This window comes from Convolutriloba macropyga, chromosome 15, assembly GCF_964194025.1.
Source record: "Convolutriloba macropyga chromosome 15, txConMacr16.3, whole genome shotgun sequence".
NCBI classification, from domain to species: Eukaryota; Metazoa; Xenacoelomorpha; order Acoela; family Convolutidae; genus Convolutriloba; species Convolutriloba macropyga.
Window position 1 is genome coordinate 7,773,589 of NC_134482.1, and position 72,089 is coordinate 7,845,677.

At 33.6% G+C, this 72,089-nt stretch overlaps 1 protein-coding gene across 1 annotated transcript; it reads right to left on the reverse strand.

Moving 5' to 3' along the window:
* Positions 1-5,388: 5,388 nt before the first annotated feature.
* Positions 5,389-50,718, reverse strand: LOC142354412 (uncharacterized). Its single transcript, XM_075406695.1, has 6 exons — positions 50,533-50,718; positions 44,758-44,960; positions 44,338-44,397; positions 13,921-14,167; positions 9,828-9,861; positions 5,389-5,727 (listed from the first exon to the last, which is right to left on the reverse strand). The coding sequence occupies exons 1-6, from the start codon at positions 50,692-50,694 to the stop codon at positions 5,693-5,695; spliced, it is 741 nt and encodes a 246-aa protein (XP_075262810.1). The 5' UTR covers positions 50,695-50,718; the 3' UTR covers positions 5,389-5,692.
* Positions 50,719-72,089: the final 21,371 nt, after the last annotated feature.

Below are 72,089 nucleotides of genomic sequence, written 5' to 3' on the forward strand. Positions count from 1 at the left end.
GTTCTATGACTACAACTTTTTCATTAATACGGTATCACTGAAAAATAATAATTTCAAATTTTTCACACACTAAATCTTTGAAACATTTTATTTGCTCTTTCATTCAGTCCTTTGCGTGATTTTTCTTCAAGAAGAAACGTTATAATAAGGCCTCCAGAGACTTCCACTCTGGTGTTTAAAATGGCTTAAAGAACTTTTCTCTATATTGAAATTAGCTGTTTCATTGAATCCAATCACATTGAATTATAAATAGGGCTCCCTTACCTCAAAAATGGCCCTACTGGATTACATATATTACATTAAAGACTCATAAACTGAATGCTTATGTTTTGGATAACAATAAGAAGACGTTTTACTTTACAAAATCTGTACATGGCTCTGATAATTTGTTTAAAAGCAGCTTTTCGAATTATTTTTGTTGAAATGAACCATCCAATCAGACTTTTTCTGAGGATGCGTATTAGTAGAATTGTGCGAAGCAAAACATAGGGCCACTTTTTGACCGTTTAGGTGCGTTAATGCCCTCTTGCAACATCTAGTGCTGGAATAAAAAAATGTGGAAATTGGTTTGAGGTAGGATAGGTAAACAAAATTTCATTGATACAGAACTCATATGTAAATCAATTGAATTCTAAGCACAGATTGTGTTCACAAATTTATATTACATTATCAATAATATCATTCGAGACAATCAGGTTTTGATTATGTCCAAAAATTTTAAACTTTTCAATTCATCTTGAAAACCATAAATGATCTGATTTGTTAGTCTTACAACCCTTTCAAAAAGCGCTGTTTACCAGAACGGCACTCGTATTGAGGCTATGGCACTGTTGAATTCAAAAAATAGGGCACAAAAACTTTTTGTCACAAAACAGTTTTTCTCTCAGGCTTAAATAATAAGTTTATGTGAACGTTTTTGGTGATAACGTAAATAAAACTCCGATTTCCGGAGAATTAATTCAATACAAGTTTTTAAACTTTATCTGGCATACATATCGTCTGGCTAGATCAGTAAGCACCACAAAACGTGATAATAAGGCCTCCAGGGTCTTCAGGGTTGGTGTTTAATATGGTTTATACTATTTTTCCCTTTTGAAATCAGCTGTTTCACTGACTTCAATCATATTGAATAACAAAGAAGGTTTGCATACCAAAACAATTGCCTTTGAATAACAGCTTTTATTCTTTCTAAGAAAGAAAAGACACAGAGACTAAAATCTTACGTTTTGCATAACAATAACATGACTTTTTTTTATTTAACTTGTATATGGCAGTGATAATTTGTTTAGAAGTAGCCATTTCGAATAACTTGTTGTTAAAATGAACCACCTCTTCAGACTTTTTCTGGGAATGCCTATTAGTAGAATTGTGCGAAGCAAAAAATTTGGCAACTTTTCGACCGCTTAGGCGCGTTACTGCCCTCTTGCAACATTTAGTGCAGGAATGAAAAATGTGGGAATTGGTTTGAGTTAAGATAGGTAGAAAAAATTTCGCTCCTACAGAACTCATATATAGATCATTTTTTTCTAAGCACAAATTATGTTCACAAATTTATATTACATTATCAGTAATATCATTCGAGACAATCAGGTTTTGATTATGTTCAAAAATCTTAAAATTTTCAATTCATCTTGAAAACCATAAATGATCTGATTTGTTAGTCTTACAACCCATTCAAAAAGCGCTTTTTAGCAGAAAGGCACTCATACTGAGGCTATGGCACTGTTGAAACCAAAAAAAGGGGCACAAAAACTTTTTGTCACAAAACAGCTTTTCTCTCAGTCTTAAATAATAAGTTTTATGTGAACGTTACTGGTGATGACGTAATTAAAACTCCGATTTCCGGAGAATTAATTCAATACAAGTTCTGAAACTTTATATTGCATACATCACGTCTGGCTAGATCAGTAAGCACCACAAAACGTGATAATAAGGCCTCCAGAGTCTTCCGGGTTGGTGTTTAATATGGTTTATACTATTTTTCCCTTTTGAAATCAGCTGTTTCACTGACTTCAATCATATTGAATAACAAAGAAGGTTCGCATACCAAAACAATCGCCTTTAAATAACAGCTTGCATTCTTTCTAACAAAGAAAAGACACAGAGACTAAAATCTTACGTTTTGCATAACAATAACATGACTTTTTTATTTAACTTTTATATGGCAGTGACAATTTGTTTAAAAGTAGCCCTTTCGAATAACTTGTTGTTAAAATGAACCACCTATTCAGACTTTTTCTGGGAATGCCTATTAGTAGAATTGTGCGAAGCAAAACATATGGCCACTTTTTGACCGTTTAGGCGCGTTACTGCCCTCTTGCAACATTTAGTGCAGGAATAAAAAATGTGCGAATTGGTTTGAGTTAAGATAGGTAGAAAAAATTTCGCTCCTACAGAACTCATATATAGATCATTTTAATTCTAAGCAAAAATTCGGTTCACAAATTTATATTACATTATCAGTAATATCATTCGAGACAATCAGGTTTTGATTATGTTCAAAAATCTTAAACTTTTCAATTCATCTTGAAAACCATAAATGATCTGATTTGTTAGTCTTACAACCCTTTCAAAAAGCGCTGTTTAGCAGAACGGCACTCGTATTGAGGCTATGGCACTGTTGAATTCAAAAAATAGGGCACAAAAACTTTTTGTCACAAAACAGTTTTTCTCTCAGGCTTAAATAATAAGTTTATGTGAACGTTTTTGGTGATAACGTAAATAAAACTCCGATTTCCGGAGAATTAATTCAATACAAGTTTTTAAACTTTATTTTGCATACATATCGTCTGGCTAGATCAGTAAGCACCACAAAACGTGATAATAAGGCCTCCAGGGTCTTCAGGGTTGGTGTTTAATATGGTTTATACTATTTTTCGCTTTTGAAATCAGCTGTTTCACTGACTTCAACCATATTGAATAACAAAGAAGGTTCGCATACCAAAACAATCGCCTTTAAATAACAGCTTGCATTCTTTTTAACAATGAAAAGACACAGAACCTAAATTCTTACGTTTTGCATAACAATAACATGACTTTTTTTTTATTTAACTTGTATATGGCAGTGATAATTTCTTTAAAAGTAGCCATTTCGAATAACTTGTTGTTAAAATGAACTACCTATTCAGACTTTTTCCGGGAATGCCTATTAGTAGAATTGTGTGAAACAAAACATATGGCCACTTTTCGACTGCTTAGGCGCGTTACTGCCCTCTTGCAACATTTAGTGCAGGAATAAAAAATGTGGGAATTGGTTTGAGTTAAGATAGGTAGAAAAAATTTGGCTCCTACAGAACTCATATATAGATCAATTTAATTCTAAGCACAAATTCTGTTCACAAATTTATATTACATTATCAGTGATATCATTCGAGACAATCAGGTTTTGATTATGTTCAAAAATCTTAAACTTTTCAATTCATCTTGAAAACCATAAATGATCTGATTTGTTAGCCTTACCACCCTTTCAAAAAGCGCTGTTTAGCAAAACGGCACTCGTACTGAGGCTATGGCACTGTTGAAACCAAAAAAAGGGTCACAAAAACTTTTTGTCACAAAACAGTTTTTCTCTCAGGCTTAGAAAATAAGTTTTATGTGAACGTTACTGGTGATGACGTAATTAAAACTCCGATTTCCGGAGACTTAATTCAATACAAGTTTTTAAACTTTATATTGCTTACATCACGTCTGGCTAGATCAGTAAGCACCACAAAACGTGATAATAAGGCCTCCAGGGTCTTCAGGTTTGGTGTTTAATATGGTTTATACTATTTTTCGCTTTTGAAATCAGCTGTTTCACTGACTTCAAACATATTGAATAACAAAGAAGGTTCGCATACCAAAACAATCGCCTTTAAAAAACAGCTTGCATTCTTTTTAACAATGAAAAGACACAGAACCTAAATTCTTACGTTTTGCATAACAATAACATGACTTTTTTTATTTAACTTGTATATGGCAGTGATAATTTGTTTAAAAGTAGCCATTTCGAATAACTTGTTGTTAAAATGAACTACCTATTCAGACTTTTTCTGGAAATGCCTATTAGTAGAAATGTGCGAAGCAAAACATATGGCCACTTTTCGACCGCTTAGGCGCGTTACTGCCCTCTTGCAACATTTAGTGCAGGAATAAAAAATATGGGAATTGGTTTGAGTTAAGATAGGTAGAAAAAATTTGGCTCCTACAGAATTCATATATAGATCAGTTTAATTCTAAGCACAAATTCTGTTCACAAATTTATATTACATTATCAGTGATATCATTCGAGACAATCAGGTTTTGATTATGTTCAAAAATCTTAAACTTTTCAATTCATCTTGAAAACAATAAATGATCTGATTTGTTAGTCTTACAACCCTTTCAAAAAGCGCTGTTTAGCAGAACGGCACTCGTACTGAGGCTATGGCACTGTTGAAACCAAAAAAAAGGGTCACAAAAACTTTTTGTCACAAAACAGTTTTTCTCTCAGGCTTAGATAATAAGTTTTATGTGAACGTTACTGGTGATGACGTAATTAAAACTCCGATTTCCGGAGACTTAATTCAATACAAGTTTTTAAACTTTATATTGCTAACATCACGTCTGGCTAGATCAGTAAGCACCACAAAACGTGATAATAAGGCCTCCAGGGTCTTCAGGGTTGGTGTTTAATATGGTTTATACTATTTTTCCTTTTTGAAATCAGCTGTTTCACTGACTCCAATCACAGTGATTTATAAATAGGTTTCACATACCTCAAAAGCTAGCTGAAAATGGTCGATAGGCATCAAAAAACGTCATCAAGTTATGCATTACATTAAAATCGGCAGTTAATAAGCACTCTAATTTTTTTTTGCTTTATGAAGTTTTATGACTACGACTTTTACATAAAATAATGCAAAACTTTGTGATCTGAGGCTCTAATTTTAGCTGAGTGTAGAATAGGCAATTGCCAAAAGATCAAACACTTGCGAAGTCTAAATTTTAGGTTTGCAAAAAAATTTTTTTTTGTATGAAGTTTTATGACTACAACTTTTTCATAAATACGTTATCACTGAAAAATAATAGTTTCCGATTTTTTGCTCACTAATTTTTTGAAACAGTTTAGTTGCTCTTTGTTTTAGCCCATTTCCTGGTTTGTCTAAAAATTTAATAAATTACAACTTTCATTTTATGAAAGTCTTAGGATTACAACTTTTCATAGACGACATAATAGGAAGTTGTAATTTTACAACTTTTTCAATTATGAGGTCAACCCGGGTAACCTTTAAATTCTGTAAGCAACGAATTAGCACAATCTACTTGAAACAAAGAGTTTCAAAACGACTGCGGTTTAATTTTTTCCTATTTTTGGCAACAACTTTCAATGATCAAAATATAAAGTGCGGGAATATTAGAAGAATTACTTCAATATAGATTGGTCATACCAAAAAGTGACGTTGATTGGGGAATAAAACAAGGATGAGTTCAGGTGGAGTTTTCCTGGGAGCAAAAAGAATGAAAGTTATAATTTGGACAATAATTTTCTTTCTTTCTACTCAAACTATATTTCACCGACTCTTCTTGCAGGTGAGAATATTCCGAATCTTAGCCATGAGCTGGGAGATTGGCTCTCTGAAAGGTTTGATGAGAATTATGAGAATCAAAGAATTGACGAATGGGAATGACTGTCGGATCACGAGAAGCGGAGTTGCTATTCTCAAGTTTGCCTTCAGAGCTTCTTCACGAGGGTCAGAAGAAAATCCACTGTAGTCGACAGAAGTATTCACAATTTAATTCACTTTAATTAACCTTTATAGATAAAATAAATCTATTACATTCATATTTCAGCATAGCGGACTCCCCTCCAGTGCTCTGGGAGGGATTTCTGGATAAATTAACAGCTTAAATATAATATGATTTTTTTCTTCCATTTCCTGAAAATTTTTATACAAGAATGTAAGTATTTATCTCTTTCCATGTGTTTGTCGTTTTTTTTTAAATATTATTCGTTGAAACATTCCTGCCTTACCCAGGCTAAGGTCCCAGACCCAAAGTGGATATGTCCAGACAGGTCCAGACTCAAAGTTCCTATGTCCAGACCGTCACAGACGGAAAGTGGATATGTCCAGACTATGCGTTCTTCGTGCGTTCGAAGACAAATATGTCCAGACCATCCCAGACCGAAACAGTATATGTCCAGACTTTCGTGCGTTCTTGTCCAGACCATCGTGTGCTCCAACTCAATTTCGTGCGTTCAACGCCAAATTTTTAGTGCGTCCATGTCCAGACCATCGTGCGTTCATGTCCAGACCATCGTGCGTTCATGTCCAGACCATCGTGCGTTCATGTCCAGACCATCGTGGGTTCATGTCCAGACTTTCGAGCGTTCACCAGACGGAAAAAATTACCCGCTGGGGTGCAGTTCAGATCCTTGAAGGTGAAGACTGAGAGGGTTCCAAAGTTCCACAAATCCAGATGTTTAAGGTTTATCAAAAAATTTTGGGTTTTCATACGGAAATTTGCTATTATTTCAAATAAATGATTTTAAAAATAGGTTTTTTTGATTAGGTCTTTGAGTTGACCAAAGGGAACCAAAATTGGTTTTGGGTATCCCCAGTGTATATAGAGTCTACAACAAAAAGAATTTTTCGTATATATTTCCTAGGAAAAAAGTTGGGTTTTCATACGGAAATTTCTATTATTTCCGAATAATTTTGAAAAAGTAATTTTAAAAATAGGTCTTTTTGATTAGGTCATAGAGTTGCCCAAAGTGAACCAAATTTGGTGTGGATTGTTCCCAGTGTGCCTAGAGTTTAAGGCAAAAGAATATTTGATGTAGCTGGTGTTGGTGCAGAAGTTTTGTGTTTTAAGTGTTGCTTGGTTTTTTTTAAAAAAATTGAAAATATAGAGTTAAAAATGGGTGGGACGCCTTTCGGGCGTCAAGATTTTTCGGTGCTCTCCCTTCCCCCTCCCCTCGTTCTCTCGCCCGTGTTTTCGTCTCTCGTTCGTCTCTCGCTCGTGTCTCGCGTTCTCTCGCTCGTCTCTCGCTCGTCTCGCGTTCTCTCGCTCATTCTTCGCTCGTCTCTCGCGGTGTCTCGCTCGTCTCTCGCTTCCGTCTTTTGGTTTGAGTCTTTGATGTGTGTTTATGATGTTTGATATATGTTTATGTTGATTTCAACTTTCTTGAATGAGTGTCAAAAAAAGTCTTATCTTATTAGAGGTTCATTTTATTCTTAATGCTGATGGATAGACACCTTGAATTTTGCTCACCACAGCAAAAAAAGGCACTGTCTCCTATTAGTATAAAGATACTCATGTACCTCACGTAAAAAATGACTTTAAATATCTAGATTTGTGGAGTTTTGGAACCCTCTCTGTCTTTAGCTTCAAGGATCTGCACTGCACCCCAGCAGGTAATTTTTTTCCGTCTGGTGAACGCACGAAAGTCTGGACATGAACGCACGATGGTCTGGACATGAACGCACGATGGTCTGGACATGAACGCACGATGGTCTGGACATGAACGCACGAAAGTCTGGAAATAAACGCACGAAATTTTTTCGTGCGTTCATGTCCAGACTTTCGTGCGTTCATGTCCAGACCATCGTGCGGTCACCAGACCATCGTGCGTTCATGTCCAGACCATCGTGGGTTCATGTCCAGACCATCGTGCGTTCTTCCGTGTTTCCAGACCGTGTAATTTTGAACGCACGACACCCCCTTCGTGGGTTCATTTCGGTCTGGACATATCTGGTTTCGGCCTGGCACCTCAGCCTGGGTAGCCTCACAGGTTGAGGTTCCACGCGGAATCAAGTATCTCCTTGCCAAAGATGAAAGCACGAGGGGGTGTCGTGAATTCAAGGTTACATAGTCTGGAAATATCGAAAAACGCACAAAATCCGAACATGGAAGCATGAAAGTCTGGACAACAACGGACATAAGTTTGGACATAAAAGCCAAAATGAATGAAAAAGGATTCGCTAACTTCGTTATTTCTTTCAAGGCAGCAAGACGAAATTCCCTTCAGTTAAAAATAAAAAGATAAATGTCGAAGGCGAGATGGAATGCACTGTCGTTATAGTTGTTGTGAAATATTTTAGTTCATGAGTCATAGAAAGTAGCTAGCTGAAATTAAAGGAAATCATTTTCATGCCCTACGGGCCAGAGAATATAATAGCCATTATAAAATAAGCTCTGCAACTCTTCCTCTAAGTTTACGAAAAAAAAATAAAAAAAACAAAAACCCTTCCAACCAATCAAAAACTTTGAGGGTGTAAATGAAAAATATATGCTATTTTCAACGTAATAAGTTATGTGTACCTTTTGAAGTTAGTCTGATTTTGGGCGAACCATTGTCTGGACATGAACGTACGAAATTCTGGACATGATCAATCAAAATCTGTTGTAGGTATAAAATTCTGGTGAACGTGCAATATCCGATGAAAGTGCGAAGTAATGAACATGTTTGTAGAAATTACTGAACGCAGGAAAGTCCGTAGCTGAACGCACGCAATCTCTTGAAGGTACAAACTTTTGTTGAACGCATGGAATTCTGAACTTGAAGTTAAAAAAGTATGATGAACGCACGCAATTCTGTTCATGAGATCTTTCCGTCTGGGATGGTCTGGACAAAGACAAGTTCCATCTCAGACAGCCATTACTCACAAGTTTCCTTCACGCACCCCATTCTGGACAGCATTAAGCATTAAATACGTCTGAGATATCGGACTATTTCACTAAAGGAAAACTCAAGTCTTTTAGTTGGCAGTTTAGGTGCAAACGTAAAAAACATTTTTTTTCTGATTCTGTATTTGACTGGTAAGTAGCACAATTGTATGGACGGTGATTTCACTTCAACCCGAGCACGGTTATTATCAGTATTAGTTGTCAATGAGTTGTTGATGAGTTAATGGACTGAAATATGGTAGAAGTTTGTGTGAAGATATGCCGCATCTCATAAGAAAGAGCTAATTCACCTCAGCTTTAGGTGCGCGACAATAGACCGCTCTGAACGGACCGATTCCCAGACTTTGCTCTCTCATCAGACCATCGTGCGACCCAAAGCCCTCTGACCAGACCGTAGTGCGACTCAGGAAACTTTGCAACCATAGTGCGACTCAAAAGACCTCAGATCAGACTATCGTGCGACCAAAATATTTCGTAGCACTCTGGTGCGACCAACGCTCCCTCTGATCAGATCAAACCTGAATAGATGTAATAATCCGTTGTTATTTGTTTAAATTATTCAATTCAAACCTCTATACTTCTCATCACAAAATTGAATAATTTTGTATATCTTGATAAGGCTAGGACAACATCATTTGAAAAATATATAAACAAAAAGTCATTTTGAAGTGCCTGCAACTTTTCTTTTCAGTCATCAAAAACAGTGATCAAAACTGCAGTCAAAAAAATCATTCAGTTAATGCCCTGTGGTCAGATTTTGGGGCAACTTCTGTCCAGACTTTGCCCTCTGATCAGTCCGTAAGGCGACTGTTGCACAGACTTCCGTACGACCTATGATCGGACTGTAGTGCAACTTTGCCCTCTGATCAGACGTTGTGCGACCATTGTCCAGACTTTTGTGCGATCTATGATCAGACTGTAGTTCAACGTTGCCCTCTGATCAGACCGTGGTGCGACCATTGTCCACACCATTTTCCAGACTTTGCCCTCTGATCAGACTGTAGTGCAACCATTGTCCAGACCATCGCGCGACTCAAGCGTTACCCAGACCATGTATTTTGGGTCACACCACGCCACCAGTTTGCAACCCAAATGTTCTGATCAGAGCGGTCCCTGGGACCTAATAAGTTGATGTTGTTAATATATATAAAATTTGAATAAACCTAGGAAGTGAATACTTGAATGGCAGATGTGAGCCGTCGGGATTAATATCTGAAACACATTTTGGATAGTTGAGGAAGGCATCAAATTCCGTCAAGACATCCGTTCCTTTGTCCCAAAAGCGTCCAGTTATCACTTCAGCATTGAAAGTTGTTCCAACAGTTGTTTTGCAGTATGTACTTTATTATAAAACTTTGAACTATATGATTGGTATCATTTGGAAGCTCATCAAGTGTAGAAGAGAAATTGCAAAAAGGTCTTTTTATTTATAAAACCCTGAAAAAAAGAAAAAAAAGTCAAAAGGCAAAGTCAGCAGCGTAAATTAATATGAACAAACACGCTGATAGATTTTTTCTGCTTCCAAACCATGAGACCGTTATCTGACAAAGACCTTTTTTCTTTTTGCGATAAAGCAAACAAATTGTTTTTCTTCCACAAGCAAACCGAATTATTGGGTATTCTATATCTTGACTTCAAACTGGTGAGACCAAACCAACCTAAATTTTAATGTCATTTAGTGTCATTTTCAGGACGAGTCTATTTTTTCTGGTTTATGCACTAATAACTAAAACCAATCACCCTAAAGCATAGATATCAAGATGACAGATACAATTTCGGGTTTATCAAAATGGACAAAAGAGAAACTAATAAGCGGGGTGATGCAACTAAGAAATCAAAGAAGTGAGTCACTTAACTTAGCAAACAAGAATCAAGACAAAATTCTAGAATTGGATAGATTTAAGCTCGAATTGGAGCATCAGAAAGAACGTTATAATCCAGCTCAATCTGAGATTCAATTTTTGAGGAGCCAGAATGATAAATTAACATCACATTTAATTAGCGAAAAAACAGCAGAAAAAGATGTCGTGAAATCTACTGTCAACCGTCAATTTTATCCAAAGACTGTTCCTCGTTTCACAAAACAGTTAATTATTTCTGACAGCTCGTATAAACTGGTTCGCCAAAATGACACCAGTAGATGCTGCCATTCATTCTTACCCATCTTCGACAATAAAAGACCTCAATAATATCATTGACAATTATGCGCCATCAACAAAAATAGAATGTCTGATTATTCATACGGGGCATGACTCCATTGATCAAGGTACGGCAGGAGAAGATGCCGCTAAAGAGTTGGGAGTCGTTTTCTCGAAGTGTGTTAATAAAATAAAGCCCTCAAAGTAATGATTTGTAAATTACCCAAGTTAAAGAACGGCAGTTTTGGACGCGAAACTAACAATAATGAAATAAACAAATTTAACCGGGCTTTAGACGACATAGCAGATGGTCTACGCGGCGAGTTTCAGAATACCGACAAAAAAGTTTTGGATTATAATTTGGAAAATCCAGATATTCCAATGGATGGAATTCATTCTAATCAAAATGGATTCCAGAAACTGGTTTTTAGCTTAAGAAATTACATAATGTCGTCAATAACTGGAACATAAATGGTCATATGGGATATAATGCGTTTCGGTGACATTGAATAATATGTTTTTCTGTTAGAAATTTCTCGTGTTCTGAGCCTGTTTTTTCTAGCAGAAAATCAAAAAATTTAGTTTTCAATCAAATTTCACCCAAACACTTCAATTTAATTGGTTTTTAAAAACAAAACAATGGTTGATAGTGTATGTCTTGGATTTTGGTCTTTAAACCTAATATATCAGTTCCTAACTATAACCTATTTATTTTTACTTTGCGGTGATGTGGAATCTAATCCAGGGCCCAATTTACTTAATTTACAAACATTCGAAGGCTACGATAAACATAAGGCAAATGCAAACTTGCATCCATGTTTTGTATACACAAATATTAGAAGCGTTCACTAAACACAAAGAAATTTCAGATTTTTTGCAGCAGCAGAACAGACAAACAAGTTTTATTGTTACTGAAACATGGATAAACGATAATCAGAAGATACTCTTAATTTTTTTCAGCAACAATCACCACTTTGTTCATCAAAGTAGATCAAAATTAACGCAGTTAATGAGAGTAGTGTAGTAGGAATATGGGTACCCAATACATTCAATATATTAAATATGGAATGATCTCAACTCTATTAACCGACGTTTTTTTGAATCACTATGGCTTGAAATACAAGAACCGTTTAATGAAAAACTTCTAGTAAACTTTTCTTATTGTTCCAACAAAAACTTTAGCGAGTTCTTTCTGTGTGAATCAAAAAAAACTTTAAACCGGAAGATGCTCAAAAAAGTTGACCAGATAGCAATAGGAAAGTTTGCATGTAACGAGATGTTACTTCAAATCAGAATGCAGTTGCAGATCAATAATTTGGATTGAATACTTTGGATTTGAACAGTACCCTGCATAAGGGTAGGCAGTTTTGGTTATAAATTGTAGAAACCTGTTACACAATATATATCGGAAATCGACAAAAATTTCCACGGAGTCCAAGGATAGAATGCGTGGAGAATGGTCTCTGAAAATATCTTTTTTCAGTGAATTTCTAAGTTATTTTTTGTCTTAATGTCCAAACACGCTTTTCCCTTTGTTATCAAAATTGGAATCCGCAAACACAAAATCCATATCAAGTGACAAAATCTATCAAATATTCTTGAGAAAAACTATAAGTTTAACATCGTAAAAGCTGCTCCTTTAATACTAACCATAAAAAGTGTAATAGAAGATTGCCGATTTGTAGAGAGCTAAATGTGAAAAACAGAGGGTTGAAAATTGGACAGCAGTGTCTTGGGTTGAAAATTCGACAAGACGCGCACACACACGGGAAGGTTTTTTTATGTCGTGGACGGGTTGTTACCAACTAACTTTTTTCACCTTTTCCGTTCTGAATTGATTCTTTAACCATTCTTTCAAGGTATCTTCAACCTTGCTCACGTTACGGTCTCAATTTAACGTTACGTTAATTTTGTTAATTATGGGAAAGACCAAATTAATGGAAAACGTTTTAGCAGGTTTTTGTCTGACAAACGGGGACTTATTCAAATTTTCCAACCAACAATCTCATTCAATGCCTCAAAAAATCTTAAATGGAAATTTTCAACCCGTTATTGTATTCTATTAATTCGAACGTGCACGTAAAGCACGCTTTCTCCGATTCGAAGAAGTCAACATAAATCACATGAGGGCTGACGAGAACAATCCACGCCAGGCAGATTAGAAGAAAGGCAGTAGTCATGATATTATTACGTTGAGCTCTGCGCTTATCAGTTAGTTTCAGAGTCAAATAGCTTTTGTAGTAGAAACAGCAAGATAGAACTATTGCCGGTATATAGAACACGCCAATACGAAGAAATTTGTGCACTGTTTTGTATTTTTGGATAACACAATTGTGACAGTGAAAATTTTCGAGCTGAAATAAAATCAGAGAAGGGGTTGATTTCTGGGCCGAGATGCCAGCGCCGTTTCGGTGCATTTTTTGTAGGAAATGCGCTGAATGGGTTGAAATGCGCCAAAATCTCTAGTAGTCTCTGAGTCTTTAAAATTTAAGAGCCTCTTCTGCGCATTTCTGACATAATTCAGCACTTTTTTCAGAGCATATTTTTTCAATCCCATGTATTTATTTCAATCTTTTTTTCAATTTAATCTACGACTATGAAGGCTTCGACTCTACTAAAAGAGAACCAAAGAATTATCCAAAAAAGTACCTGAAAAAGGCGAAATAGGTTTCACCGAGAAATGGTTAAACGCATATCTGAATACACCCAATGAGTGCTGAAATTCATTGCCTCCGTACCATATCTACAGAGATGATCAGCCCTAACCAATACTTGAACTCTCTTTTGCCAGACTTGACCTCTGGAAATTCTTTGAATCAGAACCGATGGCCACCGTGACCCAGTTGAGACGTCGACTTATGAAAAGACCGTGGTCAACCGATATCGGAGGAGGAGGTCGACCGTGTATTTAAGGTAGGGAAATACACCCCCCCCCCAGGTCGAATTTATAAGTCTTATCATAAAGTCGACCTCTCAACTAGGGCGGGTTCAGTTCGTGTATCGTAAGATCAACAATAGCGACGTTGCATTTAGTGGAATTTTGTTTGGAATTTTTTTCAGAGATATCTCCGCTTACCGCGCATACTTTTTCAACCCCGGATAAGGGTTCAGGGAAGGAGCAAGGTTTACTTACGGAGTCGACATGTTTAACGAAATCCAACGTGTATAACGAAGGTATCCCAAATGACAACAAAATTGTTATCGAGAAGAGCACGTATCGATTGAATTCCTTCAAGTATTCGTCGGCTTTAACTCCATGGCAGATAAAAATGTAGCGTTCCAGGGCAATAGCAACTGCTATGAAGATTTGAGCCCAGTATGGATAATTCTCAAGAATTGTTTGAAGTAAACCCGACACTTTGTTCAAATGTGCGTCAGAGCTAGATAAAAAACAGAAATAAGACATAGGTAGTATCGGATGAAACAGGGGTTCCAGCCTACAGCCCAATTTGTCTCATCCCCCTCAAGCTAGCCGCATTGTACTGGTAACTGGAACCCCTGTTTTATGCACTACTATATACACTATCGTAAATAAAATCAAAATTAAATTTTAAACTCGCTTACCCGCACACCCACAGTTATGCTAGTATTTATCTAAAATCAACTCCACTTTTGCTTGGAGCCTAATTTAAATCTAAACAAGGAGAACCGGCCACAGTAATCCGTGAACGGACCCCATCCGTCGCACGCCAAACGGATTCATCGTTACTATTTTTATAAAAATGCTCTCTGAACTGATTTCTAGTATGGGTGAATCTAAATCTATTAAGATAGATGCACAATCTGCATCTTCCATTTCTAAACCTAAAGAAAGAAATATGCTTAGAAACTTCACACATATTACACTCTAGATATTGATTTGGATTAACATAATGTTCTCCTAAATGTTTAATATAATCTTGTACTTTATCTATATCCTTGCATACATAACAACAAAAATCTATTTCTTTACAACCGTAACAACATTCTTTCCAAGGCTTTTTTACACTTATCACACTTCATTTTTTCCTTTTTTGGAAAAATTAAAATTTTTCCCTAATAAAATACACCATGTCTCACACAACTAACAGCAATGTGAACTTCTGCGACGTCTGTAATTTATCCTTTGAAACAAAGAATGGTTTATGCAGGCATCAATCATACGATTCTAAACATGAAAAATTGTTAGAGAAAATGTTTGGTCTTGTTGATGATGGGGCTATAACTTAACCCCCAGCTAAAACTATGGAGATGATGTATGATTCAGATGAAGACTTTATCTATCCCAAAAATTCTACTAAAACTAAAACTGGAACTAAAACCAAAGATAACACTAAAGATATTATAAAAACTAAACCCAGTAAACCTAAAACTGAAACCGAAGATAGTATATACACCAGAATTAAGTATGAATATAAAGAATGTCATGGAGAACTTAGAAATAAAAAACTCTAACTCTTCACTCATATAATCATAATCGTAAGTATCTAGAAAACACAATACTTTGATATGAACTCTAGCCAGAACAAGAAAGATTTTTATATTACTGATAAAACTTGAAATTACAATGAAGATATAAATGAAGCTATTGATAACTCTTTACGAAGAACTTAAAAACTGTTATCAGTTTAGAAAAGTTAAGATTTTTAGATATAGGATCACAACTGATTGTGAGTACAAGAAGAGAACCAAAGAAGAAGGTTAACTACTAAAATTTTATTCAACACTGACTATATTATTAAAAAGGGATTTTATGAATATGGCGACTTCAAACAATGGTTAGATTTTGAAAAGGAAATCTATAAGTTTATGGCTATGTCTATGAGTGTCTTGGAATAGGAAGTATTCAGGTACATATTGAATGGACCAAAGCATCTATTGGTTGTTATATAGATTTACCTCCCGATCTCAAAATCTCTAAATCAACGTTATATATACGCAATTCCAAATACAGCTGCATACAACTACCACTTACTGCTTGGCTACAGCCCACTATGGGCCATGCAACACGCGAGAGTCAATATGTAAATAATATAAACGAACCAAGGCGAAAACAAGAAGATGATTTTGCTGATATAATAAGTCGGAAATTGTACAAAATTAATATTGGGGTATACGCACCTCATGGTGAGCGCAAAGTAGAAGTGTTTGAAACAGTGGCAGATATCGATAAAGACAGAAAAGATGTCAGAATATTAATTTGGGAAAATGCTAGAGTAGAACATTGGGCTCTAAATAAAAACATAGAAACCTTGATAGATCGACCAAATAAAATGAATCATAAATTCTAATACTGCGATCGATGCATATATTCATTTAACTCTCAAATCAAAAACGACAAACACAAATGTAGCCACTCCTTCGAACCAGAGACTGTTTGACCTATAAAGAAGAGAAATAATTTTATAAATGAAATAAAACGTCAGAATATAAAAAATATTTTAACCGCTGAAATAAAATGTTGTGTTGTCGATGTCACAACTAACAGCAATGGCGAAGCCTGGTCGGAGACCCATAAATGTGTAATAGCTGAACTTATACCAATAAGTGTGGGTTAAATCTGGCAAATTAATTTCAAATACTATTTCGGTCTGGACTTTATCAAAAGATTTGCTAGAGATCTATAAGAAAAAGAAACGGAGAATAGTTTCAAGCGTAATGAAAAGAAAGTATTTTCAAAAGAAGATAAACTTTATCATGAAACCAATAACACTTGTCAAATATGTTGTAAAACATATATTATTAAAGTAAGAGATTACTCTCATAAAACTGGTAAATGTAGAGGACCAGCATGTAAAATTTGCAATCTAAGATACAAACAATAAAACTTCATTCCTGTATTATTCCACAATGGCTCTAGTTATGATTTCAGTCTACTATATAGTGAACTCTTTAAACAGAATTAAAATAAAAAGAAAAGTAGATAACATACCACTAGCTGCTGGTAAGTCTAAGATGGTTAGTATTGGTTGTGTTAAATTCTTAGATAGTTATAACTTATTAGCTATGCCTCTAGATCAAATTTCAAAGATATATCATTGTAAAACTAAAACATTAGATCCATTTGAACATTTTGGCTTAGACTCATACAAAGAAGTCATAGGTAATCTAAATATAGAAGACTTCAAACCCCTATAGAAGACTTCAATAAAATGCCGAGACAAGAAGAAGTCGATAATTTTCATTAAGACAACAGTCATAAAACTGGTAAAGATCTAACTATAGAGTATTTACAGAATGATGTGGAAATATTAGACTACTGAACGAAAGAATATGTTAAATTAAGTATGAAAGAATTTGGTCTCAACTCTCTACACTATGTAAGTCTCCCTGATTATAGTTTTGATTTTTGGTTAATGTCAAGTGGTGTTACATTAGATACATTACAATATAAACAAATGCTGGATGATTTTGTTGAAGCAAAGAGAGGTGGTATATGGGGTATAGTGGTTGATAGTTTGGTTAACAATCGGCGAAGCCGCTTGGGGAACCAAGGGCAGAGCCCCTCCTCAGTTAGTGGAATTAACAATACTTTATGGTATGTAGATGCAAACAACCTATACGGCTGTGCAATGTGCATTACAAAGTTACTTGTAAGGACTTTGAGTATACTACTACCAGATCTCTAGATATTATTTTAAATACTCCAGATGATAGTGATCATGGTTACTATATAGTTTTTGATATTAATTATTCTAATAGTTGTAAGGATAGAACAGAGCAACTAGCATTAATGCCCAATAAAAGAAAAATACATGATAATGATTTAGGCTATAGATAAAGAGAGACAGGTAGAGGGAGAAAAGGGAAAAAAATCTTAGGTCAAAACAACAAAACAGAATGTATGTTTCATTATAGGATGTTAAAGTTCTATGTTAGGATGGGTGTTAAGTAACTAAAATTCATAGAGTAATTATTTTTAAGCAAGATTACATATGTAGAGACTATATTCAAAACAATACTAATATAAGAGCAACAGCCAAAACAGAAGCGGAAAAGGATGTAAGGAATTAATGAACAACGCACTATATGAAAGAATGTGCATGAATCCTCTACACTTCCTTCAAAGGAAGTTCTTACACGATGAAAAAAAGATAATGAAGAGTATGAGTAAACCAAAAATTAAGAATATAATAATATATAAGATTTATAGCCAAATTGAATATATAAAGAAAAATCGATTTTGATTCTCCAGTATATGTAGGTGTTACTATATAAAAATTAAGTGAATTACACATGTATGATTTATTCTACAATATTCTGCAACCATCTCTCAAAGAATTACAACTCCATTATATGGATACTGATAGATTGGAATTAATCTTTAACGAGGGTAATGTTGACAAAGAACAAATGGACCTAAATATTTTAGATCCACCCATCAAAACTAATAATAAAGTTCCAGGTAAAATCAAACATGAATCGGGGAGTAGAATGATAGAATAGTTTATAGCCCTGTCACTAAACACATATAGATTTAAAGATTACCCAAACAAAACTAAAGAGAATGAAATGAAGAATTTTAACAATGCTAAACATGAAAAGTATTATAGTGCATTATTGTATGACACACAGGGAGCTACAGCAACTGTTTGTGGTTGATTATCAAAAACAGTTCATACTAAAATAAGAATTATAATTATAAGTTTTTCACAAATGTTTAAGTAAACAGTTTATTGACAAGTTTAATAAACTATATGCTAAATCAATGAATGATAATAAAACACAAAACGATGAATGCAACGTTTTAGTTAAGATGTATGAAGAATATAAGAAGAATAAGAGAAACAAGCTGAGTATTTTTTTAAACTAAATTTATTAGTGTTAAGTTTTAATAATATATTTAGTAATAATAATTTTGGTACAAATATCTACCATTAGAGGTAGATCTATATCTAGTATTAGAGGTAAATGATAAAAAGTATATGATAAAAAGTTAATTGAAGCTGCTAATAAACTATATAGTGATCTGTGAACGAGCTCCGCTCGTGGATTACCAAGCAGTTTCTGATTTAACCTAATTTTTATCTTAACAAATAAAAAATGGCCAAGCTAAATAAACTTATGGAACTAAACAGTCTAGAAAAACAAAACAGAAGAAATAGATTAGAAGATAAATTAGGCCAACAAGAATACTCAGGTGACATAGAAGAGTTATTTCACCTTTTAGCTAAAACTTTAAATACTAATAGCGAAGCATGGCTGGCTCATAATGAAACAATACAAGCGCTTCAGGACAAAACACTGGAAGCACTAACTCCTAATAATGAACAACAAAAAAGTTTTCCTGAATTGCAAGCTAATCTCGCAACATTAAAAAATGATAGGGGTAAAACATTTGCTGTAGACAATGATTTGATTGTTTTTTTGTTACTAATGGATAAACAAACAAATAAACAATTCGAATTAAAATCATTTGATCCAAATTCAAACCAATTTAAAATGAATGATGTTGATGTATCTCTAGTACGTGATGGTATAAAGAAGAAAGGAAGTTTCTATGGTTTTGCTAAGGGCTTCCTCATGTTTATTACTAATAAAGATGTAACTGAAAGAGATATAAAAGGTGATAAAAACAAAATAAAACAATTTCTAAAGGATATTGGTTATAAACAAAGAGGAGATGCTGAAAGTAATAGATCAAAACTTATAAGAAAAATGTTAGCAAGTATCGGTGAACCCATTTCCCAGGTTATATCAATACCAAACGCCAGTGAAGATGAGAAAAATCATCGTGATACTAATGATTATGAACAAGGGGCTGTAGGAGAAGAAGAAGAAGAAGAAGCAGAGGAAGAAAGTGATCACGAGACTGATAAACTATTATAAGCTAGTGGTCATAGCAAGGTCCTCCGGCCTTGGTACCACGAAGTGAACCCAAATAACTTAATAGGAAGATTAGAAATACTTATACTAGAAACAAAAGCTGGGCATGATGAATTATATGACGAAATGCTAGATATAACTAAACAACTATTGTCAATGAATATTATTAATCAAGAACAACTTGAAAATTTTGTTTTGAATTATGGTAAATGAGCAATGCTACAACTACGTTCATAATGGAACAGCAAGGTACAATTAAAACTCAACAAGAACTCCCAGCTAAAGAAGTATTCAGTTCCAAATAACGAAGTTTAGAAGAGAAAGACTAATACCATTATATATAGATGAAACATGGTCAGCTGATTTTAATTGATAAGTCATCTCTAAGTAAATATAAAATAAATTATATGTTTATTTTATATGTTATAGATATATTCACAAAGTATGCATGGGCTATTCCATTGAAATATAGATCTGGTTTGTCTATAACTAATGGTTTTAAAACCATCTTATCAGAAGGACGAAAAGCAGAAAAGTTATGGGTAGATAGAGGTAGTGAGTTTTACAAAAAAACATTTAAATCTTTACCTAATTAATATGAAACAGTACTATTTTCTACAAACAGTGATCTTGAAGCTGTGTTTATAGAGAGATTTAATCGACCTTTATTACTTATAATTAATAAACCGATCTTCATTAATGGTGATGGTAATTTGGTAGACATTTTAAATGAAGCAGTAAAAACCTATAACAATTAATATGACGCCCATTGATGCTTCTAATAATCCTGATAATGCTAGATACTCATTCAATTTTAAAAATCTTAAACCAAAACTAATGTCGGTGATTATGCCAGGAATGCTGACAAACGTAACATTTTCTCTAAAGGATACACTTCTAATTGGATCAGAGAATTATTTAAAGTTATTGAAATTTTAAAAACACAACTACCACCATATAAGATAGAAGATATGAATGATGAGATAATAGAAGGTAAATACTATGAAGAGGAATTACTAAAATCCGTGTTTGATTTTGAAACTGATAATAAAGTTTTAGAATCATTAAATATCAGAGGACCTGCTTCGCAGATAGACCTAAGTTCCTAAGCCAGCAAGTTGGATTCAAATCGTTCTGTAAATAAATACAAAGATGAGAACAAATAGACATAACCAACCGAAAAGTCAAGGGTCCTTATCAAACAACTTAACACTAAGTAAAGCTCGTGGGTTTTTCCTAGAAGATAATGATAACATTGACATGAAACATACTTATAAAATTACACCTGTACATCGCGCCATAGATGAAAAAGATGTTGTTAATAAAGAGCATTGTGACAAAAACTTACTGTCTTCTTCTAATAAAAGTGATATTTCAAGTAAAAATTTAACTGAACTAAGAAAAGGTCAGCTTGACAAAGTTAAAACTAAGACCCTACAACTGAACAAAATGGTATTTAAAGAAGAACTAATGAAAAAGTTCATTAAATCAGCAAATGGAGTTACAAATATCGTTAACTTTTGTAATAAAGTTGCTTGCGATACCATCTCTATGTATAATCAATTAAAACAAGAATTTAATAATATTAAATTTAATCAGATTATGACTAACATTCACCTAGATGATATCTTCAACCTGATCTGGGGAAATTAGAAGAACATAAAAAAAGACTAATTCTGCTGTTGACGAGGCCCCTATAAAAATAAAAGGAGAATAGTGCAATATATAATAGCTATTTTGCTAGAAAGTGAGCTAGTAGACAGCAAAGAACAAATAAGACTTGAGACGCATTATGATTTTAATCAAGAAGATATAATGAAAGAGATTGAGAGTTATTTTACTATACAGTTATGATAATGAATATGACAATGACTATGGCTATGTCAATGACATTGACAATGACTAAAGAAAAATATTTTAGTTAATTAAAATCGAAGAAACTAAATCCAGTGCTCCCTTACTTTACCCCAATATCACCCCCTTCTCATAACAATACATCAATGACAAAATCTTAGCTAATAAAAAAATTAATATTAAAATTATGAAAGATATTAGAAAATATTATGAAAGTGAAACTAATAGCTATAATAAGAAGTTAAGTAGATATAAAAATTATATTAACATAGCTGAGATAACATAAATACCATTATCATCAATAGCAACAACTGCAACGTCAACACCAGGTATAGGATTACTTTATTGTATGCCAACAGAGTTTGCTGCAGCAACTGTTTGTGGTTCATTATCAAAAACAGTTCATACTAAAATAAGAATTATAATTATAAGTTTTTCACAAATGTTTAAGTAAACAGTTTATTGACAAGTTTAATAAACTATATGCTAAATCAATGAATGATAATAAAACACAAAACGATGAATGCAACGTTTTAGTTAAGATGTATGAAGAATATAAGAAGAATAAGAGAAACAAGCTGAGTATTTTTTTAAACTAAATTTATTAGTGTTAAGTTTTAATAATATATTTAGTAATAATAATTTTGGTACAAATATCTACCATTAGAGGTAGATCTATATCTAGTATTAGAGGTAAATGATAAAAAGTATATGATAAAAAGTTAATTGAAGCTGCTAATAAACTATATAGTGATCTGTGAACGAGCTCCGCTCGTGGATTACCAAGCAGTTTCTGATTTAACTTAATTTTTATCTTAACAAATAAAAAATGGCCAAGCTAAATAAACTTATGGAACTAAACAGTCTAGAAAAACAAAACAGAAGAAATAGATTAGAAGATAAATTAGGCCAACAAGAATACTCAGGTGACATAGAAGTGTTATTTCATCTTTTAGCTAAAACTTTAAATACTAATAGCGAAGCATGGCTGGCTCATAATGAAACAATACAAGCGCTTCAGGACAAAACACTGGAAGCACTAACTCCTAATAATGAACAAGAAAAAAGTTTTCCTGAATTGCAAGCTAATCTCTCAACATTAAAAAATGATAGGGGTAAAACATTTGCTGTAGACAATGATTTGATTGTTTTTTTGTTACTAATGGATAAACAAACAAATAAACAATTCGAATTAAAATCATTTGATCCAAATTCAAACCAATTTAAAATGAATGATGTTGATGTATCTCTAGTACGTGATGGTATAAAGAAGAAAGGAAGTTTCTATGGTTTTGCTAAGGGCTTCCTCATGTTTATTACTAATAAAGATGTAACTGAAAGAGATATAAAAGGTGATAAAAACAAAATAAAACAATTTCTAAAGGATATTGGTTATAAACAAAGAGGAGATGCTGAAAGTAATAGATCAAAACTTATAAGAAAAATGTTAGCAAGTATCGGTGAACCCATTTCCCAGGTTATATCAATACCAAACGCCAGTGAAGATGAGAAAAATCATCGTGATACTAATGATTATGAACAAGGGGCTGTAGGAGAAGAAGAAGAAGAAGAAGAAGCAGAGGAAGAAAGTGATTACGAGACTGATAAACTATTATAAGCTAGTGGTCATAGCAAGGTCCTCCGGCCTTGGTACCACGAAGTGAACCCAAATAACTTAATAGAAAGATTAGAAATACTTATACTAGAAACAAAAGCTGGGCATGATGAATTATATGACGAAATGCTAGATATAACTAAACAACTATTGTCAATGAATATTATTAATCAAGAACAACTTGAAAATTTTGTTTTGAATTATGGTAAATGAGCAATGCTACAACTACGTTCATAATGGAACAGCAAGGTACAATTAAAACTCAACAAGAACTCCCAGCTAAAGAAGTATTCAGTTCCAAATAACGAAGTTTAGAAGAGAAAGACTAATACCATTATATATAGATGAAACATGGTCAGCTGATTTTAATTGATAAGTCATCTCTAAGTAAAAATAAAATAAATTATATGTTTATTTTATATGTTATAGATATATTCACAAAGTATGCATGGGCTATTCCATTGAAATATAGATCTGGTTTGTCTATAACTAATGGTTTTAAAACCATCTTATCAGAAGGACGAAAACCAGAAAAGTTATGGGTAGATAGAGGTAGTGAGTTTTACAAAAAAACATTTAAATCTTTACCTAATTAATATGAAACAGTACTATTTTCTACAAACAGTGATCTTGAAGCTGTGTTTATAGAGAGATTTAATCGACCTTTATTACTTATAATTATTAAACCGATCTTCATTAATGGTGATGGTAATTTGGTAGACATTTAAAATGAAGCAGTAAAAACCTATAACAATTAATATGACGCCCATTGATGCTTCTAATAATCCTGATAATGTTAGATACTCATTCAATTTTAAAAATCTTAAACCAAAACTAATGTCGGTGATTATGCCAGGAATGCTGACAAACGTAACATTTTCTCTAAAGGATACACTTCTAATTGGATCAGAGAATTATTTAAAGTTATTGAAAATTTAAAAACACAACTACCACCATATAAGATAGAAGATATGAATGATGAGATAATAGAAGGTAAATACTATGAAGAGAAATTACTAAAATCCGTGTTTGATTTTGAAACTGATAATAAAGTTTTAGAATCAATAAATATCAGAGGACCTGCTTCGCAGACAGACCTAAGTTCCTAAGCCAGCAAGTTGGATTCAAATCGTTCTGTAAATAAATACAAAGATGAGAACAAATAGACATAACCAACCGAAAAGTCAAGGGTCCTTATCAAACAACTTAACACTAAGTAAAGCTCGTGGATTTTTCCTAGAAGATAATGATAACATTGACATGAAACATACTTATAAAATTACACCTGTACATCGCGCCATAGATGAAAAAGATGTTGTTAATAAAGAGCATTGTGACAAAAAACTTACTGTCTTCTTCTAATAAAAGTGATATTTCAAGTAAAAATTTAACTGAACTAAGAAAAGGTCAGCTTGACAAAGTTAAAACTAAGACCCTACAACTGAAAAAAATGGTATTTAAAGAAGAACTAATGAAAAAGTTCATTAAATCAGCAAATGGAGTTACAAATATCGTTAACTTTTGTAATAAAGTTGCTTGCGATACCATCTCTATGTATAATCAATTAAAACAAGAATTTAATAATATTAAATTTAATCAGATTATGACTAACATTCACCTAGATGATATCTTCAACCTGATCTGGGGAAATTAGAAGAACATAAAAAAAGACTAATTCTGCTGTTGACGAGGCCCCTATAAAAATAAAAGGAGAATAGTGCAATATATAATAGCTATTTTGCTAGAAAGTGAGCTAGTAGACAGCAAAGAACAAATAAGACTTGAGACGCATTATGATTTTAATCAAGAAGATATAATGAAAGAGATTGAGAGTTATTTTACTATACAGTTATGATAATGAATATGACAATGACTATGGCTATGTCAATGACATTGACAATGACTAAAGAAAAATATTTTAGTTAATTAAAATCGAAGAAACTAAATCCAGTGCTCCCTTACTTTACCCCAATATCACCCCCTTCTCATAACAATACATCAATGACAAAATCTTAGCTAATAAAAAAATTAATATTAAAATTATGAAAGATATTAGAAAATATTATGAAAGTGAAACTAATAGCTATAATAAGAAGTTAAGTAGATATAAAAATTATATTAACATAGCTGAGATAACATAAATACCATTATCATCAATAGCAACAACTGCAACGTCAACACCAGGTATAGGATTACTTTATTGTATGCCAACAGAGTTTGCTACAGCAACTGTTTGTGGTTCATTATCAAAAACAGTTCATACTAAAATAAGAATTATAATTATAAGTTTTTCACAAATGTTTAAGTAAACAGTTTATTGACAAGTTTAATAAACTATATGCTAAATCAATGAATGATAATCAAACACAAAATGATGAATGCAACGTTTTAGTTAAGATGTATGAAGAATATAAGAAGAATAAGAGAAACAAGCTGAGTATTTTTTTAAACTAAATTTATTAGTGTTAAGTTTTAATAATATATTTAGTAATAATAATTTTGGTACAAATATCTACCATTAGAGGTAGATCTATATCTAGTATTAGAGGTAAATGATAAAAAGTATATGATAAAAAGTTAATTGAAGCTGCTAATAAACTATATAGTGATCTGTGAACGAGCTCCGCTCGTGGATTACCAAGCAGTTTCTGATTTAACTTAATTTTTTTCTTAACAAATAAAAAATGGCCAAGCTAAATAAACTTATGGAACTAAACAGTCTAGAAAAACAAAACAGAAGAAATAGATTAGAAGATAAATTAGGCCAACAAGAATACTCAGGTGACATAGAAGAGTTATTTCATCTTTTAGCTAAAACTTTAAATACTAATAGCGAAGCATGGCTGGCTCATAATGAAACAATACAAGCGCTTCAGGACAAAACACTGGAAGCACTAACTCCTAATAATGAACAACAAAAAAGTTTTCCTGAATTGCAAGCTAATCTCTCTACATTAAACAATGATAGGGGTAAAACATTTGCTGTAGACAATGATTTGATTGTTTTTTTGTTACTAATGGATAAACAAACAAATAAACAATTCGAATTAAAATCATTTGATCCAAATTCAAACCAATTTAAAATGAATGATGTTGATGTATCTCTAGTACGTGATGGTATAAAGAAGAAAGGAAGTTTCTATGGTTTTGCTAAGGGCTTCCTCATGTTTATTACTAATAAAGATGTAACTGAAAGAGATATAAAAGGTGATAAAAACAAAATAAAACAATTTCTAAAGGATATTGGTTATAAACAAAGAGGAGATGCTGAAAGTAATAGATCAAAACTTATAAGAAAAATGTTAGCAAGTATCGGTGAACCCATTTCCCAGGTTATATCAATACCAAACGCCAGTGAAGATGAGAAAAATCATCGTGATACTAATGATTATGAACAAGGGGCTGTAGGAGAAGAAGAAGAAGAAGAAGCAGAGGAAGAAAGTGATCACGAGACTGATAAACTATTATAAGCTAGTGGTCATAGCAAGGTCCTCCGGCCTTGGTACCACGAAGTGAACCCAAATAACTTAATAGAAAGATTAGAAATACTTATACTAGAAACAAAAGCTGGGCATGATGAATTATATGACGAAATGCTAGATATAACTAAACAACTATTGTCAATGAATATTATTAATCAAGAACAACTTGAAAATTTTGTTTTGAATTATGGTAAATGAGCAATGCTACAACTACGTTCATAATGGAACAGCAAGGTACAATTAAAACTCAACAAGAACTCCCAGCTAAAGAAGTATTCAGTTCCCAAATAACGAAGTTTAGAAGAGAAAGACTAATACCATTATATATAGATGAAACATGGTCAGCTGATTTTAATTGATAAGTCATCTCTAAGTAAATATAAAATAAATTATATGTTTATTTTATATGTTTTAGATATATTCACAAAGTATGCATGGGCTATTCCATTGAAATATAGATCTGGTTTGTCTATAACTAATGGTTTTAAAACCATCTTATCAGAAGGACGAAAACCAGAAAAGTTATGGGTAGATAGAGGTAGTGAGTTTTACAAAAAAACATTTAAATCTTTACCTAATTAATATGAAACAGTACTATTTTCTACAAACAGTGATCTTGAAGCTGTGTTTATAGAGAGATTTAATCGACCTTTATTACTTATAATTAATAAACCGATCTTCATTAATGGTGATGGTAATTTGGTAGACATTTTAAATGAAGCAGTAAAAACCTATAACAATTAATATGACGCCCATTGATGCTTCTAATAATCCTGATAATGTTAGATACTCATTCAATTTTAAAAATCTTAAACCAAAACTAATGTCGGTGATTATGCCAGGAATGCTGACAAACGTAACATTTTCTCTAAAGGATACACTTCTAATTGGAACAGAGAATTATTTAAAGTTATTGAAATTTTAAAAACACAACTACCACCATATAAGATAGAAGATATGAATGATGAGATAATAGAAGGTAAATATTATGAAGAGGAATTACTAAAATCCGTGTTTGATTTTGAAACTGATAATAAAGTTTTAGAATCATTAAATATCAGAGGACCTGCTCCGCAGATAGACCTAAGTTCCTAGGCCAGCAAGTTGGATTCAAATCGTTCTGTAAATAAATACAAAGATGAGAACAAATAGATATAACCAACCGAAAAGTCAAGGGTCCTTATCAAACAACTTAACACTAAGTAAAGCTCGTGGGTTTTTCCTAGAAGCTAATGATAACATTGACATGAAACATACTTATAAAATTACACCTGTACATCGCGCCATAGATGAAAAAGATGTTGTTAATAAAGAGCATTGTGACAAAAAACTTACTGTCTTCTTCTAATAAAAGTGATATTTCAAGTAAAAATTTAACTGAACTAAGAAAAGGTCAGCTTGACAAAGTTAAAACTAAGACCCTACAACTGAACAAAATGGTATTTAAAGAAGAACTAATGAAGAAGTTCATTAAATCAGCAAAAGGAGTTACAAATATCGTTAACTTTTGTAATAAAGTTGCTTGCGATACCATCTCTATGTATAATCAATTAAAACAAGAATTTAATAATATTAAATTTAATCAGATTATGACTAACATTCACCTAGATGATATCTTCAACCTGATCTGGGGAAATTAGAAGAACATAAAAAAAGACTAATTCTGCTGTTGGCGAGGCCCCTATAAAAATAAAAGGAGAATAGTGCAAAATATAATAGCTATTTTGCTAGAAAGTGAGCTAGTAGACAGCAAAGAACAAATAAGACTTGAGACGCATTATGATTTTAATCAAGAAGATATAATGAAAGAGATTGAGAGTTATTTTACTATACAGTTATGATAATGAATATGACAATGACTATGGCTATGTCAATGACATTGACAATGACTAAAGAAAAATATTTTAGTTAATTAAAATCGAAGAAACTAAATCCAGTGCTCCCTTACTTTACCCCAATATCACCCCCTTCTCATAACAATACATCAATGACAAAATCTTAGCTAATAAAAAAATTAATATTAAAATTATGAAAGATATTAGAAAATATTATGAAAGTGAAACTAATAGCTATAATAAGAAGTTAAGTAGATATAAAAATTATATTAACATAGCTGAGATAACATAAATACCATTATCATCAATAGCAACAACTGCAACGTCAACACCAGGTATAGGATTACTTTATTGTATGCCAACAGAGTTTGCTACAGCAACTGTTTGTGGTTCATTATCAAAAACAGTTCATACTAAAATAAGAATTATAATTATAAGTTTTTCACAAATGTTTAAGTAAACAGTTTATTGACAAGTTTAATAAACTATATGCTAAATCAATGAATGATAATAAAACACAAAACGATGAATGCAACGTTTTAGTTAAGATGTATGAAGAATATAAGAAGAATAAGAGAAACAAGCTGAGTATTTTTTTAAACTAAATTTATTAGTGTTAAGTTTTAATAATATATTTAGTAATAATAATTTTGGTACAAATATCTACCATAAGAGGTAGATCTATATTTAGTATTAGAGGTAGATCTATATCTACCATTAGATGTACATCTACATCTATATCTATAATTAATTATCTTTTCTTTGTACCTAAGTATAACCCTCTACCTTTCTGTACTACGCTTATACCTTCATCAGTAGTTGCAAATTTAATTAAATCAAGTGTGGCTGATGAAGCTGCTCTTGCGCTTCTACTTGCAGCCGCACTTCCCATTTTTCTTGCTAGTTCCAATGCTCTTACTGGATTTTTACCAACTTTCTTTCCAAAGTTAACTGTTGCTTTACCAACACTCTTAAAGAAATCTTTCAATCCCTCGGCTTGTATAGTTGCATCACTAACGGCCATTGACTTATTTCTCTTATACTTAACACATTTACTCTTTATCATTTGAGTACCTTTTGAAGTAATAAAACCTCTAATGTTATTAGTAACCGTATAATGTGTACCACCAGCACAATATGAATTAGTTTTAAACTTATTGAAGTTACTCATATTTCTATATAAAAAATTAATGGAAGTTAAAAACTATAATCCCTTTGCTATAAAGCCACCACCTAAAAGTAAAACTAAGCCTAAGCCTACGGGCTCAGTCCGCTGGTGAAGCTCGAAGCTAGAGGCTTGTCTCTAGAGAATAAAAAGAAATTAGATACTATATATGCTAAAGGTTTTTTTAAGACTAGTAGGAAATAGTTTAGAGCTCTGACTAGAGCTAGAACTATAACATTGACAATGACTATAACATTGACTGGAGCTAGAACTATAACATTGACTATCACAATGTCTATGACAATGACAATAACTAAGATATAATATCAACCATCTTATTACCATCACTATTAACATAATAACCTTTCTAGTTAATACTCATGCATGACATTTGACATCTGAAACTGCAGCACTAAGTTTAAATTTAGGTTGTATTTGTTGTGGACCTATATGATCATTTTGATATCTGGTATCAAATTCATTTATTCGATAACTACTCTTGAATGTTCTATGATTTAAATATGGTTTAATATTGTGAGGTAATCCTTTATAATCTTTATTAAAAAAAACAATCTCTTTAATAGTCTCAATATAGGTTTGAATGCCATAATTAATTTTCATTCTATCCTCAGGATAAAACTCACTGCCAATCTTACAATATCATTCAGTAACAATAATTATATCAAATGTACTTGCATCATGACTTTGTTCATTAGGATTATTATTTTCAAAACCAATTATTATGCATTGAGATCTTTCCATACAAAATTCTATACCTAGATCCAACAAGAAGTTAGTAGCATTGGGTACGTTCTTATGAAATGTCTTTCTTTCATAATAACTAAAGTCTACATTATTCTTTTTATTTAAACCCTTTCGCACAATAATTCTATTGTCATTACTAGGACCAAACTGGGCACACACCATGATATATCTCTAATATCTATATTACCATCATTACGAACTGCACCAGGATTAGCATTAACTCTATATAGAGCTCTATCATTATTATTCCTTTTTGATATTAGTTTAAATCCTAAACCATATGTAATCTTTTCTAAACCATTTACGAAACCAAATAGATCACTCATCTTAATCATCATATGCATATGACATCTTTCTGCAGCAATATGGTCACCTTTATGTTGACTATCTCTATTGCCCTGATTTCTAACAAAACCACTCTCATATTCATCAACAGTACTAGTTAACATCTTATACACAATTAGATTAGGATGGCAATAATCTATAATTTCTATAGTCCTACCACCACTAGTTTCAAGCTTCATTGAACTATACAACGCCATCATACCAAAATTAACTAATCTGATAGTAGTATCATTAGCAAACACACCACCAGCATCATCTGATACAACAAACTCTATCTCTAGATATGAAGCATGTATATTTAAATGATTCTCTTCACTATTTAGTATGATACTAATATTAGTTTTAACCGTATTCATAGTTGCTATGTTATTTGGTTTATAATTTACTTTTTTGTATATCATTGTTTTAAGCATAAAATGTATCCAAATTAAAATCTATTTTTATGATTTAAAAAATGATAGATTCATAATTAAAAAAAATCACTAAAATTATCTGCGAAGCAGTTTCACTGATAGCATTCTTTGAATTAAAAAAATATATCTAATACAGGAATTGGTTAGTATGAAAGCTCAATCTCAACTCTTATACTATTATTCATACTTATAAATTTATTTGAATAATAAAAATGACTGAAAATTTAATCTTATATCTTCTACTATATCTTCTACTATAACTATCAGGGAACCTGCTTTGCAGATAAATATAACTATCAGGGAAACTGCTTCGAAGATAATTTTAGCATTATTTGAATAATAAAAATGACAGACAACTTAATCTTATATGAACTACAAAAGATAATTGAAGCTCTAACTAAAACTAAAGAAGAACACACACTTAACGTTAGAATGATAAAGCCAACAGAAAAGTTAAACTTTAGTGAACCTAAACTTAATAACACAAAATTAGAGTTTAATTAGATTATCGGTTTATGAATCGGTGTTTTATTTGAAAAGAAGGAATAATCAGTTTTTATATGCTGGTACGGTTTTAGACGATGATGATGGTGAAAGGCTTTGGTTCCTCAACATGTGCGAACCCACATGCTTTGGCAGAACCTCTTATCTCTAACTCAAACACTGACTCTAGCCCTAACTCAAACATTACATCTGTTCTGAATTTTAATTGTAAAGGAAGCTCTTTGTTATATTCCACTATTACACCAGGTGCATATAAATTAACTGAAATAGCAGAACTAATAAAAGAAGAAACTAATGGTAATGTTATAATAGAACCCGATAAGAATACAATGAAACGTATAATGGAAATCGAACAAGGTGCACTTAGCTTTGATGTAGAAAACTCAATAGCTTCATTACTAGGATTTAGACAAAAATAGTTTATAAACAAGGTAAATAAACATCTCAAAAGATTATTGATTTTATGGGTTTTAGTACCATTAACATCTACTGTAATGTTATATCTAGTTTAAAAGATGATGGTAATAACACAGACATACTATATACTTCTACTCTAACAGAACAACCAGGTTACTTGGTAAATATTATACCAACTAATATCTTATATCAAAATGTAACAAAGAATAGAATAGAATAAATTGAATTTCAAACTAAAGATGAGCATGGAAGACCATTTGAGGCATTGAGTTTTAGTTTGCATTTGATTTAGACCTAGTAATAGACTTAGAGTTAGTCATAGACTTAGTCATAGACACAGACTTACTCATAGTCATAGTCTTAGACTTAGTCATAGACTAAGACTTATTCATAGTCATAGTCTTAGACTTAGTTATAGATTAAGACTTAGTCATAGTCTTAGTCATAGACTTAGACTTAAACACACTTATAGACACAGACTTAGACTTAGTCATAGACTTAATCATAAATGTCGTTAAACCATAAAATTCTCCAATCCCAATTAATTCTTAGTTTACTATTCCTATCTTTTTTTAGATATATCAATTACAATGTAATTATAAGGCTCGTTACATACCTTATTACATATAATAGTAGAACCAGTATAGTTAAGTTCAACATTATTAAAAAAATCTTGATACATAGATGTGAGCAATTTACCCCTTTGTTCAAATAAAATAAATAGATTACAATTCTCTCTAACACTCTGTCTATCTATTGTGAATAGATTTTGATTAAGATATATCATTTTACAATTATTATGTCTACCTCTACAAAATTATTCATTAATAATTTGTTCTTTGGCTCTAACATCATCAATTATCATGAATTTCTTTATATCTTTCGGTAGTTGATCGGGCGGGACTATTTTTTATATCTTTATTAATCTCAAAATTTTCATGCTTCATATCATTATTTTGATCACCAGTGAGACCAATGATATATAATTTGTCAAATTGTATACTAGTCATAACTAGACTCTTTAATAAGAATGTCTTTTCACATTCATTTGGACCAGATATTATATTATATATCAGCGTCATCATCGTTATCACTCTCAATATTATTCTTATTGTCATTATTATTATCATATGCAAAGCACGTTCCCTGATTACCATTAGCGTTAACATTAACATTATGATTGACATTATCATTAATATTAACATTATTATTGACATTAACAGTATCATTGACATTAACATTATCATTGACATTAAAATTGTCATCGGTTTTATCTTTATTATTTGCGAAGCAGGTTCCCTGATCGATACAACCCAAATCTTTACAACCCAAACACAAACACTCAATATACATTCTTGGACATTTAACTTGATTAACTAAAATATTTAAGGCACTCTCTATTCTAAATCCTCTATCAAAAAGATAGATCATGTATGAACATTTTTTAGTCATCATTTTGTTGTATTCTCTCATTAGAGCCTAGGCCAACGTTTTCTTCTAGGAATAACATCAGAACTATCAAAACTATCAAAACTATCGAAGAGTCTCAACACAAAAACTATCAAAGCAAAACACAGGACCAACCCTCTTCTTATAACTAAAACCCACCTTGTGTTATCTGGTTTCTGATCTCTCATTACTCGCTCAGTTGGAGTTATACTTATATCGTTAACTATATCTTCTATTCTGATATTACTCATAGCTTTATTATCAATACCAATTTTATTTTTGAATTCTTTAAAAGTTCGGATAAGATTTTTTATATGATAAAAAACGGAGACCGGTAGTGCAATTTCAATATTTTTTTTCGTAATTATGTTTTGTTAGATAGAATATCATTCAATACCAAGTAAATATACAAAACTAGAGAATGGTTTGGTTGGTTTTTAAATAGAAGTTTAGTGAGATCTGAATATGAAAAGTCACCATTACACACTATTGTTTATGGTGGAACTGGAACAGGAAGGTACTTTAAGTTATACATATATCAAGATCTAGATCAAGATCGGAGGTCCGTAATCATAGTATGTAAAGATGAAAGAGATTGGATCAACCCAAAAACTGGCAAACCATTTACCGAATCTGATTTAAGTGATACAAATATGATCACATCAAAAAATATGCCTAATTTCATTGACAGATAAATGTTCTTGATGATATGGGTAATAAGTTAAATGGGGATATGCTTATTATTTTTTAAAGGAAGATATCATAATATTCAAATGATTGCAATGTGTCATCAACCAGCTCAGATAATTAATACAGCAAGAATTAGTTGTGATACTATTTATTTAACAACTTATAATGAAGCTGATCTAATTAAAAATTTGAATGAAATATATAAATGTGAACAAAAGTTCCTTGAAATAATTAATGACTTAAATGGTAGCTACTATAATTATACAGCTGGAACAGCTAATGAACTTCGTTATGGTATGTTTAAATATAATATGAAAGAGAAATTTTTTTGTTATTGATAGAAACAGAACTATGATATAAGACTCAAGAGTTGGTTTTCTAGACTTGAAAGCTCCCAGTTTAAAAGATAAATAAGAAAGTGATGAGCCAGACAAACTTATAGCTTGAATGAAACCACTAATGATTAATGCTACGAATAGAAATACTATTGATACAGAAAATTATCAGTTCTACTTTAATAAATTTTTTACATCAAAAAGTATTAATTTCAGAATGATGTTTTAACAAAAGAAACAGTTAAAGCTCATGGTATAAAGTCAGTACCGGCCATAAGTGGAATTATAGCTACATGTCTTATGATAAATATTTGTGTGAGTCCCGATTCAACAGTAAAACCTGCCGGTTTTGAAGCAGCGGGTGCAGGTAATATAATAAATAGAACAAATTTATTATTCAGTCTTGTTTATGTTGATGATAATAAGGATAAGGATCAGAGAAGTTGCTTCGCAGATAAGGATAAGTTTAAAGAAGGTCAGGAAGATAAAGAATTCAGGTTCACAATCCAGCTTAATAGAAAAGATAAAACTAATCAAGGGTTGACCCCATTGACAGATGGATATATGATCAAAAAGTCTGGCACTTTGATCAAAAAGGGTTGAGATGATTTAAAAATCTATATAAAAAAATCAAAAATTTAGAGATAGAATTGTAAATTTCGTCGGAGATAAAGCTGGAAAGTTGGATTAAGTAATGAACAGATTATAGATAAATGATACTCTTAATACGTTGGGTAAAGAAAATTTAAATAGGTTTAACTGGTCTAGAGATAACATGAGATTTTTAATTGAAATTTTGGCCAGTTATAAATAATAGTTATAGAATGTTAAGAGTGTAACTATAAATGTGGAACTCCTCTTACTTTAGCTTTTCATTATAAAATAGAACATTAGTATAAAATTAGTGAGGGTGCATGCGGGGATGAGTTATTGAGTGGAATTTGCATCGGCGGAGCTGCTTGGCATGCCAAGGACAGGGTCCGTTCGCAGATTAGTGGAACTACTTCAAACTGTTCTAGTTCTCGCATTAGGTATAGTTCTATTTCCAATTCTAGTTCTATTACAAATTCTAGTTCTAACTCTCTTCCTAGCTCTGGTTCTTATTCTAGTTCTAGCTCTTATTCTAATTCAAATTCAAATTCTAGTTCTAGCCCTAGTTCTAGCTCTAATTCTAATTCTAGGTCTAATTCTATTTTTAGTTCTATTTCTAATTCTAGCTCTAAGCCTGGCCCCACATATAGTTTTACTAATACCAAAATCAACTTTGATACAACAAATAGAAATTGCAAAAACTGTAAGGTTATAAAACAAATAACATGTTTTGATCAAAAAAAAATCAATATGTACAGAACGTAATTGAAGTAAGGTTAAGTGTGAATATTGTTCTTCTGTTATTAGCTTTAGTGGGTTGAAGGGTCGTTTAAAACGATTTCATGAAGATATAGTTTTACCTCGGGGTGTTTATTCTGTTAATGCAAAAAAAAACCTGTTAATGAAGTTATTAAGATTAAATTGTTAGAAGATAAGTTTATTTCCGCTTTACCTTCGATCGATAAGTGTAACTTCTTTGAAGATAACTCGAATTCAACTTTTGAATCCAATCTACGAAGTAGCTTTGCTAATTCTAATTTAGCTTCGCAGAAAACCCCGATGAAACCAAGTACTTTAAATATTATCTTAAAGTTCACAAATTATTTGCCAAAGGTTTAGAAATAGATCAATTATTAGAAGAATAGATTAGCCTGAGCTGTTAGCCAACTCTATTTCTTAGATAATTATTTTAGCAGGGGTATAGATAAAATTTCAACCAGAAGTATAGATATATAAAAATATTTTTAACCAGAAGTATAGATATAGATGAATATTTTGCGAAGATATAGGTATCGATAAATGTTTTAACCAGAAGTATGGATACAAATAAATATTTTAGCCAGATGTATAGATATAAGTAATTTTTTTAAAAAATTAAAAAAATGCACATAACCCGCACAGTGCGCAAAAATTTTAGGTGGGGGTTCATGCGGGAATGTGCGGTCATGCGGGTTTGCGGTTGTGCGGGTGTGTGGGTTATAGGTCTTAATTTTGATTTTTGGAAAGTATCTTTTTTTCTCCCCGAATCTGGCGAAAAATTAATGGGATATCTCCTAGTTTACCATGCTGTCACCAACAGTTGTGACTATTGTACTTAAGTCCTAGAATTTCTATTTGAAGTCTTATGCGGAAAAAAGACGAAACTCATTACTAAATTGCCTCAGATTCTTTTCAATTGGTTGTGATTCGATCTGTTGGTGGCTCCAAACTTTCGACAAAAAAATCTGCGTGGTTTTATTGAGCTGCTCTTACTGGATTTAACAAAACCTATGCCTAAGCCTAATTCGATATTGGAGTTATTGAATCCAATAGAGATAGTTGCTAATGTTAAAGTTAGAAAAAATTTTATTGTTGCTAATAGTTTTTCAATCCTGCAAAACCACCCGTTTAACAACTGCTAACCGTAGCAGATTGAAAGATTACAGCAACATAGCCTTGTTAAAGGGCTACAGTTTGCTGGAATTAGAACTTCCCATTTCGGTTTATAAATTGAGATACTAACAAAATTCGAGCAAAAAATCAGTAGAGGGATATTATTATTAGGGGATATCAATATTAGTTTATCAGTACTAAGCATATCAATATCACAATATATCACAACATATCAAAATATAAATGTATCAGTAGTAAAGATATCAATATTAAAGTAAAAAGTGTTTCCTAATAACAATCTTTCTTTTATCATTTATGAAAACTGTAACTCTGTTATGCTCCTAGTTTGTAGCTGACTATCTTTTTTGAGCTCTGCTTTGAACATTGTTAGAAAGATTCTTGCTAAATGGTAGAGTTCTGCTTTTTTTGTTTGTTTGTTTGTTTGTTTGTTTCGTCAGGTATACATTTGTTCATCAAATGATGATAACTGTTTAAAAAAATTTTGGTTATTTTTGTAGTGAAGTGAAAGTCATGATGAATAGTCAAAAAATGCCATAGAGAATAAAGCACAACTCATGGAGAATTAATCTAGAACATTCTTTATGAAGTAACCTGATACGCGCTTCTATTACAAGGTAATATATATTTTGTTACGAGTTACTGACCTGCAAATCAGAATGAAGATTAGTTACTGAGCGCGAGGAAATCAATGCGTTTTGTTACAAGCTACTGGTTGTTACGCCACCTACCTAGCTTTTAATCCATGCCTTTTTTGTTACGAGCTATTGCATTTTGGAGACCGTATGTGCTTGTTACAAGCTACTGCAATGCAAGCATACTTTACTCAATACTAGTGGATTGCACTGAGTGAGACAGGAAATGGTAGATTTTGAGGGAATATAGAGTAGTGGATAAAACAAGGGTTCCAGTTAGCATTACAATTTGGCTCATTCCCCCGAATGCGGCTAGCATGAGGGGGGGAGACAAATTGGGCTGGTGGCCGGAACCCCTGTTTTATCTACTACTGTAGGTAAAAAGTGCACGATGAAATTTTGATAATCTTTCATTACTCTCAATTAAAAAAGCAGCCTCGAAATAAAAATTCAGTTCAATTGTTGCGGTTTACACCATCGATGAGTTCAAACCGAAGACCACGTTGCTTGTTTTTGATCTTAGCCCAACCTAAGATCGGAAGGCAACAATGATTTTTAATGAAGTACTTTTTAAACCACAGTTATCGGATCTTAAGATCATTCACTACTACAAGTTTGTTTCTGCTAATTTCTGCTCAAATTGATCAATTTTGTTTGCAATATATAATTCACTGCAGAAACTTTCGTGAAAAAGTTTCTGAACTTACTATTATATAATTTACCCTATATTCAGGTACTAAAGTTATTCATAAGTTTTAAAATTTTTAAGGTCAACGTATTATAATTTAGTTGTTAAGAACTAAAAATTATTATGCCCCTTTCTTCACCCGGAACGAGTTTAAGGTCTTGATCATTACTTCTCCACTTAAATACACGCCATTTCAAAATTAGCTAAATTTCATCAATTTTTTAGTAATTCAATAATCTGACCAAACTATTTGACTTGAGTATAAATCAACTTAATTGGTGCCATATAATCTTTCCGAAACTCATAAAAAAAGTTGCCATAACTGGCATATTTAGGCGATATTAAGAAGTTATTCAATCTCTCAAGTGAATTCCGCGGAAGTTTCGGTTTTTTTTTCATTTTGAAGTAATTTGAGGGAATGCCAACGTAAATGGTGCTCAAGACTTCACTAACGAGAAGTATAGATATATAAAAATATTTTAAACCAGAAGTATAGATATAGATGAATATTTTGCGAAGATATAGGTATCGATAAATGTTTTAACCAGAAGTATGGATACAAATAAATATTTTAGCCAGATGTATAGATATAAGTAATTTTTTTAAAAAATTAAAAAAATGCACATAACCCGCACAGTGCGCAAAAATTTTAGGTGGGGGTTCATGCGGGAATTTGCGGTCATGCGGGTTTGCGGTTGTGCGGGTGTGTGGGTTATAGGTCTTAATTTTGATTGTTGAAAAAAAAATTAATTTTTCAAAAAGAAAAAAAATGTAATATCAGCTCTATTTCATATTTTGCAACCACTAATAGTACAAAAAGTCAGACGCTGACTCAAATGTGAATAACAATCACTATCTACGAAGCTGTTTTACGTATCTTCGAAGCAGTTTGCCAATTATGCACAAAGATAACTGAAAGAAATTTGCGTGAAAAACTTTCTTTTAAGTATCTTTTTTTCTCCCCGAATCTGGCGAAAAATTAATGGGATATCTCCTAGTTTACCATGCTATCACCAACAGTTGTGACTATTGTACTTAAGTCCTAGAATTTCTATTTGAAGTCTTATGCGGAAAAAAAACGAAACTCATTACTAAATTGCCTCAGATTCTTTTCAATTGGTTGTGATTCGATCTGTTGGTGGCTCCAAACTTTCGACAAAAAAATCTGTGTGGTTTTATTGAGTTGCTCTTACTGGATTTATCAAAACCTATGCCTAAGCCTAATTCGATATTGGAGTTATTGAATCCAATAGAGATAGTTGCTAATGTTAAAGTTAGAAAAATTTTTATTGTTGCTAATAGTTTTTCAATCTTGCAAAACCACCCTTTTAACAACTGCTAACCGTAGCAGATTGAAAGATTACAGCAACATAGCCTTGTTAAAGGGCTACAGTTTGCTGGAATTAGAACTTCCCATTTCGGTTTATAAATTGAGATACTAACAAAATTCGAGCAAGAAAATCAGTAGAGGGATATTATTATTAGGGGATATCAATATTAGTTTATCAGTACTAAGCATATCAATATCAGAATATATCACAACATATCAAAATATAAATGTATCAGTAGTAAAGATATCAATATTAAAGTAAAAAGTGTTTCCTAATAACAATCTTTCTTTTATCATTTATGAAAACTGTAACTCTGTTATGCTCCTAGTTTGTAGCTGACTATCTTTTTTGAGCTCTGCTTTGAACATTGTTAGAAAGATTCTTGCTAAATGGTAGAGTTCTGCTTTTTTGTTTGTTTGTTTGTTTGTTTGTTTCGTCAGGTATACATTTGTTCATCAAATGATGATAACTGTTTAAAAAAATTTTGGTTATTTTTGTAGTGAAGTGAAAGTCATGATGAATAGTCAAAAAATGCCATAGAGAATAAAGCACAACTCATGGAGAATTAATCTAGAACATTCTTTATGAAGTAACCTGATACGCGCTACTATTACAAGGTAATATATATTTTGTTACGCGTTACTGACCTGCAAATCAGAATGAAGATTAGTTACTGAGCGCGAGGAAATCAATGCGTTTTGTTACAAGCTACTGGTTGTTACGCCACCTACCTAGCTTTTACTCCATGCCTTTTTTGTTACGAGCTATTGCATTTTGGAGACCGTATGTGCTTGTTACAAGCTACTGCAATGCAAGCATACTTTACTCAATACTAGTGGATTGCACTGAGTGAGACAGGAAATTGTAGATTTTGAGGGAATATAGAGTAGTAGATAAAACAAGGGTTCGAGTTAGCATTACAATTTGGCTCATTCCCCCGAACGCGGCTAGCATGAGGGGGGGGGCGAGACAAATTGGGCTGGTGGCCGGAACCCCTGTTTTATCTACTACTGTAGGTAAAAAGTGCACGATGAAATTTTGATAATCTTTCATTACTGTCAATTAAAAAAGCAGCCTTGAAATAAAAATTCAGTTCAATTGTTGCGGTTTACACCATCGATGAGTTCAAACCGAAGACCACGTTGCTTGTTTTTGATCTTAGCCCAACCTAAGATCGGAAGGCAACAATGATTTTTAATGAAGTACTTTTTAAACCACAGTTATCGGATCGTAAGATCATTCACTACTACAAGTTTGTTTCTGCTAATTTCTGCTCAAATTGATCAATTTTGTTTGCAATATATATTTCACTGCAGAAACTTTCGTGAAAAAGTTTCTGAACTTACTATTATATAATTTGCCCTATATTCAGGTACTAAAGTTATTCATAAGTTTTAAAATTTTTAAGGTCAACGTATTATAATTTAGTTCTTAAGAACTAAAAATTATTATGCCCCTTTCTTCACCCGGAACGAGTTTAAGGTCTTGATCAGTACTTCTCCACTTAAATACACGCCATTTCAAAATTAGCTAAATTTCATCAATTTTTTAGTAATTCAATAATCTGAACAAACTATTTGACTTGAGTATAAATCAACTTAATTGGTGCCATATAATCTTTCCGAAACTCATAAAAAAAAGTTGCCATAACTGGCATATTTAGGCGATATTAAGAAGAAGTTATTCAATCTCTCAAGTGAATTCCGCGGAAGTTACGGTTTTTTTTCATTTTGAAGTAATTTGAGGGAATGCCAACGTAAATGGTGCTCAAGACTTCACTAACGACTTGTCAAGTCTGGGCCAGCACTTGACAAAGACAGTTAAAGTGTTGATCAAGACTTGTCATTCCTTATCCATCACTTCCTCCTTGCTCAAGAACTGTCAAGACTTGCTCAAGACTTGTCAAATCTTCGACAAGGCTTGCTCAAGACTTGTGAAGCCTTGATCAAGACTTGACTCAAGAGTCGCCAAGACTGATGAATTGATCCAAGACGTGCCAAGTCTAGAAAGTGACATGGTCAGAGCTCTGATACAGTACTGATCCAAAACTTGCATTTTCGCTGAATCAGTACTCAATAGGACTTGACATTCATTGCTTGCTTCTGGTATAACAAAATCCAACTTTTTTGCATTCTGTGTTTTAATGATCAATTTAATTTTGAAGGCATGAATGTTGTCTATTGATTGTGCTCAAAATATTTGATATCGCTGATATGGTTTGTATGATTGAGAGGGCAAACATTTCAAGATTGTTCTGCCAAACCTAAGATCCAAGTTGTTCTTTTTTCAGAAGTTTATTCCAAAATAAAAATAGTTTTCAGGAAAATTTTTCCGAGAATTATAACGCCCATGAATAGATTTTTTTGGTTTAAAAACATCCAAAAACATCTCTGCACATGCTTTAAAAGCAGATTCTATTAATTGCATCCTCACTTTCTAGCACATAGAAATTGCATTCAATTTTCGAGAGAAATTTATTTAATTTGTATTCTTCAAGATTTGCCCATAATAAGACTCTTATGCTCTCCATCGTCTTTCCAGACCGTGCAAATGTGAACGAACGACACTCCCTTGAGCGTTCATTTTGATCTGAACATGTTGACTTTTGGTTGGAGCCTCAACCTGATTAATACTGATCGGTTTTGTGTGTGTCCTGAAATTCACGGCTCAGTCTTCGAATTCATTATTATTAACCTCAAAAAATCTGTCTAAAATATTTTTGAAAGATTGTTGCGCAGATTTGAAAACGAACTTGTCCATATTTTTGAGTTTTTGAAAACATAGCATACCAACTACATTCTACTTCCAAAAACTAAAAATGGCTGTCAAAATTTGGGTTTCCAGAGTTTTTTATCTTTCACCAAATATAACCCTAAATTCTGATGTAAGTTTGAAATCGTTAGTTGCTGGGACAGGTCAACACGACATAGCTAGAGCTACAAAAATTCTTGTCTGTCAAAACTCAAAAAAAATCTCCACAGCGAACGTTGCTGGCGTTCATTTTAGAAGAAAAAATAGCACAACTTTTTAACTTTTGGATTTGGTTTACGTTTTTGTTATTTGTGTTTTATTTCTTTTCATGGAAGGCACGCTTTCGTACTATTCATTCTGATTTCGATTGTCTTCAGCAATTTTTCCATGACAATATTCTCAGCTGAAAAACTTTATCTAATTGTTTTTCAATATTCAACCACTGTTGGAATCACTAAATCTATTTTTTTTTCATATCAAGAAAGCTTTTAGAAAAAAACTGTTATAGAAATGTTCAAAAAATTTAGCTGTTTCAAACAAATTAATCTGGACCTCAGAGATCTTAAACGATGCCCGCCTTATTTTAGATAAAACGCTAGAATTGCACGGGTAGCGCCAGGAATTCTTCAGTCATTGATCGTTAATCAAGTGAAACGTGAGAAAAATGCTTTGAAGAAGCTCTTTGAGAAACTTTGCAATGTTTTTGCAAGGATATTTGACTGCATTCAAGGCGTTCAGTGAACTATGGGGAATAAAGTTTGCCAGGCCTAGGTAAAGAATTATGAAAAGAAAATGCTCGACCAAAATGAATTATGAAAAGACCATTCTTGACTCATATCAGCTATTTAAAGACGTTAGCTGGGCTTTAAATCGTGCTTGACATTAGCTGGAAACATTTTTCTGTTTAAGACTTTAACTGCACTCCAAACTTCTTCATAAGATTTTAGCTTTTAGCTGGACCAGATAATTTTCAAAAAAAGCTCCACTCAATTTTAGAACTGGACTTTATCTCGACCCAAAATTCGCAAAAAAAAAGACTTTTGGTAGAATCAAGAAAGATTTTTCATGGTACAGCTTAGGTCTTTTCATAACCAATTACAGTCATGCAAGGCCTTTTCATGAGTCCATCATTAGTTTTTTCGTAGTTAATTAAAGTCGAGCAAAGTTGTTTCATGGGTCTATCGTTATACTTTCCATAAGTCTACTTTTTGACTCTAAAGTTTTACTACGTGCAAATCTTTTGTTCGTTTTTGCTTATAGTTTAGTGAGCACATATGCTAATTCAATTTTTACCAAGTTCAAGAACCACAAACCCCTCATTAACCTGCATTGTTTTCGAAAAAGGATAGTTCATAGTTTTGGAAGGGAACACAAATTTAATAAAATCACATATTTGCCACATATTGCTAATGGGAATACGACAGTCACACTAAGGCTACCTGGTTTCATTCATCCAAGTAATGTCAGAATATACCCCAGCTGCCACAATGCTTTATTTTTAGAGTTCACAAAAATCTTAACTCTTTTGTCAGGTTTCAAACTGTTTCTTAAGTTGGACTGCTCGGGTTCAAAGCTGTTAAGTCTTGTTCCGGTGCTGCTTCTGTATTTATGTAGCAAAAAAAAATCCGAATTGGCAAAAAGCAGACCCATAAAAAGACCTTAACTCGACTTTGTTGGTTATGAAAATACTCTATCTGGAACCAAGAAGAGACCTTAGCTGGACTTTTACTAGTTGCTGGACCGTGTAATTATTGTCAATATTGCCCCTCTACTAGATTTTTAAAGTCTTTTCATTAGTCGAGGTCTACACCTGGGTGGGCGGCTCCCTCTTGGGATTCCTTAAATTCTCCGAAAACTAAGCTAAGGGTTAATTTTAGGTCTTATCTTCAGAAAAGTTACTAAAAGCAATACTTCTACATTTACTTCTACTATATTGAACGAAATTGTGGAACAAATTGGCGAAACAACACAATTAGTGATAAAAATGAACCTCGGAAGATTGAGACAAAATCTGTAGTTATCAAATTCGTCTGTTGTCAGCGTCAGTCCCCTGAAACAGTAAGATAAAAAACTAGCACACTTTTTGTAAGGCAGGAAATTATTATCAGTCGTAAAAAATGGAGAAAATAATCGGTTTTCTGTTAACACGAAACGTTACGAGAGTTGCAGTGATGTATAAACTTTCTCTTAAAAATGTCAGCAAAATTTTGCGTGAATGACACTGCAAAATCGCGCAAGGTAAAAACTTTACAAAAGGCCCACGTAAGCCTGGAATTGAACCCAAATTTCCTTTTTCAAAGTTTCTTCTGATTTGAAAGCCGGTCATTTTGAATTCCATATGTAAGCCATCAAGTTGAGAAGAGTTGCAAGGTTAGTAACGGATTTTTTTTTATATAAATTTGTCACTCACCAATGAACATAGCCACAAAATTTGTTGATGGCACTCGCGATTTCCAGAGAGTAATAAACAATGGATATAATACCACTGAACAACAAATCCATAATACTTTGCAGAGCTGCCAGAAAGTAGTTCATGTTCCGGATCTCTGGTGTCTTTGCAATCGTTACGAGACAATAAAAATTGATCAAAATTGTGACCATTGTTATCGGAAGCTAAAAGAAGTAGACAGGTATGATTTTGAAACGTACAATTTCAAATAATGTTAATTAGAGTTTACATTATCAGTAATGGTACAAATTAATGAAACATTTTTAAGATAACAAGGAGGTTCAGTAATGTGCGTTTGCACATAACGTTCTGACCCCGCTCATTTTTTTGACAAATAGTCTACCAAATGCGGGAAATAAACAAAATTTTCAAAATTACACACTCTTCGAAAACAATTTTTTAATGAAAAATTTGTCTTAAGTGCAAACCGAGGAATCAATTAGAAAGTGCCGCATTGGAGGGACAAAGTTAATTTTTATTAATAAAACTACTAGACAGGACAGGCAAAAAAGCAACAAAACATCAATTCCCCTATAAATCAAACACTTTCCTTTAATTAAATCCTTGTATTTCGCCTCAAAGCAGAATTTTCCTTAATAACAGGCTGCAACAAGTAAAGAAAAAAAGCAATCGTTAACGAGAAAATGAATTAAATAACGCTATGTTAGAGAACCAATGATACTTGCCACTATTGAGAATAGGAGACAAGATAAATAACAAATTTAATGATAAAAAATATTATTAAAAATCAATATCTATTTTTTTTTACAAATGCTTAAAAAAGCTATAAAGAGATACAGGTACACATAATACCAGACAACATTCTAAAGAGTATCAATTAAATCTAAAATTACAATATAATTGGCATCAGCAAAAAAAACCTGTATGTCTCTTGAACTTCCTGAGATTGGGTAACAAACTGGAGAGAAAAAAAACGAAGGAGCAAAATTTAAGAAAAACGTTCATATTTTTGAAAGCGATTTCAAAATTTCATATTAACTTTCAACAAAAAAATAATAGATAAGCACTTTTAGGCGTCCGAATAAAAATTAAATAAAAATTAGGATAAAACGGTTTAGCAGTCATTGCAAACAAGTGTTATTCATTAAGGCCATTCTGTTTGATTAATTGCTCGCATCATCAAAGGAAATTAAAACCGTCGTCAATGTTGCAGTCTGACACGAAAACCAAAACAGAACAAGTATTAATGAAAACTCAAATTAACGGAGCCAGATACCATTAATCAGCAGAAACTAGTATTAACCTAAGGTTTTTTCTGCGAAAACAGTATTTAATCCGTAAAACCAAAAAAACACTGTGTGGCAAAATTTCAGAAGGAGATTATGAAAATCCACGAATTTCATATAATAACTTTTTTAAACCAAAATTTCTACAAAAACTAAAATTTCAACTAAACTTATTCGGCAAAATACTTTCAAATTCATTGGTGTCCAACTGTACCTCAATTTAGATAACAAAATACAAAGATTACAGGAAAAAATGAAGTTTCCAAAAATAATGTTACAAAAACACGTTGTTGAAGACTTTAAAACCATAAAGTATCAACTGAACGAGTTATCACTGTTTAATTGAGGTATTTTGGAACATCAATGAGCTCTCGTTTCAAGGGGATGATGTAAAAAAAGACAACGAAAAATGACCAAAAGCAATTAACAGTATCAATTTTTAAAAAAAAAACTGAAGCGACATAGCGCCATAGCTATAAAACAACCAGCTGCAAAGTAAAAACAACAGAAAACTTTTTGTTTACTCTACCAAACTTGGATGCAAAATCTCATCAAAAAGACTAAATTAAAATTTGCAAAATAATGAAAACAGAAAGTTCAAAAGGTTGCTCAATTTTTTCAAAAAAAAACTAATTAAAACAAAAAAATTTCTAAATAATTTTTTAACAATAAAAGTAATCAAAGTAATTAATACCATTACCAATCAACTGTAATGAAGAAATACGAGTGTTTACGTCTGCAAAAGAATGCCAATGAGATCTTCCGTTTTCTAGAATGTGTGACAGCACTGCAAAAAAAGAAACCAAGGTACAGGCAAAATAAATAGTTCAATCACATTTTGCAAGAAGACGGTTTCCAAGCAGCTGAAATCTTACGCTATTCACTTTAAGGAATTATTTGAACTCATTCGACTTCGCACAAACCTACAGTAATCTGTAATAAAAACGATGAACGGACACGGCGACAAAATTTTCAAGACTTGTCAAACGTCCAAAAGTAAAAAAAAAACAGAGAGAAAGACAGAGACTAAACAACATGTTGACAGTATTTCGAAATTATTGGAAAAAAAATAAAAAATGAACTGAGATTTTTTAAAACAAACTATTTACGGAAGCCAACTTGATCTTTGTTTCTTGATACTCAGTCATGAGACTGCAAAAAGGACAACAAATGCAGGCAAAACACAAGAATTCAAAGATAAAAATATGATCGTGGGGCCTCTTTTTGACAAAAAACGTGAGTGCGTAGTATTTGTTTTTCGATTCGAAACTTTTCTGCTTTTTGATATAAAGAATAGAAAAAAAATTGCTAAATTAGTTTTTAAAAAAGACAATGACTCAAAGAAATCATAATTTTTTTATTGTCAAAAACCAGCTTGAATAGTGCGACGCGTTTAGTTTAGTTATAAGAGCAAATCATTCCTTTGGCAACAGATTCTTTGGCGACAAATGTCAAAACATAAAAAATGAAAGATTCATTTTGGATAATGATAGTTTTTAGTTAGATAAAAAAACCGGCAAAAATTTCTTCCAGAAAACTCTCGCCTTTTCTGAGTTGACCCAAACGTCTGTCAGTAGTTTGAGGTCGGAATGTCCTGTTAACTTTGAACAAAAGTGGGCCCAAGGAAATTTTGTGGCCATTTTTCATTTATAGTTCATCTCCCCACTAAATTGGGTCGGAACAATTATATGCATTTTGAGGAAAATTGGGAAATTTCTATGCCCAGTCGTAGTTTAAAGCGTCAATCAAGAGTTCAAATCTATCCAAAAGATCAAAAGATTTTTAATTGTAAAATTTATAGCATTCGTTAGAAATTCCTATCAATCATAATGCAACAGTATCCAAATATCGATCCAAGTTTGTCGTTTTGGGCTAAGCTTAATAAAAACGAACACGCTCAAACTGGCCTAAGCATTTGATGAGTTAAAACGAGTAGATAGTTCCTCATAACATCTTAATACAATAGTGAAGCACATAAATAAACCTGAAATGAAAATTGAACAATGAATAGTTGATTCTCTTAATCTATAGTAACAAAAAATTCAAGCATCAACGTCTTTTTGAAGAACACTACCGATAAAAAATAAATGCGCGATTTATCGCTGGAAGCTATTACCTTAGCAACGCTTTAGCCCGATTTGAACAACCAACTCACAAGAACAGAGGCGTACGATTTTTCCAATCTCTCTCGAATTCACGTAAATAAATAAGTTCATTATAAAAATTTATAATAAAACAATAAGAATGATAATAATATAATTATAATAATATAATAATTATATAATAATATAACAAATACAATAATTATAATATTTTAAAATTTCTTTAAAAAATAAAAAAATGAACTCCGACAGATACAAAATCCCAAGACAGTCCATTAGATGTGAAATTAGATATGATCGTATTAAAAGGTCATTCAAATCAAAAAGCACCAAAAAACGGGACAAAAAACAATGTAACATGGCAAGATCTTGGCAACGTTTTCCATGATTAAGTTTCTTATCAAGGTTACCAAGTTTCATTTCACTGCGATGGGTTGAAATCTTTAGGGCGGGTAACAGCTGTTTTACAAACCTGAAAACATCTGGATTTTCAATTACAATTTTGGATTATAAATCATAAAAGCTCATAGTACAATTGCAAGATTCTTGCATGAATCTGGCAATATTTTAATCCAAGCAAAATGGTAATACTGTTTTAAAAACACCTTCGAAGAAATTTATTGTTTATTAGTGTTTCGTTTTTGGTCCTATTATGAGTATCATGATACTCATAATCGGACCAAACACGAAACACTAATAAACAATAAATTTCTTCGAAGGTGTTTTTAAAACAGTATTACCATTTTGCTTGGATTAATATATTGCCAGATTCATGCAAGAATCTTGCAAGTTATGAATCATCTCGCAAATTTTTTGTAAGATTTGAATCTGCTCATTGTAAAGGTAAGATCATTTGGTTATGTAGGCTTTGAAATAACTATTTAAAAAGTTAATCTGTCGTAGGATTTGACATTTTTTTAAAACAGGGGCCGACTCAGCAAAGATTGCTTGTGGGAACCCTAGTGATGAGTGAATTTAAAACTTGCAAGGATCTTGCAAGCTGGTTCAAAACTTGAATCAATCAAGGCAAAAATATAAATCAGGTTACAAATGCTTTAGAAAACATCTTTGAAGCAAATTATTGTTTATTGAACAAATTACAAAACCGATTTCAATAAAAAAAATTTTAGCCCGGATTAAAAATCTTGCAAGAATCTTGCAAGTGTTTGAATTCTGGAAAAATTATTTGTGTATTTTTGGTAGCTAAAACTAACTGAAAACCAAATGAAATCACTGATATCAGAATTTTGGATCAGCAGAACTGACTAAAATTGACTTTTTTCGTAAACGCGTTTTGAATGTGAAATATTGAAAGAATCTTGCAAGTTTCTTGCAAGATTTTTAATTCAACAACAATTTTTCGGCAAATAACTACAGACATCTTGAACCAACCAAACCCTTCGTTTTTAAGATTAATTAACCCATACGACAACGTAAACTTTGACTCTTTCTCTCATTTTTTACTCAAACAAATTGTTTTTTTAAAAAAACAACCAATTGGAATATTTTGTTACTGATCCTTTGGGTAATTGAGGATTTTTTGCAGTCGTAACGAATAATATGATCATTGTTAGGTCCAATTATCTTCCTAATTAGATTTAAGTGAACCTATATGATTTCTTCAGTTGATAGCTATTGATGTTCATGTCCTTGAAATTATTTCATTCGAAAAGTACTGGTAATTTTTTGAAGTTTCATTCTTTGTTCTTCTTTCTTCCCAATTTTAGTTTAGGCTCAGCCCCCGCCCTCGTTTGTGACCTCTTCGCGCATTAGTCTTAGCTATTTAGGGTCTTTGTTTTTTCTTTGGCGGTTAGGTCAGGGTTCGCTCCTTATGGAGCACAATAATGCACCGGCTCTAGTCTTCAAAGAAGCTAAAAAGACTCATGCAAAAGCTAAGACAAGTTTGCTGCTGCTAAAATCTGCACCTTTTCTACGTTGGCCTCCTTTCCCCATCATTTGAATCGAAAAGCTTGCAAGATTCTTGCTAGCTTTTCGATTCATCTTGCAAGCTTTTCGATTCATCAAGCAAGTAATCGTGCAAGATGAATCGAAAAGCTTGCAAGAATCTTGCAAGATGAATCGATAAGCTTGCAAAATCCTTGCAAGTGAATCGAAAAACTTGCAAGAATCTTGCAAGAATCTTGGTACCGGTATGCATTCACTTGCAAGATTCTTGCAAGTTTTTTGTTTCATCGACCACTAGGAATGCAATCTGAGAGGTTCACATTGCGAAAACTTTTTCCAGCTCCCAATTATCCCAAAAACAATATATCAATAGCGATTTCAAAAGTGCACGGATTTTCCACTCCTTAAACATTTCAAATTTGTTGCAATTATATTTAACTCTTTCCGCATATTTCGCATTATTTTTGATACAATTTTGTTACCTGAATAGATTCCGTGATCACTTTGTTTCGCGTCAGCACATAAAGTCTGTCAGTACTGGTAAGGTTGTTTTCGTCAACATATCCAGAGAAATCAGGACCAACACCATAGCCAGAGCCATAGCCAGTGCCATTACCCTCATGAAAAGAAGGCGTTGATCCCATTTTTGTTTACCAATACTCACTTGAGGAAAGATCTTTCAATTGCTGCAGGGACAGATTTGATTATTTTGTGAACTTAATTTGAAAATTCGAAACGTATAATCAAAAATTCCAGTACCGAAATTGTTCTTTTATTGGGACTTTAGACTATTCGGCAGCTTTAGAAATCCGGAAAATTTTGATATACAGCTTACAGAAGAAGATTTGTTTACATTTTCTATTTTTATAGTTCTATCGCCTCTTGAAAAAACTAGCAGTCTTTATAGATTGGAGTTGACGTTTTCAAGCAGAAGCAGAATTTCATGCTCGCCACCAAAGTCGAGAATTTTGTTGACAAAAATTGGTTGACCATTCGATTTTTTTTTCAATAAACTAATGTCCTAATTCAAAACATTGTTGAAGAACTCGATAGCAAAATCAATTACATTAAACGACAAAACCAAAAGCTTTTGGTGGTGCCAAGTAGGGAAACAGCGTAACCGGTTTTTGATGAGACCTCGAACCCGTGGACTTAAATTTTCTCTCGATTGGGCAGCTTTTAGTAATTACTCTTCTTCTAGTCAATATAAAAGTTGTACAAACCCCTGCTTTAAATTCAACAGATTTTTTCGCAGCTGTTTAAAAAAAATTAACTGCAAGAACTAGCAATGACCAATTATCTATTTCTCATCGCCTTCTTGTATGATAAGAAAAATTTTCCAATATAATTAAAACTAGTCGTCTTTGAAACGTTCAATCTTGGCTCACAAAACTTTTTGCAGAAAACTAAGTTTAAAATTTGTGCTTTTATGGTTAGTTTACGTACTTTACAAAAAAATGAGAAAAAGTGACATTGGGTAAAATTTTAAGGTCAAATAAAAAACTCTTTCGAAATGATGAAAATTGGTAGAATTCGCACCCCGGTAGAACTATATCACAATAAAACTTATGGACAGAAATCTTGTACCATTTAAAAATTGTGAAAACTGTGAAAGCAAAAATTTGTTTTTGAATGACGTGATAGCCAAGCGGTAGGGTATGCAATTCACACGTAAGGGGTTGAGAATTCAATACCTACCCTATCTCCGTGAAGTTATGCGCTTGAGCATTAGCTCTCGCTTAATCAAGAATTGAGGATGACCATCGGTTGTCCAATCTTAGCAGAAAAAATGGTGCCATGTTAAAATTTCAGACCCCAAGCAAGTTTTTTTTTTTCATTTTTTTTTCATTTACAAAGTATATAAAATTACAAAGTAAAAATGAAAACAAAAACGCAAATTATTGTACAGCCCAGGTAAGCAAACATCCAAAACCAAAAAGAGAGCTGAGAGAAGTCTGTGAATTCTTCGCTATATATTACCATTGAATCGGAACAATTTTTTTCAGTTTTTTGTTGATACATCTGACACTAGCCGGAATGTTATCAATCTCAACGCATTCGAAGTTTGAGCTTTAATGTATTCTTAGAGTGAATATTTTTCCAGCCTGCAAAGTTGATTTGGAGAAAACTAAGAGCGGGCTCAGAAAGCTAAAACCACAAATCAGTAACCTTCGAATCATAGCTTGGGTAATTATGCATTAATATCAGCACTCTTGCGTTAAATTGTCCACTAACCCACCACGCCCTAGTAGACAAGAATAGGAGCTGGTTAAACTTATGTCCTAACTCGAACAAAAAAATTTTTTTCGTCATACCAGTGGATCATTTTCAGTAGACTAGTTTCTGTCCCATATCAATTAGCATTGTAATTGGAGTACAACTAAGTACAACTAATTTTCATTCACATTGCAGATTTCGGAAAATTGTCTGATAGGTTTTTGACAAAAAACTCACACCATTCAAATTCAAAATCAGGTAAATTTTGCGAGTCAGTGATCCACAAAAAAGAATAGTCAAAAGATCAATGAACAATTGAGAATAAAATCCGATTTATACTGCGAATGAAGTGCAATACGTAACTGATAATTCTGCAGATTTAACCCTCGACCTGTTAAAGGAAATACAGATTAGAGAAATCCTATCGACAAAATTAGATGCGGTTTCTTCTGCAAGAAATCTTACTGTTCTCGCACTCCACTCGGTAAGAAACAAGACAAATGCAACAAATTTAGATGCTTCAAAAACACTGTTGTTTTATTGGGGTAGGGAGAAAACACCGGGCCCAAAAACCCACATTGCCCCGAACTAGACGACGAAACATTTAATGAGTATCCACTGACAACTAATGATATTGAATTTGATGGCCCTTCCAATTTTCAGACCGCAAATATAGCCTTGGCAAGATTTTACAGGTTTTCAAAAAAGATGGCCGCAGCACCTCAAATAGATCTAGAGTAAAAACTAAAACTAAGCAGCAATGAAGACTCGCAATTTATTTTTGGTGCTTCTCTGCTTTAAATATTAGCCAAACATCTTTCATATATTTTTTAAAATTCTTCAATTTTCCTTCGATAAAAATATTTCAATCTTTTATTTGTAATGTGAACTAAAATGCAACTCAGACTCCTTTTTGTTTAATCTCCTATTCAACATTTAAGTCTCAAAGTAAATTGTTTTACTCATTAAAAAACAAAGAAATGGTTGATAGGAAAAGTTTGTCCGTTTATGGAAAAAATGATTCGAGGGGCCACACGCTTGCACTTAAAAGGCGATACTGCCTTCTTTTCCAGATTAAACGCTCTATAATGTTTAAGAAAACATTACAGAGTAAAATAGACAAAAAAATTTCTGGTTTAGATTTTTCACTGATTTGCTCTTTTTAAGTTTTGTATCATTTTTAGCTGCTCGTACCGGGCGTATTCTATTATTTCTTTTGTGCTGAGATTTATTTTAGGTTTGAAAACATTCCCGCTGCTGTGTTATAACCTAACAAAATTTTTCAATTGCTTTTGCTGATACTATTACAACTTTTACAAAAAACTGTCCCTGATGTAGCAAAAATGGAAAATCTAATAACTTTTAAATAAAACAAAAAATGCCAATAAGCCTTGAGTAAAAATTTGTAATCATCTGCATCTCTTTTTCTGAAGAAAACGATCGTTTCTTTTCTTTAATCATACAACTGTGATATCTGTTCGTTAGATTTCATTTGTACGCCTTGTGGCCATTCATTAACACTGCCTTGGAGCAACTGAAAGACAATTCAAAAGCAATAGTTTGTCAGTTATCTAAAGCATAGCTAAATAGTATTAGTTTTCAAACGACCGAAAATCAGGAGTGACGTATGATCATGCCGGCATAAAAGTGTCAAAAAATGTGTTCAATTTTTTGCAAAGCTACATGTTTGAAATAATAAAATTTTGAAACCAAAATTAATCTCAGATCAGTAAAACTGACATGCGAGCAAAATTTATCAGATAATTATAATTTACGAGTAATTTTTTTCTTCGCTCAAGATGCATTGAAGACACCTGAAGCAATTGAACTAAATTGCGGCCCGAAGAAACCAAAAAATCCGAAAACAAGTGAACCGACGAGCCTCCATCAGTTGCCCATATTAACAGCGCTGGGTGGCAGTGGTCATCTGAAAACAAATATCAATGTTTAACTATCGCTCCTTGGGTGAGTCGAGTATTGTGGGAGTTAAACTCCTCTCATTTGATGACAAAGTAGTTACAAAATTTTCTTCTATCTGACAGGCAATGATGTTCAACCGCGGCATTCGACTTTGTTCTCGTAACTACAATTTTTTATTCATCACTGCTGGAGAGTTACGACTGCATTAGACTAGCACAGATTGAGCTGCATTATCGAACGGTACTCACGGGCCAAAATACTCCAGAATTCTTTGGTCTGCACAAGTAGGGCCCGTTCTTCGATAATTCACGTGCTGTGGTACCAAATGACTACCCATCCTGCTGCATCTATGAGACTTTTGCTTGGTTTTTTCCTGTTATCAGCTGATAGACCAAAACCAAGCTTCCGCGTCGCATATGTGCTTGCAAAATTTAGAGCTGCAGATTAACCTGAAAAAAAAATTGAACATCAAAACAAATAAACAAATTTCACCTGACCCAACGCTTCTTTTGGAGAGCACAGTTTTCTCGCTTTAAATTGAGAGGTAGAGGACAATTATGCTGATAAGTTAGATATGTGTGGACCAGTTTGTTGATATTAGCCTGCATGACTTCCATGAACAACAAGACTCTTGCAAGATTTTAAACCCGACTTGCAAAATTCTTGCAAGTTTTGGAATTCTGCTTGCAAGACTCGTGCAAGATTTTGAATCCACATTTTCATAACTTGGCTGCAGTTGGCAACTTGTCGAGGAGAAAATGAACACCAGGAACAAGAAATTAATACTATATCGGAAAATCATCTCAAGTCAATCTAATAAAAAACTTCTTTTCAGTATGATAATTTTTATTTACCCTTCTCCATTTTCACTCCGGGATCTGGACCGGCAGTGCTGGAGTTACAAAAAAGAGCTATAGAGGATTTGAGCAGAGCACTGGACAAAAAACCAGGCTCAAATCGACTCTCTAAATCAAAAATAGAAAACAAACAAACGACAGAGCACATAAAATAGCTACCACCTCCAACCACACACCAAACAAACCCAAAAACAAACAAAATACACATATTTACACACACATGCCACACATACATAGCATATAAGCACCCATGCTCACAAATATACACACATACACATACACACGCATGCAAACATACATATACACACATATACACACATATAGAGACATAAGCACGCACTCCCATACAAACACATAAAAATACACACACAAACACACACACCCTTACCACACACACACACACACACACACACACACACAGAGCACACACGCACCCTTGCACACTCCTACCCAAAAACCCATCCGACCATACATCTTCATACACGTTCAAAATGTGTTTAAGAAGAAATTCAGTTAGATTCAGTTCTGCTGATCCAGAATTCTGTTAATAATAAGTTCATTTGGTTTTCAATTTGTTTTAGCCACCAAACACACACACACACACACACACACACAAAATTTTCAGAATTTCAAAACTTGCACGATTCTTGCGAGATATTGAATACAGGCTAAAAGATTTTTCATTGAAAGCGATCTTGTAATTTGTTTAATAAACAATAATTTGCGCTAAAGATGTTTTCTAAAACATTTGTCACTTGCTTTATTTTTTGCCTTGATTGATATCTTGTAAGATTCTTGCGAGAATCTTGCAGATTTTGAATCATCATGCAAGATTCTTGCAAGATTCTTACAAGATTCTTGCAAGATCATCACTAGGGTGCAGAGCAATTGGTTCATTAAAGCTTCCTAGACTGTGTCTGGGCAGCTAAAAAATCTTCTGGCAAGAGATGCGAGGAATTGGCACAAAATATATACAGCTGACGACCAATCCTCTTATTCAATCAATGGTAACGGCAACAGAAACTGGTTTTTTGCTGTGTTTATTGATTTGCACGAGGTGTTAAATATTTATTCGATGCTTCTTTAGTTTTAAGATGCGTTACTGAAAAACTGCTCTTCTTCTTAATTTCCTGAAATTTTATTATTGAAGTTGTTCACTCCAGTGGTGAGTGCGAATTTTACCAAAAATTGAGCTCAAAACCCAGCTTTCACATGATGTCTTACCCCGGATTTTAGCTTTTTCTTAAATATTGGGAGACAATCTTGTTCCCATGAACTGTTTGTTTTGGTTAATCCCAGAACGCTTAAAAGGTAACTCCTTCCCGGGTCAACGATCATACAACTTTATTTGATTTCGTACTAGGTCATATATGAATCTTGGTAATCATACATGTCATATATGGTAATGTCATATATGATTTGTATGAACTGTATAATGAACTGTATTGGTAATGTCATATATGATTTGTATGAACTGTATAATTTTGATTTTCTATTGAAACTGAAAAAAACTCTTGGAAATCATACAAGGTCATATTTGACACATAAAACATTGACTGCTGCCACAAATTCTTGTATAATGTAGTCAGAGGTCTTATTAAATTATTATATCGCATTCGCAATCCACGTTTGATTCTTTATGTGCGCTATAAGAATAACTTTGCAGTTTAATCATGCTCAGAAAACGAGTTTGAGGTTATACCTAATTTTTTTCTTGATTGTTTCTTATAAATGACCATTTATAAGTATAAACTGTCTTCAGAGAAATTCAAAAATTTGGTTATCTTTTTGGACTTACTAGTTATTTGGTTATGTTTTTGTTTTATTTAGTGCCCAACTTTGCAACTGATATGGTATGTTAGGGTCTTTTGGCGGAACACAATTTGATGCTGGGGAATCATATAGGTGATGCCCCACCAAAAAAAAAACAAAAAAAAGTGGTAAAAGATTTTTGAAAAATAAATGTATGATTATTGGTATTCATACTAGGTTCACATATAATTTCTTGTTAACCATGCAAGGATCAAATATGATTTCTTTGGTTTCATACAAGGATCGTTCTAGAAATCAAGTATGGACAGTATGAAATCATATATGATTCTTGTATGAAATCAAAAAAAAACTTCAACCGGGGTTGCAGCGTTTTCAGATTTGTTCAGTTTCATTAGTTGAAGTATAGCACTCCTAAATAGGATGACATTTACTGAGATTGATGTTTAAAGAATCCTCCAACGATGCTCTCAATTTTCATTTTTAGCCACTTATTTCCGGTAAAAAAAATTCCTAAAATATCAGGGAAGCACACGGCAAGACTGAAGATTGATACAGTCTTTCTTTTATTCTGCCGTATGTACTGCCGCTCAGCAAAGACTTTTGAGCGTACTTTTGTCTCTACTCAGTTGAGGTCGAAAATTTCGCCTTATTTGTTTGGTATCACTAAAGCGTCACTGGTATGTCGCACGGATCACGCAGATAAATCTTCGTCGGGTTACCAGAAATGACGTTTCAATTTTGGTAAAATCTGGCTGATTTTTTTGGATGCTGGCTCATAAGGCTATAAAGGCCAGAAGTTGCCCTGAGTGTTCTCCCTATGATAGCTGACTTCAATTGAAAAAAGGTCACACCGGGAGTTAAAACACTGCAGATAAGAAACAAATAAGAATGGGTCTACCTACGGCAACAATGAGTTCGCTGTCTCCAAAAGAGCGTTTCTTTTAAGGCAATTAGGAACATTTTTAGAATCAGCCTCCAGCACTCTTGCTATTTTGGCATTAAATGACTTTCCAAAAAGTTTTTTTTGCGTCTCGAACTATGGCAAACTCGAGTGTTCTAGATGTTTTGAATTAATCCGTTTAACCGCAAGCAATACCACGTGCATTTAAGTTGCTCTCTTGATTTCAACAAGCAAGACGAAAATTGAAACAAATTTTACACCGAATCTTGAGCACCCTAAATTGATCCCCCACCAACATTTTTTGGCTGTTATCATATCAGAAGCACTGTGTACGTGAGCAAATCAATTATGTAGTGGCTCTTCAGCAGCTTGTTTGGACCTGAAACCAGTGAGATCTAACCAAAACGACCCCTGCCCTAATTTGTTTATCTGAAGGGATAAAAAAAATTGGTAGGCAATTGCGCATTCAATGTTAACAGCTATGAAAACTAGAGAAAGCAAGAAGGTTTTGTTAGCTGAGACTGACAATACTACAGAGCTTAGTCAGGGGGTAACACAATGCAATTTATCTTCGGAACTGACTCAGCAAATGGATAATTTTATAATTGATGACACCGCTTCCCGATTTCAAGTGCCCCCCCCCCCCCCCCCCCAAAACAACACTTTTCTACCCCGACAAAAAAGATAAACTGTACCAGATATCTGTTAACGAACATCATCATGGAAAAACTTAAATTAGATACGACCAGTGGGGACCGAACTTCGTTGAGATGGTGTGCTCCAAATCAATATGGGCCTACTCGCAATTTACGCCTTTACTGTCTAAAGTGAAAAAGATAGCACGCGATTTAGCAAAGCGGATAGACGAGATTGTCCATTGCGCGAGTTCAACAAATCTAGCTGCAACAGATATAAATCTAAATGAACTCCCAGATCTGGAAACCATCAGCAGTAAGCACATCCCTACCCTTAGGTTCATTCCTGTAAAGTTTCGGGTGAGATGGTCAGAATTACTAACATCCGTTATCGATGCCTGCATTTCACAAGCGCAATCGTTAGAAAATTGGAAGAAAGCTCTTTGCAATTAGCAATTGTGTTCTACGCACGTCTAGTCGGGGGGGGGGGGGTAAGAAACACAAGCAGCAGCAAGAAAAACAGTTGTTGAGCAGACTTGAGTGATGAAATTCAGGTGATCATGCTGCACTGTGGTACGAGACAGCCTCAATGAAGCAGTCAAATAAAACTAGCAATGAGTCAATAGACGATTTAGCACGCCGCGCGAAATCTCTATGCCTGCAGGGGCACTTTGGGAGGGCAGCGTAAGTTCTCTCTTCTGACGGTGTCGCACCTGACATTGCTGCAACGTTGAAGGAACCTAAAAAGCTCCACCCTAAGGAAAAGAAACCTGATCACCAATTTGATCAAGATGCTAACACGAACACATTTTAATTTGAAGACGCATCAGTACTCTCCCAAATCGAGTCATTCTCCAAATTTACTGCAGCTGAGCCGTCAAAAATGTATCCCGAGCATCAGATGCATGCAGTAAACTGCCGTGCCCCTGATCAATCAAAGCGAGCAATCACTAATTTAACAAAATTCGTCAACTTAGCCACCAGGGGTCAGCTTCCCGAACTCGTTGCTCCTATACTATGTAGTACAACACTAAGTTACCAAATCTAGTACAGCTTAATTGGTTTTTAGATGATGGCATCCTTGCTGGTACTCACCAACAACTTTGCACAGCATTGATTTTGTTGACAAATTTGGGTGAAGGATGCGGTTTAGAGCTCAGAACAGAAAAATGTGAGCTTTGGTCAACCGTTGATCTAAACGCTATAGATAACAGAGTAATGAAAAATAGCAAAGAAGGACTTGAGATCTTGGGCGCTGCCATCAGCAACCCCAGCTTTGTCGCTGCATCTTTGCGAAAAAGAGTCAACAAAATAGAAAAACTTCTCGACAACCTGGCGTATCTAGACGACCCACATTGTGCGCTTAGAATTCTTCGAAGCTGTCTTGGTGCCCCAAAGATGGTAAATTCCTTGCGATGTAACACTCCATCTGAAGAATCCTCTGTTATTTTGCAGGATTTTGACAACCTTCAGAGAACAACATTTGAGATTATGTTAGGCACCGTTATAAGTGACAACGCTTGGAAGCAGTCTTGTCTACCAATAAGCAAAAGTGGAGTTGGTATTGGACAAGCAGTTGATCAATTGCAAGCGGCGTTTGTTGGGTTTGTATCGCAGGCAGATGCCTTAGTAGAACAAATAACCGGTGAGAAATTTACTGACAACCAAATTTTCAAAGAAAAAGTGGAAGAACTGAAGTTCTAGAAATTAGCCAATATACACAACACAAGATTCAGGAGGCACTTGACGTTGCTGCTTTTTCTGACCTTTTTGGTAATCAGATTTCAAATCGGGAGAAAAATCGTTTGCTTTCACTAATGTTGCCTCAATCTGGTGCCTGGATTTCTGCACCTCCAATCCCTAGTCTGGGCGTTCACCTTCAGTCAAATGAACTCAGAGCCGCATTGAAGTTTCGGTTTGGTGTTTCGTTATACAATGAGGAACGAAAATGTCAAAATGCAGACTGGACCAGCTGGGTGATCACGCTTTAAGCAGTCATTGTCGGGGATGTGATATTGCGGTACGATAGAGTGAGGGATAGAATATTTGCTGCTTGCTCGACCGCAACTTTATCACCCGTCTGCGAACAGAAAAATTTGATTCCTGATAATAACTCAAGGCCAGGAGACATATACTTGCACAGCTGGTCAGCGGAAGTCCATCTGCGTTCGACGTAACCATAACTTCCCCACTGCAGCACAGTCTAATTTCAGATGCGGCGAGGAGTTGTGGTTTTGCTCTGACAAATGCTGAAGATAAGAAATCTGAACAATATGCCAAAATGTTCCGAAATAGGTATCCAGTTTGTACTAGTTGCGTTTGAATATTTCGGGTGCTTCTCGGATTTGGTTTGAAAAACTTTGAAACGTATAGCCTTGCTTGTCGATAACCGAAACTTTCAACCAGCTGGTTTATCCATTGCCTACAACGCGTTATCTCAAGGAGTCTCAGTGATTTAATGAGAGGTTCAGCCACAAGGCTGATCGCCAGAGATCCCCTGATATGAGACTCATTCCTGCAACAACACCCGCAGCCCCACAATGGTTAATTTACAGTCTTGGCTCACCCAATCTTAGTTGCCCAGTTGCTGTGCGCGATTTTGTTTGTCACCTAATGAGTGGGGACAATGACCATTTCTTCCGTTCAACCCGATTGTGTGGGTTGATGATGACGAAATTTTGATGACCCGATTGTGAGGGTTTCTGGGATCAAACAAAAGGCAAATACTCAATTGTGCGGGCACCATGCTGATTTGTGGGCACAAGGCTGATCACAAGAAAACTTTCTGAGAATCGACTGAACTTTGAAATGATTTCAACCATGATTTCCTAAACCAAGCATACCTTAAATTTATGAATTCTTTTTCCCTTCGACCTTAGTTTCTTGTTTCCTGTGCAAAACATTTCGCAATAAGAGGTCGCAAATTTGCCTCACGGCTGCTGGACTCAAAAAACTTTCATTTTTTCATAGTTCCTAGTGAAGAACAGAAGTAATACGGCGCAATGACTCTGGGGAGTTGATTTCCCGCTTTCCCTTCCAGTTTCTTAATGCATGAATTAGCTCGTTTCATTTGGTCGGACTCTATTTAGAAGACAGAATACAACAGTTGAGAACTTAAAGGGAATCTATTTTGGACAAAAATTAATGGAGCTGGAGAACAATTGTAGCTGAGAAAAACAGCAGCCTCGTAGCACTGTTGAGCATGATTTTTGAGATGTTTTTGTTGGTTCTTGTAATTTTGAAGGTTCAGCCTCCTCCAGTGCGAGTTTTCACATTTTCTAAGTAATTTAATTATTTTCTTCAACTTCAACAACCCGAAGTGATCTATAGTTGCCACATCCGTTGATAGCTTGTAGGGACTACCAGGAGAAGGACAAATCTGGGTAACTTATACTTTTTCACCGTATTCTTTTATCAATCCTGTTTGACCAAAAATTCACTCTTTGAATTTAAAACTTCACTTAGTTTCGGCTATAACGCTTAATTGTTTCCGTGTCACATCTTGATAAAAAATAATCTGATAGTGATATTTCCCAGGTTGCCCACGACGTCAGCAGCCTTAGTGGCCTCTGGCAACTACATAGTTCACTAATTATGTATCTGCCAAATTTGGCCTCGAAAGGAAATCACGACGCAAAATTTTGGCCTAACATTTCAGCAACTGAAAATTGGATAATGATTCACCCAGAGTGTTTAAGTACTGAAGCAGTGTAAATCCAGGACCATTCATTGACATTTTCTCACTTGTCCATTCTCTGATCTTGTCAAAATATATACTGGCCTTTGTACTTTTTGGAATCTAGCTTTATTATGATCATATTGTATATACCGGGTTCGGAAAAAAACCACGGAAAAAATTCCCTACCTGACTCTCAAAAAGAAGTAAAGTCAATCAATCAAATTGAATGAATTATATCCTAAGACAATTACACAGATAAAAAAACAACAAATTGAAACGTATCTCAAAATGAATTATTTGAAGCAATTGCTCGCAAATAATCTAATGGTTGATTTTCGTGTGCAACTCAAACATTTCGTTTTATTCTGTCACTCCGCATTGTATACGTTAACTTTGGTTAACTTTTGCTCATTGTTGCATACACGATAGCTGTTTCGAAAAACAGTATATTCATACAATTACCATTAATAAGTATTTTTCTTATAAGACCTCAAATTTTTGAACTTAAGCGACTATTGAAAAAAAGCAGAAAAAAACTATACAAAAGATCAATTCAAAATCATAAATTAATACGGGCGCGTAAAGTATTATAGCGAAGGGATAAAAAACTCTCCATTTATTGATTTGATATAAATATAAATGATCACGATTACCTTATTATTGTTTTGTGACATCTACATGGTTAAAGAATGGTCAGTTACTTCGGTAATGCTCTGATTTTCTACTCTGAATTTGGATTGATCCATCATCACAAGCAATTAGAATAACATATATAATTGACTTTATTAACATCAAATTCGTTAGAGTATTGTCGTCATTTTTGGTGAAATTTTGTTTTTTTACTCTGATTTTTGTGGACTGGGCTGACGTGAATAATACTATGTTTCTTTCACTGGTCATAAAGATGAAAAATTATACTTGAAGTTGACATATTCATTACTGGTACTGAACTATATAATGGTTTTGTAAGGCTTCAGTGTCTACATGCACTGGGTGATGACTTATAAAATTGAACATGTAATTGATGACCTGACCTGAGTGTCATAGTAAATCAGTACTGATTCATGATCTTCCTATTCTAAAACGTTAATTCATGACAGAATAATAGTAAGCAAAAGGTATATTAAACTCGTATTATGTTCAGACAATATGCATAATCCATTTTCTCCTAGGAAATTTCTCTGCTGAGTTCGAGTTTTGTTTTCATACTAATCAAGAAAAAATTCAGAACCAAATTTAAAAATTTCGGAAAAGATTTTGAATTTTGAGCGGCCACCCTTGAGCATGATGCTGCATTTTTTTTTCCAAATTTCTCAAATTTTTATTGAAAACCAGAAAAAAACCTTCAAAAAATGCACAATATTATGCTTTTTTCCAGGTTTCCGAATGGTAATTTTAGATAGAAATGTTTTCGACCCGGTAAGTAGACCAAACTAGTACTGAGACGTGGTCTGACAAATAATATTGGGGCTAGAGACCAGACTAAATCTCTCTAGCCCAAACAAAATCTTCTCAGCACTACATTTTTTAGTCTCCCTACTCCAGAAATCGATTATTTCAAACTGAATTTTGAGTCAATTTCAGGTTGTGCCTTCAATTCTGTTTTCATTGCATTGTTTGATTGTTAATTTCTTTGCATCATTTGAATGACTGACTGATCACTCCAATGTTGATCGGCATTGTGGAGAAGTCAGCCCAAGTTTTTAAGCCGTTTCAGTACGAAGTGTACATATTCTAATTGAAGTGTGTTCTCTTCGCTTCACAGCTGCACAGAATTACGAATGAATCTCGAACGAAAAATACGATTGGCACAAAGTTGGCTGGATAAATATTCGTTGACTACTTCCTCACTGACCGGGACCTCAAGTGCCAAAGATTAAAAGACATGAACTTTTAAACTACTTTGAACATGCTTCAGAAATACAGTCTATTTTGAGTGACCATATGTTGAAAGAGTTTTTTGAATGACCATATGATGATTATTTAATTTTTGAAAATGCCTCTCGAGTTTAAAAACTACGGCCGATAGTGATTTTTCATGCTGTTCAGTGCATAAGCAGAGTAAAGATTCATTATGATCATAGAAAATGCAGTTCATAATGTTTAGCTGAATCCCATAAATTAAACAATAGGTGCCATGATCAGAGCTTTGCGCATAGTAAAAATCATAATGAAAAAATTATGATTCAGTACTGAATTTTTATGGCACTCGGGTCCGGGGTAATTAGTGATCCAATTGCAACTGCAACTGTACCAATCTTATTGACTAATTCTATGCTTTCGACGGGACATCATTATGACAGACTGGTTGTATCGGATCTATATCCTCCACACTGATTTCCACCCTCAATAACAAGTTAAGCGTCATTTCATAGCAAGTTGTGCTTAAAAAAATGGCGCGTGCGCCTGAAATCTTATATTGTACACTACCGCATTCTTACGAGCCAGCGCCACTAAAAAGAGATCTTAAATTCTATTGCGTTTGTTTCTGGAGTTTTGAGACAAAGGCATTTTCAAGGTTTGGTTATAATTCTATTTCAAAAGTATAATTGTGATATATCGAGAAGTGGCGAACTTAGCAACTAGAAGTTAAAACTTCGATATATAAAGAAAACTTTCTTACCTGATCTTTGGTGAAGTGGAATTGAATAATGGCTTCTAATTTGAACCGAATCGTCGATTCAAATTTGTTCATACCACAAGTTTATCAGTGTGCATAAACCATAATATTGTGTGACAGATTCGACCTTCCCACCACCACATATGATCAGAAACCAACTCTCCGACCCTCCCAGTAGATAGAAATGACATGTTCTCAGGTAGGGAGAACAATGTGTTAAGTGCAAAAAACTGCACTATTACTTGCCTTATACGGCAAGGGGATAAACTTGTTCACAACTAAGGTGTAAATTAACCCATATCAGTTTATCTACATCTAGACGAATCTGTAAATTTTCATACTGATACGGACTATAAATACCTGTGAAATTTTGTACATTTAGGCCATTTTGAATTCAATTATTAAAATAATAAAACTCTTGTTACTTGTGCTCGAGACCGCGACAATAATTAACCATAATACACTTTTAAAAGCATAGACCAAGTAGTATAATAGTGGCCATATACTTATATACACACACATTAAAGTCCTTTTTTAGATGTATTAATATACAGTTTGCGGAACAAAATTGTAAAATTGGCCAAATTGTTCACTTTATTTGTTATGGCGCAGGCTCGTACCGGCCTTGGGGGATGGGGGGGTCAAAATTGCAAGCGCAAAGCAAGGATCGTACTAGGAAACCCGTTATGATTTGTATAACTTCATACATGATATTTGTTTGGAACCAATGAATAAGTGGCGACCCGGGGCTGTGGGGGGGGGGGGGGGGGGTCAAACAAAATAGATCCGACGGATCTTTCCACGAGACACAAAATGGTTGTAACTGTTTATGCAGACCGTTATTTAAAATGGTGGCTTTAGATTTGAAAGTTTTCACTCTCTGGTCTGATGCAGAATCCATGGGCATCTAAATGATATATGAGTCGTACATTCTCCGCAGATATGTTTAGTTTTCGCCATACCCACATCGTATCAATTATTACTAATTTTAAACCACTTTGTTCTAGAAGAATTTTGTTGTCTGTTTTCCAATCCGAAATAAAACAGGGCGGAAGATCTCCATGTCCTCCCGCTCTTTGTACAGACAGAATTTCAGGTTCTGGATGTTTTTCGATTATTTTGATTATCATTGGAAAAACTTGTGTATAATGTTCAAAATACCACCTTTCCAGCACAATGTTCAAAACATTCAGGGAAAAATTTTTCAATAAAGAAACTGCAACTGATGGAAAATAATGCTGTTCTGCTGGATCAACAGTGATGAGGAGATTCCGAATTTGTTTTATGCAGGAACTTGATAGTAAAATTATTCCTCTGCGCGTGGCTGAAAACGAGTCACAACCTAAAGGAAGCCGTCGTATTTTGATAGAATTATCGGTACCATATATATCTCCCAGTTTCAAGTATTTTAACGATGGAAAACAATTCTCAATAATGTGCGAAACAGTTCGCTCGTTTAATCTTCGCTTATAATTGTTGCATTTAAAGTATTTCAATTTTGAAAACTGCACAGATTCAAGAAGCTTGAAATCGTCAATTTCAGGTGAGCGTCCTTCTCCATATATTGTGAGGTCTTCTAAAATTGGAAGTGCCGAGGATAGATTCAAAAACAAGGAAACTTCGACTCTCGCTACAATAATTAGAGTTTGCAAGTTTCTGCAGAGAATAAATGTCGTCAACAATCAATTATCCAAGCGGGTTATAAACCAATAAAAAAAATTCCTGAAACTAATTATACTAGTTCATATATGATTCTTAGTAATCAGTCTGCCTCACATATGGTTTTATGGAATCTTTGCAAACATACTAAATCTTAAAAGGTTTCTTAAGGTGTATAAACTTCTTTTAACATCAAAAGCTCATGAGAAAATAAAGTACAAAATTAAAACTGTTTCATTATTCTTGAAAAGAACAACTGAGCAGTGGAAAAAAATTACTGGCAGATCAATCTTTGAAATTGATGCTCAAAAAGCAGAAAATTAATTAGCTTGAGCAACTTCAAAACACAATCAAGAAAATTGTCAAAAGTCAGAAACCTTTGAAAATAGTAAAAAAAAAACACGTCATACAATAGCAGTTTGTCACCCTCTAAACTAGAAAACACACAAAAACTGAAAGATGAGGATTTTATGCGCACAAGAAAATGTGAAAAAACTGAAAAAAGAAACAGTCAGTGAAACACCCGAAAGAAAGAAAGCAATGGTGTCATCATCACTAACAACAGACCCACCAGACTGTTGGTTCAAACATATAACAGAAGTGGAAAAAATTCATTCAACAGAAATTCAACCTGTAGAAGGGAGCTGAGACCACCCTGAAACACAACGATTGTTACTCACCAAGTATCAAAGCAGTATACATGATGTTCACATGGTGCATTGAAATGTGTACATAGTACCATGCGTATGATCACGCACAAAAAAAACAAAGGTATGATCAACTGGTTTCTTTTTTCTCGCAGTAGCAGTCTGGGTCGAATGAGTCAATTTTTGACCTATCCTTGGGGGTTACTTTTGTCCTACTTCATGTCTACGTCTGCACGATGCGCTCACAATTGTTGCTCTTATGACGATAGTCAAGGCACCTGAGAAGGAAATTGGCAACACCACATTTTTTAATAGTAAGCATCTGTTTTATAATGGCTGCATACTGCCCACAAAAAAAAACAAAAAACTTTGTTGCATAACTTGCCGTGGTGTTCACAACCGATACACAACCGATTCAAACTTGAGCTTAGTTGAACAAAGAACAATTATTGGTTAAACCTCCCATTGTCCTTGAAAACAAATCTAGTGTTCAATTAAGTTAAATAAAGAAGTGCGACAGTTTGCTTGTAAGCACAGAGGAATAAACGAAAAAGACATCAAATTTAAAAAAGTCAGTAAGATTCAACCACTGATAAGCAATCTAACCTACATTAGAATTTTTTTTGAGACAAAAAAAATCCAAGCAAGTTTTTTAGAAGCAACTCTTTGTTCAAGATATAAGCAAAGCGAAGAACCGCATCCTGCAAACGGCACAAGAGGAACATTTTTTGAGGAACAATGGACGAGACTGCATGGTTATCTTGTAAGATCTTACAAGATTTTTACAAAAAAAAGTTTATCTTGTAAGATCTTGTAAGACGAATGTTTATCTTGTAAGATTCTTGTAAGACAAATGTTTATCTTGAAAGATTCTGTCAGAAAATCTTGTAAGACTATGCATCCTCTTCTAAGATTCTGTTAGAATCTTGCAAGATCTTACAAGACAACCATTACAAGTTGTCCCGGGAAGTGAAGTCTCTGATGTCTGGTAAAAAAATTTAAAGAAATGTTACAGTTAATTTACTTGAACTTGGTTTATGTCATTAAGGAATAATAAATGCAAAAGTACAAATGAGTAGATACTCTTGTGAATTTAAAACGAAACATACGAATTCTTTACAATTTCTTCTCTTCACTTTGAGGTCAAACTCATTCTCAGAGACCAACATCAGCTTCTCACCCTGAAGGAACAGAAAGTGTTAACAATTAACTTTAGCGAATGTGTTTGTGGAGTGATCAAGCTTTCCAATGCTCAGACTATTCGTAATTAAGTTGAAAATTATTGGAAAGGAAGTGAGTACTACCAGAGAGATCTCCTTTATCTCGAGAGCAACAAAAAATTCCTAAACAATCATAAATACTAATAATGACTGTTCTGGACCCAATATTTGTTTAGCATTATAAATGCTACAGAAAACCTATTTCCGACGAAGATTGGTGGCATCCTTAACAAAATTTTGAGAAATTTATTATTTGATAAATCAAACTTTGATAAATTTTCCACATATTTGACTTTAGTTATATACAAAACGGCAAAGTTGCAATTTTGCAAATTTTAAAAGATTGTCCATAATATCAAATTGAAAAATTAAAAATTATAGAAAAATGCAGTGATCCTCCAAATATTAGTTCATCACAGATGTCAACGACTGCAGAGTTTAATGACATGCCAGAAGGGCGGACAGATTTTTGTCACTCTGGTCCGCAAAATATCCGCGCTAAAGTAACTATTATCCGCGGTTTGAATGGCACTAATTTCACAGTTTATGGTGTTTTGACACTATTGTTCGAGTCCCTATCGTCCACAGCTTTAAACTCACTATTATCCGTGTCTTAATTAACAGCAATTAATGTTACCATTATCCTCGGCTTGTAGTTAGAGAGTAGCTTATTTGTTTTAACTGCTTTCAATAGCTTTATATTTTGTTTCAGAAAAAAAAGGGAAACGAGATAGCGACTTCCTCATTAGACACGTTTCTCTGCGTTAACTGGGTTTTGATTAGAGTTCAGAGGCAGCACAACATTATTCGATGCAAAAAGATATCAGAATATTGTGATTATGTTTTAAAACTGCTACAGATAACAATAAGTCAAAACAATTATCAACCATTCCCCCAATTACAATTATCGACAAATTTCGTCTTCCAATTTAGATACTTCATCGCAGTAAAGCAAATTTTGGAAAACTTCTTGAGTTCTTCTATATTTGTATTGTGCTTTATCCATTTAACAATCAGTTCAAAATCTGTTTTCTGAACCAATTATCAGCTGGTAGAAAGAAAATAGCACCGAGGAATTTTTTGTTTTAGGAGCATTGTTATCTCTAAAGTGAAGCAGAACTAAGGGATATTTTTATCAAAATAATCATAAGACCAATCGCAACCCTGAAAAAAAACAGCACTGCTGGTTTTTTTTGACATAATCAAAAAGCTAATTTTATCTATAAGAAAATCAACACCAGGGTTTTTTAAATTAAGAAAAGGCGACTTTTAATTGTTTAAAAAAACAGTACTGTGTTATTCGTCTTTAAAAATCTGACGCTAATTATGATAAACCATAGTTTTTGATGCTTCAGTTGGCGTTTGACGCCAATAAAAGTTGACGCCACTTAGTCCAAATCATTGTCAGATGATCTACACAAAAAGAAGCGGTGTGTTAATTGTAGCTTATTCTTTGTACGCTTTGATCTTAATGTGAAAATTGTGAACAAAGTTGACAACAAATAATCTTCAACAAGCAGCAAAAAACTGAAACAGAACAAATAATCATGCTAAAATGCTAAAAATTGTGAATATTGATGACGATTCCTCTGCTTACAAATTGCGGACCTTTGTTACATTAAAACTTGAGTTTTTGAGATGAGCGACGTAATTTTGTAACAAATGTCCGCAGTTTTTCTTGTCACTGTTGTCCACAATTTAAACAGTTTTATCCCACGCTAGATGGGTGACAAAAATTGGTCACTCGTGTTCGCAAACCCGGAATCCTATGAATTTGTAGTATTGGCGACGTAAGAATTTGGCACGAAAAGACAATGAGTTCTTTCATGAAGATACCCTAAGTTTGAGCGTTGAGGTTTTGTCGAAAAAACCATCCAAGAAAGGCGTTGAAAATCGGTGAAAAAACCATCGCGGAGAGCAGCATCTTTCAGCGATGAGTGCGGCGTAAACGGTCAATTTTTATAACACTTGCAGTTTTCAGTTTTAAAGCTTTTGCTTATACACAATTACCGGATTTCCTATCACAAAAAACTGCCTCTGACCTTTTCTTCGTGCATGTTGGCTTCGTGCATGTTGGCCTTTTCTTCGTGCAATGCTGCAATCGTCACTTACTTATAGGATTGTTCATTTCACTTTGATATCAGGTTTGCTCACCTTTACGGCAAACACGCAAGTTGAATTTTTCTCAGATATGCGGTCTTTAGCGGCAAATTTATACAAGCGTTGCAGTTTTTAGCTGTGCAAAGTTCATTCCCACTACTCAAAATCAGCGCTAACAACAACAGGCGGTTTAAACCGCAGCAATGGCCCAAAAAATTACATAAGAAAGGTTTGAGGTGATTTTTCGGGTGAATTGACCTAAATGATGTAGTTTTTAACAATGATTTTTTGCCGCCGCTTTTAGCGCTAAAATCAGCAATTTCTACATCAATTCACTGCTTTCGTCGAAATTCTTATCTTATATTGGAAATTCTTAGCGTCGGCACCTCGACTCGGGCGACCACATAGCGGGGAAAATTACCCCGCCAAATTACCCCATTAACCACCCCATTAATTTTCCCCATTAAAGTGGGGGAAACACACCCCTGCTCCAGGGCAGAAATCCATAACCTTAGAAGTTTTCCAATTGTTGACAACAATGTTAACCTGAAAGTAAGAGCGAGTTGCTGTACAAGGGGCGTCAAATTACCCAAGGAAGTATACTTATAAACATGCAAATAGGTAACCATGTGGGCACTAACAAATTCCGGGACTTTAAAAATTTCTCCATTTTTAATCAGGTTTATTTCGATTCGTGTTCGATAATTGCATAATGGTTCGCAAAGAGGCAAAGTTGCGTCATCGAGAGAATTAAAGTCTTCCGAATTCGAAACATGCCAATTTTCAATTCTTAGAACCCGCAAAGTATGTGCAAACAATTTTTCGTATCCAACAAATGGCATCATGTCTGTTTTTCTGGAAAATAGGTCCAAACCCAGCCAGTAAAACCTCCAATTTGAACCTCTTATAAAACTCAAAGAGCTCTCAAATTCCGCATCATATTGACCGGAGGATGATTTCGACAGAGCGAATAGGAGATAGCACTGATCTATTATGTCTCTGAACTCAGAACAAGTTGCACGCAAACGCAAAATGTCCCGAAATTGAGGAAGAGAAGTGCGGAAATCTTTCGGCTTGGGGTGTGAATAAATCAAACCTTGACTTATTGATTGCCATAGGTGTAATGGCAAGTCAAGAGAACTAGTCATCGTCAAATAGTCCTGTCCAAAATGAGAAAGCAGCCCAAGTCAATAATGATGAGTTTTTATTAGGAAAAGATAAAACTAATACGAATTATTCCCGTATAATTGTGATTAAAGAAATTTGAAACTCGAAAAAATACTCGCACCCAATTTGTTTTCTAATATTTAACGAAGAATGTCTGTTATAGCTCTCAAATAATTAGTAGTCTTTATTTGCCTATTCAATACAGCTCAGCTTTATGCTCCAAAATTGTCAGGTAAAGTTTGCATATTCTACCAGTTTTCTTGTTATACTAGAAATGTTTACCAAAACCATGACAATTTTATTCACTTTGCCAAAGATTGCAACCAATAAATCGTTACCGTAACTTAGGTATGCAAATTTCAGTTGTGATACAGTGACTCCTACCACAACTGAAACTTGCAGACCTAAGTTCTCTGTGCATATCGCGTTGACTTTTGAAGCGCAAAACGTACCCTAATGAAACAGAAATTTTGAAAGAATTTATTTAATTTAATTTAATCAAACAAATTTATATTCAACCAGATGTTTTAAATTCTGAGCGGAAGAGAACACAAAAATTTGGCTGAATGAAGTTCCGCCTACTTTTCACTGATAAAAATGAGTATTTTATCTCCCGGGCCGAGCTGTCAACGCTAAAAAACACA

What these genes read in the sequence shown, in the direction of transcription:
- LOC142354412 (XM_075406695.1), bottom strand. Translation starts at nt 50,694, where the DNA reads ATGGGATCAACGCCTTCTTTTCATGAGGGTAATGGCACTGGCTATGGC. An exon ending in TGATCACGGAATCTATTCAG is followed by an intron (nt 44,961 to 50,532) that starts GTAACAAAATTG and finishes TACTTCTTTTAG; the next exon opens with CTTCCGATAACAATGGTCAC. An exon ending in GGCTCACATCTGCCATTCAA is followed by an intron (nt 5,728 to 9,827) that starts GTATTCACTTCC and finishes TGTCGACTACAG; the next exon opens with TGGATTTTCTTCTGACCCTC.